Below are 72,089 nucleotides of genomic sequence, written 5' to 3'. Positions count from 1 at the left end.
GCATCCTGTGGGACTCCTACTTCCTAACCTTTGGTTGTTCAGTGTAGCCCCAGCGATTTCCTAGGCCCTAGGCCTACTCACCTTTGCTGAAGTGGTTCTTATACCACTTAGTATATGGTTTGTGAGGCCCCTAGGGCAGAATTGTATTTGTGCAACTTATAGTATGCTTATTGAGTAACTTGTGCTATATCTCGAACTCTGACCTCATAAAGAGTGCAGAGGGGTTGTGTTAGTAATAAATACATATGTATTTGATATATATCTTTGTGTGGTGTCCTTTCATTTGGTATTCAAAGGATTATAATTGGTAAAACAATTGGCTTCACATGCTCTCTGAAGTATTAGCCTAGAACTGCTTTGTCCATGCTACCACTAGGATAGCTGGTCGATAAGGTTGACTTTACAACCATCACCATAATGGTTGTTTGGACTGATACAGGGTGCCCACTAAAATAGTGGACATCACATATCAGGCCAACTTCTCACAGTGTGCACAGCTTCAGTGCACAGGAGTGGGGAGACAACTCTGGGCAGTGGGAGTGGATGGGGTGCAGCAGCCTAGGTGCGTAGGAGCGGGGAGACACCTCTGGGCAATGGGAGTGGATGAGGTGTAGCAACTTGGGTGCGCAGGGAGGGGCAGACACCTCTGGTCAGTGGGAGTGGATGGGGTGAGCAGCCTGGGTGTGCAGGAGCGGGCAGACACTTCAAGTCAGTAGGAGTGGATGCAGTGCAGCAGCCTGGGTGCGCAGGGACGGGCAGACACCTCTGGGTGGCGGGAGTCCATGGGGTGCAGCAGCCTGGGTGCACAGGGGTGGGCAGACACTGCCGGGCGGCAGGAATAGATGGGGTGCAGCAGCCTGGGTGCGCAGGGGTGGGACAGTGATTTAGGCATGTGCAATTGTATGTACTCTGCCATTACTGATTCTATACTATGTTTCAGATGAGTACGCTTTAGGGCTGCACTATGTGCTGGCACGTGGTTGGAGACACACCGGTGGTGGAAAGGTGAGCTGTGAGTTTTTTTTCTACAGTGTCGGCAATTACTGTCCTTCTCCATCTCTTCCTTTCTCTCACTCACACTCTTTCTCTCTCTCTTCCTCTCTCTCACTCTATCTCTTCCTTTCTCTCTCTCTCATTCTTTCTCTCTTTCTCTCTCTATTCCTCTCTCTCACACAGTTTCTCTCTTTCTTTCTCTCTTCCTCTCTCTCTCTCACTCTTTCTCTTTTTCTCTGTCTTCCTCTCTCTCTCACTCTTTCTTTCTTTCTCCTTTGATGGGCGCATGATGCACAATCTTATCTTTCTTTTTGTCTTGCAGTCTGTGATTCAAAAATTGTCAAGGGATGACACACCATAGCTGTACCTACTTCTATTTTGTTGTTTTGTTTAAATAAAAGGTTTTATATGTAAATCCATACATGACTGAGATTCTCATTTGTCCAACCTGACATGCATCGTTTTTATTGTAAATGTGCAACATCAGCCGATTTGTTATGTTCCAGAATTTGTAAGGTTGTCTCATTTGTTTGTCAGGGGGGGGTGGGGGGATGGTGGACAAGGGGCTGGTGGCAGGGGTGTCAGGGTACTGTTGGGTGTCCAAGCTGCATGATCGTTTGCTCCATTGCATCTGTTTTCATTCAGGTGTGGCTGTGGGCTGGACTCCCTTTGATGTTGCAGGTTGTAGTATGACTTTACTCCATGTCAGAGCAGGTGTAAACTTCCTGGTGCTAACGCACCTTATTGCCTGTTTTGTACTCTCTTCGCCGATCTTGCTGGTGGTTGAGAAAGTTGTGAAGTGGTGTGTTCACTGCTTATTGCACTGGAATGCCTACTCTGCATCTCATTAGTTTAATATGCAGGGGTCATCCGTGATGATGCTTTTTGAGGCTGCTATCACTGGTAAACCGGTAATATGGGCTGTTTGCTCCAGCTCATGAATGGTGCGTTAAATTTATCACCATTTTGGCGGCAATAAACTGCTGTTTACTCGGTGATGTGTCCTTGAGAATATTCCCCTTGGAGTTTGAAAGACCAGAGAAGTACACGAGTGCCGCGCTGGGAGCCGTGTACCCAGAACGTTCACACTAGGGGGCAGCCCTGAGAGCCACACACCCTTTGGTATACCAAGATATCCAGAGCCATTCAGATCGGCAGAACACCAGTGTCCCAAGATCCGATCTATAATCGGAGGGTGCTATCGCTTCTAGCCATGCTGTGCTGCTCCGGGCATACTTATCACCAATATCTCAGCCAATTGAGGAGCTGTGATGACTGAAAATGGCGGATCGCGAGTAGCGACTTCACAGATCATCTTAACGTCAGTTAAATCCCTGAATGTCCCTCCAAGCACCAGATTTTGTAGCAAATACCCAGATACACCCTCCGGTAAGGTATTTGTGCTGATAAAATCAATTTTTGGGATTTTGTGCCGCTCCTCTCCGAACAAAGCCTGATCCAAAAATAGCGGTGGTGTGTTCAAGGCGGGGAGCGACGATCTGAGTTCGGCAGGGGGGGTTAAGGGAAGCCAGTGAGTATGCCTTACCGCTGCTATTGCACCGCATATCACCTATGGGTAGCACCTCTGTTGAGATAGCACCTCTGTTGAGAGTCCAACGTCCGCTACCTGGAGAATTTGCTCAGAATGGTGCCTGACCCTAAAATGGAGTTCTCTTGAAGAAGAAGAGGCACTGGTTTTTGTCCTCATTGACAACAAGCGCTGCAACGCTGGCATGTTAACACCCATATTACCACTGCTCATGCTTCAACTGGAAAGTGATTCAGAGTTAGCAAATTTTGTTTCCTGGCAACAACTCTGCGCTGCTCTTTTTGGGACAAACCATGACCTTTAAATGGCGGCGGTGAACTCAAAATGGGGAGCCACGATCTGAATACAGCGTGGATGTGAAGGGAAGCCCATGCATGTGTGATACCGCTGCTACTGCAGCGCTTGTGGCTTTTGTGCAGCGCTTCCTACAGAGACCGACATCAGCTGCCTGGCAAACTTACTATAGAATGGTGCCTGACCCCAAATGGAGGACTCATGAAGACAAAGTTTTACTGTTTTCCCCTGTTGATAACAAGTGTTGCAACTCTAGTGTGTGAACATGTATATTGTCACAGCACCTCCTTCAAATGGGGAGCAATCCAAAGCTTGTCAAATTTAGTTTCCTGGCAGCAACATTAAGCTGATTGGCCCCAAGATGGCTGCCACAGTTTCTCCCTACTACCGGACTCCGACAAGACCTTCATCACACCCCCATGGGCCTATATGGTAGCCCTAGCTACTTCCCTGACTTGTTTTTACTCCCACCCCCACCTCCTTCTTGTACCTCAACCCTCGTAGCCTATGTATCTATTCAAATCTGTTTTTACCAAACGTTGAGACCTGAGCAACATGGCTGATGCCCGGCAGAGTTGCTGCACAACTAATGAGGAGATTGGCCCTGGTTTACCCCTCGACCGTCACGTACCCAGCCGGATATTGGACACAGTTCTTCCTCGTCTCCCTTTCATGGCTCCTTCTACCCCTCCTTTCCTACACATTCTCTCAACCTCATTGTATATTTGCTGTACCTTACTACTCTATTGTAACTGATGTAACTTATAACGTAATGTTCCTCTGTTGTAGCGCTTTGATACCTCTGGGTATCGCCAGCGCTATATAATTCCTTTTTTGGTGTACCTTGTAAGGCAACAATCCTCTGGTTAAGCGCTCTGATACCTCCGGGTCTAGAGAGCGCTATATAACCTTCGCAAATCAAATAAACTAAAAACTGGTTTCCCTGAACACTGAGACCTGAGCTACATGGCTGATGACCGATCGAGCTGCTAGACAGCTAACAAGGACATTGGCATTGGTTTCCCCCTTGACCGTCACCTACCCAGCTAGACATTGGGCACAGTTCCTCCTTGTCTCCCTGCTATTACTCCTTCCTCCCCTCCCTCCAATGAATCTTGAAACATTGTTTATGTGTACTGTCCCACTATGCTCTTGTATCTGATGTAAATGTTAACGCAACAATCCTAAATGTAAAGCACTCTGACACCCTTGTGAGTCAAGGTCACACTATATAAAACTTTATCAATTTTTTTTACAAAAAATCGTATTCACACTAGGGTGCCGCTCTAGGGTCGCAACTCCATTCTTTTTTGAAAAATAAAAAGCGTTCACTTTAGTTTACATTCGCCTCGGGGACCCCATCCCCAAAGACATGCCCACATCTACATTTGTTTTTCAAAGGAGAGGTGGGCCGCATGGCCCCCCTCCCAGGCCACTTCTGGCCCTGGGGATCCCATCCTCTGGAGCCTGGCTTCTCTGTTGGTGACCGTGGGGCAGCCCCAATGTCCCTATGGTCCCGCTGACTCCCCGCCTCCTGAGGGAGCCGGTATTACTTTTGGGCAACAGGACATGCTTCCCTTGCCCAGAAGCAATTCTGCTTTGCTTCATTGAACCGAGAGCAGGTTTTCCTCATTTTGTTTCAACGAATCAACCAGGATTTGCTATGACAGTGTGTGAGACATGCTTCCACCCTCTCATAGAAAACAACAATGCTCCCTAGGACATTGCAAGAGTCGACCCTGGGGAGTGGCAGTCCCCAGAGCCATCAAAGGCTCCAGCAGAGGAGCTGCGCGGCTTTCAAAACCCCTGAGAGGTGGTGTTCCCCAGGGCTTCGGAGAGCCCGTGAAACCCACCCCTGCATATTTAATTAAAGCCCTGGGGTGGTGATCCCCATGGCTTGGGGGGGCCTCGGACGCCCCCCAAAAATTATAAAACAAGCCCCGGGAGGTGGGGATCCCCGGGACTGCGGGAGGGCTGTGTGCCCTCCTGCACCTAATTTACATAGACCCGGGGAGGTGGCGGTCCCCGGGGCTGGTGAGGCCCCGAAGGCCCCCGCAATATAATTATAGGATTGCCCCCAGAAACTGGCCCACCCAGTGGCTCATTTAAATTTAGTGGGGCATCCCCAGCTTCATTTTTTAAAATTTTGTCATCCAGATTCACACACCCAGCGGGCATTCTGACGTTTTTATTTTTTAAATAAAAAATATTTATTGGGCCTGGGGGTCCTTGTGTAACCCCCGCGAGTAGAACTAGGGGGTCAGGGTGTTTCTACCATGCCCCCTGTTATTCTCTTTTACATTTTTTTCAACAGTTTTTTTGTGACTCGGTTCTACCAAGTCACAAGATGGGTGCTAACACTTACTGGCTTGGAGATTTGGCAGTCAATCAGAATGAAGCTCGTGATTGTGGCAGCCAATCACAGTAAAGCGCGTGGTCGGGAGTGTGCGCGAACCCACCACTGCCCCAGATATCACAACTTTTATTTTTTTAATTTCTCAGCAACTATTGAACAGATTTACACCATTTAAAAAAAGTCACTTTCTGATTAAAGCACTACCTTTTTGCTAAATTTGGTATAATTCCGTTCAGCAGTTCGGGCTGTAGTCTTGGCTACAGTTTCCTATGGGTAATTGATTTTTTGACTCTTATTTTTTGAATTTCTAAACTACTAAACGGATTTACACCATTTAAAAAAAGGTCACTTTCTGAACCAAGCTCTACCTTTCTGCTAAATTTGGTGTAATTCTGTTAAGCAGTTCGGGCTGTAGCCTGTAATAACATTTCCTATATAAATTTGCATGGAAAAAAGACTTTTTGGGACCCCCTTTGGTCTCAGCCCCCACTCGACGAATCACTCCCAAACTTTCAGGATACAACCTGACCTCGATAGACCTTTTTTTTTATAAAAATGTCGCTAAGATTCATCAAACGACGCCAAAGTTATTAGCAAATCAAGAAATGCTTTTCCTATGGAAACTAGGTTCTAACTATAACTACCTACTTGCGACCGCCGGTGGGTAATATATATCTTAACTATGCCTTCAACAGTTACCTTTCTTTGTGTGATGGAGGCTCTAATAAAAGGATGATTTCCAGAAAGGTTTGTGTAAAAGAGAACAACTAGTTCTGTAAAACATAACACAAGTAATACCTATTAGACTTTTTTGCCCAAAATGTAATTTGAACTTAGTACGCTCTCAAAAGTGAGCATTCTCACCTTCCTATCTAATATTGTCAAATTTAGAACTAGCCTTTTGTTTTAGACTTTGTTAGATTCTGCCATCAAATGCCTGAACTGGTGACCATTTAGCTATAAATCACCGAATATCACCAGGATCCAGGAGTCAATGAACAAAGTTAGTGCCAAAGTCAAGAAGTATTAGCCAGCAAACAATGGGATAAAAGAGTTGTAAAAATAAAAAAACATGCTGCGCAGTCTAAGTGAAGATCACCCAAGAGCACTTAGGTACTCCGCATGCTGTTCCTTGTTCCACTTGCTGTAGTCCCTCTCGCTGGAGCCGGCTTGAAGAAAGAAGAAGGAAATCCCCCAACCACGATGGTGACGCAATTCTGGAGGTGAGGCCACAAAGGAATCTCTACGCTGCTGCTGAGATGCAGGGGAAAAAAGTCAAGCGACGCGCAAGTGATGGGTGTGGCTATTTATATCCTATCCCTGGGCGTTGTCTGGTGCGTTGTAGCAACGTGCTTGACAAAGTTTCATGTGCTCAGCCGGCTGAGGAGTTCGTTCTCAATGTTGCCCTGGAAACGGAAAACAGTGCTTGTGCGCGTTTTCTTAATGTGCATAGGGCTAGATGTAGGTAGCAAATTAGCAATCGCAAATGCAGAAATTCACAGAATTTCCACGTTTGCGATCACTAATAAACCATGTGAAATGTAGCGGCAGAAACACTAAATCGCTAAATAAGGAATCGCTAAAAATAACGGAAAACAACTAGCGATTCCTTATGTAGCGAAAATGCCACACCGACTCAATATTTAGCGATTTGCAAAATAAGGAATTACTAAAAAAATTAGCTGAGCAATGTACATAAACTCGCTATTACCAAATCCTTAAAAAATCGCAAATTAACACAAACTCAAAGCAGATGGTAACCAGGTGCATAGCATATAAACAGCCCCAGAATGCATCAGCCTGAACACAATGGCAGCTCTCTATGTCATTGCAAGGTGGTTATGGATACAAGCTGCAGCACAAAGGATCTGGAGACGACAGGAACGCGTATACAGATTGCGCATCACATTATTCCAACTCATTGAGGCTAAAATCCATGAGAGGTACAGGCTTCACACTAACACCATTCTGGACCTGATACTGGACTTGCACACAATCCTGGAGCACCAGACACCAATGGCGCACGCAATACCTCCACTTGTGCAGGTACTCTGTTGCCTGCACTGACTAGCATCCGGCAGTTACCAGGGGTAATAGTTGTGGCAGGTGGAGTCTCACAGAGTTGCCTGTCACGTTTCTTCAAAACATTCTTGGATGACGTATTGCAAATGATGCCACACTATATTTAATTCCCCAGCACACAGGCAGAACTGCATAAGGCAAAGATGAACTTTTATCAGACAGCCCAGATACCACGTCATAGGGTGCATTGACGGGACACATATACCACTCTGCCCCTGTCTGCGACTGAGTGCATCTACCGCAACGGCAAATCCACACATTCAATCAATGTACAGGTCATATGTGATGCTTCTCACATCATCACCAACATAGTTGCAAAATTCCCAGGGAGCACACATACTTCCTACATCTTCAGGAACAGTGGGATCTATACCCGTCTTGTTGGGGGTGAATTTGGAGAAGGATACCTGCTAGGTATATCGATGTGACACACCCTGATGAATACATTTGATGCAACGATTGCTGACTTTGAATAATTTTCCTTTCTTTTACACTTAGGTGATAGCGCATATGCGGTGCATGCTTTCATCCTGACTCCATACCTCAACCCATCTACCCCAAGTGAAAGGAGATAACATGTGGCACATAAATCTACGCGCAATGTGGTGGAGCATACATTTGGACTCCTGAAAAGCAGGTTCTGCTGCCTCCACAAAAGTGGAGGTGCATGGGAGTACCGGCCCCTTAACTGCTGCAAAATAATAGCTACATGTGCCATGCTGCATAACCTTGCCACAAAGAGGGAGACACCCATGGAAATCAGTGAATCAGAGAATGAGAATGAGGAATGTCCCCAGCCACAGCACAGCACTGCAGGTGTCGCAGCTTCACCAGATGGGAGACACAGATGGGCAGAGATCACACACAACTATTTCTGAGTAAGTAATGAGACAAAGCTAGTAACTGCAATTGTATGACGGTGTTTAATTGACCTTCAATCAGGTAACAGGACAGCACACCGCACCATATGATGGCCTCACAGTGCCTGGTCAATCAAACATGGCATAGTCACTCCACCATGCAACATCCCTAGTCCCATCATTGTGTCAAATGGGTTACGTCACCCATCACACAATGGAATGTGATGGCAGTGCTTATCTTCTGCGCCCCCGCGCATCACTGCTGCATTCAGCAGGCACACTGTCCTCCCCAGTGCAGTGCCCTGCAGCTGATCCGTGCTTACCACTGCGCCTCCTGGTCTCCTGTAATAGGGGATGATGCTGCTGCGGCTTGTTGCCTCCTCACTCTCAGCCCCATCCCCCAATCCTGTGGCAGCAATTTGGTTGGTCTAAAGCACATCCAAGGCACTAGTGAATGTTACCAACCCCGAAGTGACATCACGGCTGCACTTGGCCATCTCCAAATGCATGGCCACCGAGCGCCTGCTGAGGTCATGGGTAGCATTGCACAGCCTGTTACAAGTAACACAAGTAATACCTATTAGACTTTTTTGCCCAAAATGTAATTTGAACTTAGTACGCTCTCAAAAGTGAGCATTCTCACCTTCCTATCTAATATTGTCAAATTTAGAACTAGCCTTTTGTTTTAGACTTTGTTAGATTCTGCCATCAAATGCCTGAACTGGTGACCATTTAGCTATAAATCACCGAATATCACCAGGATCCAGGAGTCAATGAACAAAGTTAGTGCCAAAGTCAAGAAGTATTAGCCAGCAAACAATGGGATAAAAGAGTTGTAAAAATAAAAAAACATGCTGCGCAGTCTAAGTGAAGATCACCCAAGAGCACTTAGGTACTCCGCATGCTGTTCCTTGTTCCACTTGCTGTAGTCCCTCTCGCTGGAGCCGGCTTGAAGAAAGAAGAAGGAAATCCCCCAACCACGATGGTGACGCAATTCTGGAGGTGAGGCCACAAAGGAATCTCTACGCTGCTGCTGAGATGCAGGGGAAAAAAGTCAAGCGACGCGCAAGTGATGGGTGTGGCTATTTATATCCTATCCCTGGGCGTTGTCTGGTGCGTTGTAGCAACGTGCTTGACAAAGTTTCATGTGCTCAGCCGGCTGAGGAGTTCGTTCTCAATGTTGCCCTGGAAACGGAAAACAGTGCTTGTGCGCGTTTTCTTAATGTGCATAGGGCTAGATGTAGGTAGCAAATTAGCAATCGCAAATGCAGAAATTCACAGAATTTCCACGTTTGCGATCACTAATAAACCATGTGAAATGTAGCGGCAGAAACACTAAATCGCTAAATAAGGAATCGCTAAAAATAACGGAAAACAACTAGCGATTCCTTATGTAGCGAAAATGCCACACCGACTCAATATTTAGCGATTTGCAAAATAAGGAATTACTAAAAAAATTAGCTGAGCAATGTACATAAACTCGCTATTACCAAATCCTTAAAAAATCGCAAATTAACACAAACTCAAAGCAGATGGTAACCAGGTGCATAGCATATAAACAGCCCCAGAATGCATCAGCCTGAACACAATGGCAGCTCTCTATGTCATTGCAAGGCGGTTATGGATACAAGCTGCAGCACAAAGGATCTGGAGACGACAGGAACGCGTATACAGATTGCGCATCACATTATTCCAACTCATTGAGGCTAAAATCCATGAGAGGTACAGGCTTCACACTAACACCATTCTGGACCTGATACTGGACTTGCACACAATCCTGGAGCACCAGACACCAATGGCGCACGCAATACCTCCACTTGTGCAGGTACTCTGTTGCCTGCACTGACTAGCATCCGGCAGTTACCAGGGGTAATAGTTGTGGCAGGTGGAGTCTCACAGAGTTGCCTGTCACGTTTCTTCAAAACATTCTTGGATGACGTATTGCAAATGATGCCACACTATATTTAATTCCCCAGCACACAGGCAGAACTGCATAAGGCAAAGATGAACTTTTATCAGACAGCCCAGATACCACGTCATAGGGTGCATTGACGGGACACATATACCACTCTGCCCCTGTCTGCGACTGAGTGCATCTACCGCAACGGCAAATCCACACATTCAATCAATGTACAGGTCATATGTGATGCTTCTCACATCATCACCAACATAGTTGCAAAATTCCCAGGGAGCACACATACTTCCTACATCTTCAGGAACAGTGGGATCTATACCCGTCTTGTTGGGGGTGAATTTGGAGAAGGATACCTGCTAGGTATATCGATGTGACACACCCTGATGAATACATTTGATGCAACGATTGCTGACTTTGAATAATTTTCCTTTCTTTTACACTTAGGTGATAGCGCATATGCGGTGCATGCTTTCATCCTGACTCCATACCTCAACCCATCTACCCCAAGTGAAAGGAGATAACATGTGGCACATAAATCTACGCGCAATGTGGTGGAGCATACATTTGGACTCCTGAAAAGCAGGTTCTGCTGCCTCCACAAAAGTGGAGGTGCATGGGAGTACCGGCCCCTTAACTGCTGCAAAATAATAGCTACATGTGCCATGCTGCATAACCTTGCCACAAAGAGGGAGACACCCATGGAAATCAGTGAATCAGAGAATGAGAATGAGGAATGTCCCCAGCCACAGCACAGCACTGCAGGTGTCGCAGCTTCACCAGATGGGAGACACAGATGGGCAGAGATCACACACAACTATTTCTGAGTAAGTAATGAGACAAAGCTAGTAACTGCAATTGTATGACGGTGTTTAATTGACCTTCAATCAGGCAACAGGACAGCACACCGCACCATATGATGGCCTCACAGTGCCTGGTCAATCAAACATGGCATAGTCACTCCACCATGCAACATCCCTAGTCCCATCATTGTGTCAAATGGGTTACGTCACCCATCACACAATGGAATGTGATGGCAGTGCTTATCTTCTGCGCCCCCGCGCATCACTGCTGCATTCAGCAGGCACACTGTCCTCCCCAGTGCAGTGCCCTGCAGCTGATCCGTGCTTACCACTGCGCCTCCTGGTCTCCTGTAATAGGGGATGATGCTGCTGCGGCTTGTTGCCTCCTCACTCTCAGCCCCATCCCCCAATCCTGTGGCAGCAATTTGGTTGGTCTAAAGCACATCCAAGGCACTAGTGAATGTTACCAACCCCGAAGTGACATCACGGCTGCACTTGGCCATCTCCAAATGCATGGCCACCGAGCGCCTGCTGAGGTCATGGGTAGCATTGCACAGCCTGTTAACTGCTTAGTGTAACCTTCCAGTCTCTGTCTGTCCCTGACCCTTGCACCACGGTCGCTATAAATCTTGCTGCATAACAGCCTAATAGCATCAGACATCCCACTCATGCCCTCAGCCACGGTGTTGTTGAGGCAGTATATGGCCTCCTTCATGTTGTTAATGTTTTTATTATTTGCCACAATCTGGTGTTGCATTGCCCTCATTGTTTTGCCTTGCAGGCACTGCACTTTAAGCATCTTCCCCAAGAGACCAGAGAAGACACAGGACTCCTCTGCCTCAGGACTTTGTGCCCTTGGTCGGCGTCTTTGTGCACCTGTGTTGCCAACCTCCATGCGGGACTGTGTTACAGATGCGTGTACCTCATCATCGTGCAGGGTCTGTTGTGCTCCCTGGCTCTCATCTTCTGTGCTCTCCATCTCCTGGAGGCTACCCACTGTATACCTCCTGGCTCGTTTTTGTGGACTGAGTGACATCCTATTGGTTGATAGGGACTACATCTCCCATGACGCATTGCTGATTTTAGGCCATACATGGTCTGAAGTGGGATTCTTGCAGGGGGATTGGGGTTAGGGAGGGGTGCACAGCAGGCTGTGCATGCATCTTACCTTCTCTGCTGGACCCTGTGGCTGGATTGTCCACGTCTCCAATGCCACAATGACGCTTTCCGGCTGGAGGGTGGACTCCACAATTTGTTTCAATGTAGTCGGTGCAGGCGCTGTTGATGTCCCCCACCTGTCTTTCTGGCTTCTTTGAGCCGTTCAGCCACCCTCTCCTTGGCAAGTTTCCTGGGCTCCTACCAGCACTTCTTCAGGTCTCCTATTGAGCGATGGGTGACGCTGATGGCATTGATTTTCTGCTGGATCACTAGCCAAATCTTCAGTGTTTGTGACTCAGGGACGTGCAGTGATTTTTTACCGAAGAGCTGGTCGTGATCCTTCACCACTTCCTCTATTAGTACCTCCAACTCCCTCTCACTGAACTTGTGTTTACGCTTCATTTCTCCAGCATCCTTCGCCTTCGATTGTGAGTCCATGGTTCTGTTTTGGTGTATCAACTAGGTGGTACCTGTGCAGCTCATGTGCTTTTGCTCCTGCTCCCTGCATCTCCAACAGCTTCAGGATCAGTGTAGCTGAATGGGTGTGGCCACTTACTTGTTGTGAGGTCATCGGGAAGCACAGGATTGGCTGATTCACAGCTTTGCATTTTTCTGAAATACAGGATTTGCTAATTACCGATTCGGCAATATGGAATCAGTAATATGGAATCGGTAATGAGGATTTGGTATTGCTAATAGGAAATTTTATTAGATCGATAACTTTTAGCAATTTTTTATCTGCATCGCAAATAGCGTGTTCCTAATAGTGAATAGGTAAAATTCGCTATTAAGAACTCGCTATTTCGGGTTTACCTACATCGGGCCCATAGTTCTCTGTATTTTAAAATATAAGAAAGTGTCAGTAAATGGCAGAAAAGGCAATGTCTTAAATGGAAACATAATTACAATGGTAACATTAGTTTTGATGGCAAATTCCCAACAAGCATTGGAAAATCTGTGCCAAGTTCACAACAAGTATTGGTAAAACTCAGTTCACAACAAGAATCAGTAAAATTCTATTAAATGTCCCAAGAACCGAAACATGCATATTACAGGACACATTGAAAACACAGGTCTGCCCTTAAACTTATATTGCAATGTGAATAACCCGGTTAGCATAAGGATGTTGACAAATGATACAAGTTACTCCAAGCTTCGTGTGATGAGTTTTCCTGACGTATTAGAAAGGGTCCGTACGACCTTCTAATCAGGCTAATGTCTTGTGAAGGTAATAAACAGATCAACTGAGAACACTTTAGACAACCCCTTATAAATGTGGCTCAAGCTACACACTTTCTCCAGAGAATTGCATGCTAGATGCAAGCAATTCCAAGCAACAGTAAAGTCCAGAAGAGACAAAATACAATACAAAAAACTATTTAGAAAAGAGAAGATATTTTAACAAACAAAATGATATAAAAATTGTAAGAAAAGGTACCGGAATTATGAGTTTTTAGTTAAAAAATGCAAACAAAATACTATGGTTTGGGGAATGGGCAAAGCTTGGTGTTTTGTATTTGAACTTTGAAAAAAGAAATCTCTTGTTAACTAATTACCATGATTATTGCAAACAAATTGTACGTACTAGGGTTGAGGCAAGAACAACCTGCACCTGTTACATGATTATTGCTAAGCTTGAACAGTTTGTGGTGAGACATCTATCCTGTTCTTGAAAGTATTCTGGTCAGCATGTGATACACTATTGGGCAAGAACATGATTATTGTCTCTGTGCACATCTGTACGACCCATTTGGGAGACTAGATCAGAATTCTCCCAGCCATTGAAGGTTTGTCTTTATTTTCTTGATGGAAATTACCAAATTGGTGTTATCTAAAGCGGACATGTCTCCTGATGCTGAGGAACACTACAATATTGTCTTCACACCTACATAGTCAGAGAGCCTGGCAACCGAAAGGAGAAGATATTTTATTTTTCGTACTTGATTGTCCATAAACAGTCAGTCATATGTCCCAGGTCAAAACTCACCACGAATCTCACTTTGAACCTTAAATATCAATCCATAATGATCTGTACATGTCAGAAATTAATGGGGGGGTTAGCCAAATTAACTAAGAAGGCCATGATCTAGGATTTCTCCTTGTAGCATTGCTTCTATTTGGGAATACAATTTGAACGAAGATACTACAATAGAAAAATAAAATAAATAATAGAAGAAAATGTTATAATAGCTATTATAATAAATGTGTGTTGAGAAATGATCTTCAATTTGCATCATTCTCTAAGTGATGTAATACTTAATACTTGTTAAAATTCCCAGTTGACTTTGTATATGTTAAGTCATCATTTACAAAACAAAAACAAACTGAATTGTGATTTGTAAATGGCCTTACACATCACAAGGGAGATGCTATAAATCAGGGTGATAGAAGGGAAGGGGGGATTTAAACTGTTGTTTTCCTACTCATGATTTGTAGTGGCATGTAAACATGCTTTGCATTTACTTTTGTGCTTGCAAAGCTTTTTCTGGTTGCTGACTGCTTCTGGCAGAAGACAAACCTTTACCATGTGTAACCTGACAATATTTGACAGATTGCAATAACTGTGTGTAGGCTGCTTAGAGCAAGATTAGCAGACACTGGCCCTGGACTCCTTGATAATAGATTTACTATGTCCCACTGTTTGTGGTATTGTGTGAGCATTGCATCCTTAAGGAACAGGTATCGCAATGCCCACAAATTGCAAAATTCAAATGTTTGAATGGGTGGGTCTACTGTCCAAAATCACATTTTTGCAGAGACAAGCATTTCTGGGCTCCCGGCGCAATATATCCGAAGTTCACTTTTCCAACTTAAAATCACTGTCCGGGAAAGGTATTTGTGGTAATGACCCAGACAGAGGCTAAACAAGCCTGTGCATGATGTTAGACAATATTATCCTATGAAGGGGAAACAAAAGAAATCCTATTCCAAAATAAGCATTGCCTTCTAAACTGTTCCAGCATATTTCTCAGCACAGACCAATACCACTGGCATGTCAACTCACAAAAACCTATTCTTTCAGCATATTGTTTTTTGTCATTTCTTGTAAGTGGGAAGATTCTAACACACAATCTACAATTATCAGAATTATAGATGGTTAGCTTCTGAAATAGAAAACTGCGGGGCATATTATCAAGACATGCGATAAAATTATCGCAGTTTTAGCGGCAGAAAACAGCTGCTAAAACGGCGATAATGGGCTTGATAATATTCTCTATGGAATTCCAATTGAAGCCCATGTTAGATGTCCTTTAAATCTAACATGGGCTTCAATTGGAATTCCATCGAGCATATTATATAGACCATTATCGCCGTTTTAGCTGCAGTTTTCTGCCGCTAAAACGGCAATAATTTTATCGCCTGTCTTGATAATATGCCCACGGTTTTTAGTCGTAGGATACCAAATTCTTCTGCAGCCTTAATGTTCTTAATTAAAGTCTTCATAGATGAATTGGTAACATTTCTGGAGATTTTTTAAATAAAGATATGAATTACTGTTCATTGTGAAAAGGAAATGATGGACTCATTAAGTTCAGGCAGAGTGCAAATAAAATAAAAGAGAATTGAGACAGATATAACCTATTGCTCATATAAAAATGTTTACGTTACACCCTGGGTGGAGAATAGCTTACTCTGTCCTGACTTTAAAGGATTTCAAGAATACTGTTGTACCAATGACAAACTATGAAGTTCCCTTTAAAAATAGAAATATATGTGTAACCTCCTAGGGAAAACAGTACAGATCAAACATTTGTAGGATAGTGGAAGTATACACAGAAGAGCAGTTTATTATGAGAAACACAACTGTAATTTACACCCTCTTTCAAGAAGCCAAGCCATGCGCTCTGTTTTAATTAGCAGCCTTCTATTTTCAGTTTTCATCTGCCTTTATTTTACTCGTGCAAATGTGTATAAGAATCCAAACAATTCCACTAAAAATGCGTGAGCGCATCATTAACCCCTTCGATGCTCATGACGAGCTCAGCTCGTCATGAGGCACAGTGGAGCTGTGCTGATGACGAGCTGAGCTCGTCATGAACAATGGGTAAACATCAAAGGTCAGCACAGGAGAAAAATATCCCTAGCAGCCAAGGTGTTAATCAGGTAAAGACGGCATTCATTTTCAGGTAGAAGGCACAAGATCTCCGGTCAGGAAATTAATAGTGGAATGTTTGATCATTTAATTTTCAGAAGCTCCATGCTACTTGTGAGGCATCTAATCAGCCTTTCACCAAACAGTTCACTTTACTTGCATCTAAATTCTTTTGTCTGCTGAAGATTCAGGGGCGTGTAAAACTTTGGTTGGTGCCACACCAGGACAACAGAGGCTCTGGCTACGAGCCACCAAAGGGGGGGAAGCATCTACGGTGGATCTCTATGCCTTCAAGGCATCTGCTTGTGCACAGATGACCTGAAAGCATCACAAGTTTTTGTTTTTCTGAAACAAACTCCAAACGCAGGGCTAGTCACCATTCGCATCATGGACCATTGATTGTTTTCCCTACGCGGGATTGCCATGCCGTGCTTGGTGCTCCCAGCTTGTAAACCCATTGGTGGTATCCCTGCAACATATAGGGGCCGATTCGGATTCGGTAAAATGCCCTCCGAAGAGCCGTACGAAGCTTTTTTCCCATACGAATCGTATGCAGAACCGTACCAGTACGTACGATGTAGTACGATGTGTACCCAAAGCAGTTCTCTTTACGAATCGTACCGAAGACCGTACAACTCACTAATCCATACGAATCACATTCGGAAAGCACAGTACGCGATGTTCGGACAGATCGAAGCTGCATTTTCCGACCCAGCAAGTACGAATAGTATCCACAACACTTCGTTCTAGTCTTTTTCTACGTGAGTTTAAAATGTCCATAAAAGTAGATTTCGCCTCGAAATGGGTACGAAGCGGACCCTCCCGTGTATAGCGCATACACCCCCTTACTGGAGGGGTACGGTGCATCGGGGTACGGTGCGAACACCCCTGAATTTTAGGAGTACGGTGTATATGTCCCCGTGTGTACACCCCATGGTCGTAGGTGTACGGACCGTAGGGGTACGGTTTGTACACCCCTTGGTTTTAGGGGTACGGTGCGTATGTGATAGTGTTGCCCTCAGTACGAATTGCTCATACGCGACCTTTAACGTACAAATCGCATACTGGTGGGTCGTACGGCATTTTTACGAATCATACGGTTCACTGTGCGGGTCGATGTCGTACGGATTTACCCTTCATTTTCATACGGTTCGCACAGATTCGGACGTATTTTCTCGCAACGGATCGTACTACATGATTCGGACGGATTCGTACGATTCGTACGGAAACGGCTACAAATACGAATCGTCGTACGGATTCTTTTCCTGAATCGGAATCGACCCCATAGTGTGCCACTGACACTGCCGCCGAGAGGCCTTTAGGTTTTTGGGCTGGAATGTCAATGCTTTCCATCTGCAGAGTCTGCTGAGGCTCCACCAGTGGGTATTGTGTGGTTACCCCGCCTTTAAATGGGGTACACAACTGTAAGACTGTATGCAGTATCTGCCACTTAATGGCAGATGTTCCTTTTTTGCTAAGTGTCCTGGTTATGCCATTTTACTGTTTCATTTAAGAGTGGGAATATACACACCTGCAGATCTTGTGTGTGTGATACTGTCAAATGTTTAATTTGACCATAAATTAACAATTGTACTCTGGTATCACTCATATGCACCGTTTTTAAATGTACATGTTTTGTTTAATTGTTTCACATTTATAATTAGTTTAGTGAATTATGACTTACATAATACAACTTTGTAATGTCATATGAACTTCAATCATCAAATCACATCTACTAGTTCCATATTTAAAAGTTTATCTGAACCAATCAGTATAAAAATCGTGATTGGATGCTCTTTCCAGGTAAAATTGAATGTCACAATCCCTGGAAAGATTTGTGCAACCCAACAAGGTTCACCAGCTTTTTGGTGTGGTATTGTCCCTATTGCTGATGGCTATAGTGGTCCTAAAGGTCGTCGTCTTGAGCGACACACCAATGCCTATAAAAATGGAAAAGCATTTAAGAAGGAAGAAGTGCTATAAAGCTATTAGTACCAAAGTTGTAATTTGAAATTGTCTGCATTGAGTTTCAACATTAAAATATTCTGCCTAATTACTGGGCCATGGGCTCTATCTAATTAAATAGCAGAGGTCTAGTTTCAAGCAAAATATGTAGGACTATCCTTTTTAATTGCACTTGGAGTTCAGATGATTGAGAACTCTCCCGAGCAATTGCAGACATTTATCATCTTTTATTTCAAGAAAATTAGATTTAGATGTGGGATTCTGGTATTTAAAATCTACATCTCAAGATCTGCTGATGCCACTTTGTACTAATGCTTTTTGCAAGATACTTACCAGAAAGCATATGTTCAGTTCTGCAATACAGGTTTTGCAATGGTATGGCATTGTATTCTTATGAATATATAATAATCTACAATATATATATAATCTAAGTGCCACTAATTTCTATAATATCAGTTTCTTACTCCTTTTTCATTCTCGAACATATCAGTTAACTGGCAATATATGTGCCCTTGGCACACTGTATATACCGATCCCCGCCAAACTGAAGCTGGGGATGCCACTGCGCTACCGGCATTAAACAAGATGCGATTGGGAATTTACTCGGACTGAATTGCCACCTCAATTGACTGCTGGCACTAATACAAGCAATCGACTCGGGAGGCAGTACAAATCTGCTTGCACCCCCGAAATCCAAAATTGGTATACGCGCTTGTACCCGCTACACTAAAACTACTTACAAATTTTAGCATTCTATGCCCGACAGTGTTGTTGAAAAGGCATAATGTATTATGATTTCAAGACAAACATGTCACATTCTAATGTCCTGAAGATGATGCCCTGTATTTAGTTTTGGCACCGAAACGTCGTCGACCAAAAACTCCATATGCAGTAAAAATGAGCAATAATGTGGTATGCAATGGTGATTAAGAATTAGAATCAAGTCTGTTCACTGAGTACAAGTACACAGACCGCTTCGCTCACCTTTTGTTAAATTTTTCTTTGTTTTGTCTTGTTGTCTGTGGGTCACAGGTCGTGCCCACTTGTTATTTTACAGAAATTCATGTGCGATTACCTATATTAAAAAATAAACTCCTGTCCGGCTGGACAAAGGGCATGCTCACTATCTAGTGTATGCCTATCATTCGTGTGATCCTCTAAAATACTAGGTACCACTGTTCTCTATAATACATTTGGGAAGTTGGAAGCGGGCCTGGCTGAAACACAGGCCCTGTGGCTAACCAGACGCCAAACATGAGCAAAGGGCATGTGAGGAGTGGGGGTGCCTGCCTCCAGATGGCTGCCTCCGGGGATGTCATCAGTGACGTCATAAAAGATGTCATAGAACATGTCCTGAATGATGTAAACTATTTTAACCTTTGTTTTTTCAGTATAGATGGATAGATAGATAGATTGATAGATAGATAGATAGATAGATAGATAGATAGATAGATAGATAGATAGATAGATAGATAGATAGATAGATAGATAGATAGATAGATAGATAGATAGATAGATATCTGACTAATAGAGATCCTATGTATGACTAGTAGAGAGTGTGAATGTGTCATTTTAAAGAGACATTTTTTCTGATAAGTGTGTGCTCAAAATACAAACATAATTCATTGAATTTGAAAATGGATACAACAATTCACTGATTACTTGATGAAGAAAAAAAGATTGCAGATTATATGCCATAATTGATGCATTTTTATTTTTATTTTGGTGCACACTACAATGTAAAATATCTGTAGGCACCAATTTTCTTAAAGCAATCTTACTTACAAATTACCATACCTTTGTACGGTGTTGATATTTATAGCGCAATACACACTAAATGCTAACTAGGCCCAGGCAGATGGCTACAGCTTACCAAAGCATGCTAAATAGAGTAGAACAAGCCAAAACACTGAAAATGATGCAGTATTCAGGCCAGGTAACACTGTTACAATCTAGCCATTATAGCTTCTATTAGGACCATCTTTTGATCCAGAAGAGAAAATTAGTGATTATCACAAGATCCTCCAAATAGAGGAGTCCCAGTTCGGCATGTGCGATATGGCTTGCAGTTGTTTTGGCAACAGCTAGGAGCCCACACAGGAATGTATTATCTAGGGATTGAAGACGTCTTAAAATTAAATTAACATAACCCCAGACTCCTGCCCCATATGTCCCAATGGGGAGACTTTTGCTTTTATACAGGAATTTCTACTGTTTAACGGGCTTGCGGCCTGATTTCGCTTCCTGCGCCCAATTTCGCAATCAAAAGGTTTTGTATCCTGTAAAGATGGCTTCCAATTTTTACGGCGCTTAGAAACAGATTCTATTTGCTATTCAGTGATCAGCTAAATTAATTTGGCTATAAATATCAGGAAGACATAAGTTTCGTCCTAACTAGGTCTTAAGGCATTTTAACCAAAGTGGAGACCCTGCCTTTTCCTTATAACAGCGTAGGCCCTTTTTGAGATTGTTAAATTACAAGGTTAACGCTCAGGGTGCTACCACGGCTGTGCAGTGTCAGTGATACATTTTTTGTGTACACATTTATGGAACAACTGCTTTGAGGGGGCGTTTCATATTTTTGATTAATGCAGGTGTGTTTATACATAAAATTGATATATTTTTGATGTGCTTTTATGGCAACATTGGCCGAATAAAGTGTTACTGATTGACTGATTGGCTGGCCTCTAAAAAGGCAAAAACTAACTTTAAGTTAGTGCGAACAATGATGGTCGCTCAGAAGATATTCCACAGTAGTCTTTAAAATATATAGATTAATGGTAGAGACAGCATATTCCTTTGTGATCTCAGACATTTTATGCACCATTGACTGCATTGGCACATGATTCAATGACATCAGATAGCATATGCCTCAGTGGTTACAGGCAGTATAAATATCAATGTCGCAGGCAGTAATGAGTATTAGTTACCACATCCATCAACATCTATCAAAGGTCCCAGATATTATATGCATCCATGACTCTATATAGTGAAGAGCATCCATAGTCAAGAGCAGAAAGGTGTGTTATTGCGACTTAAAACAGTACGCGTCAATGGCCCAGGAAAATACATGCATAACTGAATGATGCCCGCAAGTATATGTATCATTGTCCATAGGCAGTAGGTGCATCAGTTACCTCAACCATTTATGTCAAGTGGTTTCAAGGCAGTGTATCAATGGCCATTGACAGCAATATGAAATAGTAGACAAAAGCTGTATAGTGAATCAAGGACTGGGCCAGACAGTCAATTTGCATCCATATTGCGTCAAGCATCAATGATCCCAGGCTCAATGAAGCTGAAAAAGTCCCAGTGTGAAAAAAAGCATCAATATCTCCAGAGAGTACATGAATCAATGCACCAGACATTACTCACCATCAACGACTCTGGGCTCTAAATAGTATCAATTGACCAATTCAGTAAACCAGTATCAATGGTCACACAGATTAAATTCATAATCGGGCCTAGGCAGTTAGGATAAATGATTTGCTCATGAAGTGATGTGGATTTAGGGCACAAGTTCAGCAGCCAGGGCTGCTCCTCACTCTCCGTTGCTTTTCCACCCTGCCTCACTCCAGATTGCTTGCCCATGCTGTGCAATCTCACTGCCACTAGGTACTCAAAACACAGCAGCAGTGCACACAGGGGTTTGCAGGAGATATCGTGTGGAACTGCACAGCACCCTGGCCACCAATCTCTGAATAAAGTATGCAATGTCCTGCTGTCCGCTCCAGACTGACCTGGTACTGGTTGGTCACCACCACTGGACAAATGCTGGGTCATCCAGCTGCAGGTATCATCATGCTTGAAGCGCTGTGCAGAGATGCAGCTTTGCAAGCCAGATGTAGTAAATGTACCTTTTTTACATGATCACTACAGATTTGTCTGGACCCTATTTTGCTGGTATTAGTGCTCTGTTTACAGGGATACTGTTACTCATTGCTAGGATGCATGCCCTCGGATCCTAAATTGATATTGACAAAATTGGTTTCGCCCAATTGGGGTATTAAGCAGTCAGGTTGGACCATTGTGGAATGCACAAGTGGAGAAGTGTGGCTCACCGGTTAGAGGCGGCAGACCCAGAAGCAGAAGTCGGCCCGGGACCAGGGTTCAATTCCCGACGCGGTAGGGTACGGAACCAATGTCAGGGGGCTCGATAAACCTCGCCTCGGTGCCTCTCTAACCATGGGTCCCACGCTGCAACTCGGGGCAATAGCTTGCTTAATCTCCACAACGGCCCCCTCACTGCCGGAGATGCCTGGCTTCACCTTGGGGATGCCCAATAGGGACCATCTCACAGGGAAAGCCAGGACGGGTTCCCCAGCGGCACACAGCGCCAAGAAACCCTGGGGTGAACGTGTGCTCTACAAATTCATACTAACATAACATAACATGCACAGAAAATGCACCTATGGTATGGAAGTTAAATGTCATATGTGGGCTACCATTGTATTTACACCACCCACATATATGAGAAGCATATACATGTGCTAGGAGGCTGGACAGAGTAGTGTAGCATATGACATCAGGCTTCTTAAAAGCATCTGCATGAGCTAGCGGCAGAAGGTTCACAGGCTGTAGGTGTGAAAAGTAATTTTTTACTGCTTACAAAATTGAGTCAACATTAAATGGAAGCAGGTATTTGTTCTACATCCCAACATTATTTAGTGATTTCCAATGAAGAACCAGCTAAAGCATAAGGTCTTTCTGAGGTATTTTATGGCAGATAAATTATATATTTAAAATAAAAAACAAAAACATCTTTGTTACACTTTTTGCAAAGCTAATGATATTCGACCAGTAGCTGTTGATCTACCCAAAGTACATAACCCTAACATCCATTGTGAACTTTTACTATTCAGGATGATAGTTCAACTCAATTGACATACTTCGAGGGTGACCAATATTCTATCAAAATGTAACCGTTCCTTTGTATATATTTAATGAATTGACTCATATCATGCTCCCTTGTCTAGTTTATAAGTTATTTAATGAATTTGGGAAGTCGTGCTTTTCACAAGTAGTTTAGGAACTGCTGCCTCAGCGCTAGATTTTTTTTATTAAGTTTAAATTCTGATAAGGTAGCCATTGTTGTTGCTTTCTTTTTTAACACCTGTTAAAATGGATTCACCTGATGTTTGTTTTAATTATAATATTATTCTATTAAAATCATTAAATGTACAGCTTTTAAGTGCTTTATTATTTTTAAAAAAAAGTTTACCCCTAAATACTCCCTTGCATGTATTTTGGATGCAAGGACACATTTCACAACTTTTAATACATTCTTATTATCTCACACATTTCACACAAAAAAATGGCACAAAAAAGCACAAAGGCCCTGAACAATAGCCCTCACGTTCTTGTCGGTCATGTTGATCTTGTGCCCCTGTTCTAAAAGTGTGCAGCAAAAGTCGTGTAATTACTCCACATGCCATAATTGTATAATTTTTTGGGAATTTCATGCAACAAGCATATATGAAATTCCTGAAATTACACATGACCACACTGGCTTAACAGCAATTTTGCCTAGGTCGTATTTAAAAGCTAATCTGTATAATAAAATATGCATGTATTAATTGTTTACCATTGCATGTTAATGTTAAGAAATTGGGTTAATGGCTGAGGACGGTCAAATCCTATTCAAGCAGGAACCACAATCCTGGTCAGGGTGAAGTCACAAGCAAACCCAAAATAAACCTGTTCTCAGCCCTCAATTAGGTTGGCACAAAGCAGTCAGGGTTAACTCAGAGGCACTGTGTAAAGTATTTGCGCAACACTTCAAACAGTAACACATTCAAAACACACCACATACGTATTCCACATACGTATTCCACAACAGTTTAAATTAATAGACAGATTTCATTGAAAATAAGCATCAACTGTGGATATATTGTTGTGACAGACCAGAACAAAATCACAATTTCTGGTGGACTGCAATGGAATTCAGGCTGGCTATAGGGACCCAATTAGGCTCACTAAGCAAGAACCTGAAAATCCTAGTTGCAGAGTGTTGTGAGGTGCCACACCAAGGATGTGTCATACAGCCAAGGCAATACGCTGGTTCTGATGCGCTGTGTCTCTGCGATGCAAAATCCTACATCATTGTTGAGGATCCTGTTGATGAGGGCTTGCAATGTGAAGTCCAGCATTGAGGATGCATTGTGCAGTCAAGGCAATGCATCAGTTTCGAGGAGCTTTGAGGCTGCCGTGCAAGAACCTGTGTCATCATCGAGGCTGCCATCGACGAGAGATATGCAGTGCAAGGGCCTGTGTTGTGAAATCTTTGCGCACGCGGCAAATCCGATGCGGGGTGCGGGGTAAATGTGAAGTCCTTGTATTTGGAGAACCCTCACAGCAGAGCTGATGCATTGCTTCTGCTCAGGAGTGCACCACACAGCGAAGGAGATGTGTTGATTCTGCTGCATCCACAGATGGGCTGGCAGAGCACCTTCAGACCACTTCCAATGGTCCAGGACTGGGGTGAAATAACTTTTCTGGGTAGGGCTAACAGAAGGCGGAGTCCAGGTGCTGGCTTCACAGATGATGCAGAATTCTGTCCCTGAGGCTCTAGTCAGGAGGTTAGCCAACTAGCCCTTGGAGTCATCATGGGTTCCTTAATTCAGTCCTTCTCAACCAGGCAAGAGGGAAGCAGGGAGTAGGTCAGCACAATAAGGGAACTGTGCGTCAAGGCAGCAGACCAACAGGGAAGTATTCCTGCAGAGTTGCAGTCCTTTCAACAGCACAGCAGTCCTTCTTCCTGGCAGAGTAGCCACAGGTGCAGATGTGTACTGAAAAGGTGGTGTCTGAGGTCCAATCGTTTTACCTTGTGCCCATCCTGAAAGGTGTAAGAATTTCTAGAAATTCTATTTGTCATCCCCAGACATCCTGCCTTCCATGTCCTGGCTCCGGACTAACTACAGGGGGTATGTAGCCCTTTGCTTGGAGGTAGGACACAGCCTATTTCATTGTAAGTAGGGCTGAGTCAGCTCTGCCCTCCCATCCTGCCAGTGATGGCCAATCTGGGCACACCTAAGCTCTTTATTGTGTGTGGCTGTCCAAGAGGAATACACAAAGTCCATCTGTCTGCTACACCAAGCCATGTGATCCAGGAACAGGCTACAGGTACTAAATGGCTAAGGCCGGAAAATGTCAACGTTCTACAAGTGGCAGTTTAAAAATAATTATTTTAAATCTGAGTGTATCATAAGAGATGTGTTAGAGAATGAGTCATTAGTTTTGTGGCCTGCATAAGTAATGGGTCTACATTTGTCCTCTACTGAGAACCAAACAACCCGTTGTAGAGCTTCACTCACACAGGGCAGCGAAGTAGAGCACTCCAAGGCCTACTCAAGAGAGGTGGTGTTGGCTAGTAATCACCATTCACAGATACACAATAATAGCACTCAATAAATTATTGCCCAGTCCATGTAGTTTCTTTGAAAAGAAATAAAAATGATATTTATTACATACACACTACTCAATACTATACAGCAATTTACAAATATACACAAGCTGACGGAAATACTGTTTGATGACATTGGGTAAACATTGTTGCCTAAAGGGGGGTTTAGTACCACAACTCACATGTCTCAACATTAACTTGTCCCCAAATGCAAGGATTGAACTTAACTTGGTGTAAGAGCACTTAATACTGGCACCAAAGCGAGTGACTGTCAACCTCATTCTCCCAACAAACATTTCATCATAGGAATAAATGCAAAATTTACACATAAACATGATTGATAGCACTTAATACAGGCAATCAAGCATATCTACATTAATCATGAGTGGTGGTTAATCTCATTATGTAAATAATGCATTAGCAAGAGGAAATGTCTAGGTATGACTAGATGTATACTCTTCATAACTTTTAGCATGAATAACACAATTTAACCATGGCCTCCAAAGAGCATCACATTTATAATCACAACAACACCAGGCAATTATAGACCTTCAAACCCATAGGATGGTGCGCAATTTCAATCAATCAATCAAGGTGGCTTGTAAAGTGCAACTACTCACCCATAAGGTGCTGAAGGTGCTGGGGGGAGCTGCTTGTCCGTCAAATAATCTGTGGCTCATTCAAAGAGCTAGGTCTTGCGGTCCTTCCTGAATTGAGGCAGGGTCGATGATTGCCTGAGGTCGAGAGGCAGGGTTCTCCAGGTCTTTGCTGTAAGGCAGGAGAAGGATCTTCCTCCGCATGTGGTCTTTTGGATGTGTGGGACAGGAGCCAGGGCCCGTTGGGTGGAGCAGAGGTCTCTGGTGTGAGCATGGAATGTGAGGTGGTGGTTAAGGTACGCAGGCCCGAGGTCGTATATGGCTTTGTAGGCTTGTGTGAGAAGTTGAAGGTGATTCTTTTGTTGAGTGGGAGCCAGTGGTGGTCTCTCAGGTGGCTGGTAATGTGGTTGCGGTGGGGGATGTTGAAGATGAGTCTAGCTGAGGCCTTCTGAATGTTTTGCAGTTTCTTAAGGAGTTTCTGGTTGATGTCAGGGTACAGTGCATTGTCATAGTTGATTTTGCTGCTGATGAGTGCGTGGGTGGACTCAGTGGAGATCCACTTGAAGATCTTTCAGAGCAGGCGTAGCAATTGGGAGCTGGATGATGAAAAAACATTGATCTGACAGTTCATGGTGAGTGAAGAGTCCAGGATGATGCCGAGATTTCATGTGTGGTCAGTGGGTGCAGGGGGTTCCAAGTGCTGTGGGCCACCAGGAGTTATCCCAGGCAGAGGAGGTGGAGCCCATTAGATGACTTCAATCTTCTCTGAGTTGAGCTTGAGGCAGTTGTTCTTCATCCAGGTGGTGACAGCTATCATCCCGTCGTGGAAGTTGTTCTTGGCAATTGTGGGTTCGTTGGTAAGTGAGCGAATCAGCTGGGTGTCTTTGGCGTAGAAGACGGTGTTGGGTTCATGGTTCCTAACGATGTCTGCAAGCGGGCCATGTAGATGTAGAAGAGAGTGGGGATCAGGGAGGAGCTCTTAAGCCCTCCAGAGCTGATCTTTGTGGGTTCTGAGTGGAACAATGTAGTCTGACTCTCTGTGCTCAGCTGGTGAGGAAGGTGTGGATACTTTCCAGAGCTTTTTTGTGGATGTCGGTGTCGTGGATTTGTGTCCATGGGGTGCAGTGAGATACTGTGTTGAACGCAGTCGAGAGGTCCAAGAGGATGAGGGGTGCCATTTCATCTAGGTCAATGAGGCGGCGGATATTGTCTGTGGTTGTGAGCAGGGCTCTCTCAGTGCTTGGTTGCTTCGGAAGCCAGATTGGGAGAGGACCAGGATGTGGTCTTCTTTGATGAATTTGGAAAGTGGGGTGTTGATGACCTTCTCGGTGACCGTGGCTGGGAAGGGAGAAAAGAGATGGGTCTGAAACTCATGCAGTCCATTGGGTCAGCAGAGGGTTTCTTCAGCAAGGGTTTGATCTCTAAGTGCTTCCAGTCTTCCAGGAAGGTGGCGGAGTTGATGAAGCAGTTGATCGTGTAGCAGAATTTGGGAGCATAGGTGGTGCTGGCTCTTTTGAAAATGTGGTACGTACAGGGGTCCGAGTGGGTGCTGGAGTAGATGTTCTGCATGATCTTGAGGGTGTCATCAGTGGTGAGGAGAGTCCAGTTGAGTATGGTCTGTTGGGGCCCAGTGTCTTGGGGTGAAGTGGCTGTGGGTGTAGTGGGAGAGTCTTGGGTGTTGAGGCAGTCAAAGCTGTTGTATATCTTCTTAATCTTGCGGTGGAAGTAGGTGCTGAGGGTGCAGAGGTCTTGGGATGGTGAGATGTCTGCTGTCTCTGTGCTGAGTCTGGCACATTTTTTGACCACAGTAAAAAGTTCTTTACGTTGAGTGCGTTGGTGCTGATTCCTTCTTGTAGGGCCACTTTCTTCATTATCCTGGTGTGCTGTGACAGCGGTCTTGAAGGCTGAGTGATCTTCTGGGTTCTTGCTGCTCCTCCCACTCTTCTCAAGACGTCTGCAGGTGCGTTTGGAACCATGAAGGGTGGAAGAGACTCAGCTGTCTTTCTTAAAGTGTTGCATGCTATGGTCTTCCTTCAGAGTGGCCAGAGTGTCGGCGCAGTTGGACATACAATGGTGGAGGTGCGTGCTGAGGTGTTAGCATTTGTGGATGTTGGCGGAGGGGTTTTTCTGAGGGAGGTGGTAAGCTGTTCATCGGTGATCTTGTTGCAATATGCACTCCTAGCAATAATAGGCAATTTAGACAAATCCCTCAAAGAAAATCCTTTTTATAATGATAAAATATGCAATTACCAACTTTCACCCCGACACAGTGTTTACTCAAATTGAAACCTCATATTGAACACTTTCATGCTCCAGGGACTGCCGTCATAGTGTTTGCCCTTAAAGGGAGAAGCATTCCCAGAAGTAGAGCAAAAGCTGCAACCTTGGGAGTCCTTGAAAATACCAAGACAATTCTGGAGGGCTATTCTTTTTGAGTCCCCCCAACTTAGAGGGAAGGCTGCGCTGCTCCTGCAGCTCCCCTTGCACTTCCTGGCCTCATTGGTAGTGACCACTTCGTCCAGAGGCCACTTCAATGGGAGAACCAAGCGAAATACAGCCCAAAGTGAACAAACCCCGCAGGGCATTATGGGGTGCTCCTTGCGAGTGCCGAGAAGCAATAATTAGTGCTCCCCCACTGAGCCATGGAGAGCCAAGCCTTGCTTTTCCTTTGTTCTTGTTTTTTTGTTCTTCTTTTGTTGGGGTGCCTGGTCCCACCTGGGCACCCCACAAACCACTTTGCTCATTTGGGTGCAGCCTATGCACCCCATCCCCAGCTACCCCTGCTGATTTCCATTCAGCTAGCCCTCTGGTGTGCTGTTGTCGGAGCCGGCAGAATCATTCTGGCCTGCACGCTGGGTGGCTGGCCTTCCTACTCCCCCCAGTCATGGGTGCTGGGATGGTGGGCCACATGGGGGAGTGTGACGGCACGCCCCCTTTCTCAACTGTACACGAGTCCGAGGGATGGTGTCCTGGACCCATTTCCGCACTCACATGGGAGTTTGATGGTGCTCGCTTGCCATTTTACTCCTCGAGGCCTATGAGTGAGGGACTGGGTCTCTTCCCTCTTCTCATAGGAAAGTGCGATGACACTTCCCTCCCATCACTTGGCACTCAGGGATCCGTAGATGGGGTCATGGGTCCTCCACTCATGACATCAACATCAGGGATGGGGTCCCCAGGCCTATGGGAAGATCAGGAAGGGGGCCCCACCACACCGCCTATCCTCTCCCCACTGCCTGCAACAATTCCCTGTGCTGTGGCCCACTCCTGGTGCATTGAGGTACTCAGCCATGGAGCTCCAAATGCTCTGGGCCTCTCTGATAAGAGGTCAAAAGTCGACCAACTCTACAAGGGCATACCTCAGGCCCCGTTGGGGCAATTTTGATGTTCTTGATCTCATTTTGCTCCTTGTAGGGTGTCAGAGAAACCTGGAGTACTGTTGTCAGGCCTTCTGGCCTCAAAGATGACCAACTCTGCAGAGAGCTGGTTTTAAGCATGGGCGAATTTTGCGAATCTGGCGTTCGCGAATTTGCGTATTTGAAAACTCGCAATCCGCAAAATCCGCGAATTCTCGCGAATTTGCGGATTTTTTTGTTTTTATAGTGTTCGCAAGGGTTTCTGCCAGTTCGCGAGGATTTTGTACCAGTTCGCGATTGCGAACGTACTTGTCGGCACGCAACGGTCGCGACTATGTTGTTTCTACGTCTGGTTCATCATCACAGGTTCACAGCACCCTCTGTTTCAACACTGCCACCCTCTGTTTCACCCATGCCACCCTCTGGTACATCAATGCCACCCTCTGGTTCATCATCATCACTGTAGATTATCGGGGGGGAAAGCAAGCACACCTGCCCTGCTTCAACTGACATGAATTAATTTGGGGTTGATTTATTAATGTGTCACTGTTTTAAAATTCCAGTCTGGCACCTGCTTCCTTATCTGTAATTTGCTTTCTGTTGCAGGGCAATTTTTTTTTCCAGGACTTTTGTGGCCTACTTGTAGCTATTCTATGATCCGGCTGTGAGGGTCAGAGCAGGGTCATACAATTGTTGCAACTAGCAACTGAACTCTGGAGGGGCATCAGTCATGAAGCACAACAGGGAATGGTTACTAATGATGAATTTGAACTTTTGCACCTGCTGAGTGCTTTCAGTTTAGCAAAACTCGTTTTTCTGCAGAACAGCAAATGTAATGCCCCAAACAAACTTAATTGTGAAAGTTGATTTCTAATCCAAAAGTGATCCAAAGAAAGTCAAAAGGCCTCAAATCCAAAAAAGGGCAGGCAAATGTCAACCTGAGGAGTTATTCTGATAAAAATCATCATTTTCAGAAGGTCTATGCTGCTTGCTAGTGGATTTCTTGTGCAGAATTGCAAATTTTGTAATTTCGCGAGTGCGAGATTGTTGCTGCCCGCCGCACCTACATGTTCACAATTGCGAACTTACGCTGCACGCCGCAAAATTGTATCACCAAGAAAAAAAAATCCGCTGCGTGCGAATTTGCGGATTTTCGGTAAATTCACAAGCGTTCGCGGATCGCGAATTTACCGAAAATCCGCAAAATCCGCGAGCGGAACGGATTTTACGCCCATGCTTAGCTGGTTTCACTGGCTCCCTGCCCCAGCTTTTCTATTCTCTTCTCCTATGGTTTGCCTTCCTTCCTTGCACAGATGCCCAGTCCTACCCCTGACTAGCTCTCAGGGGGTGTAAAGGGACCCACTTTCTGGGTCCTGTGGAGCGTCGCTTCGGTCTTTGGGTCAATCAAAGTTAGAGTTCTTCGGCCAGATGGTAGTCAGGGGGCTCCTCCTTCCAAGTGTCCATGGCATCACCCTGTAGTCCCAGTGTACAGACGAATAGCACAATCAAGCAAGTGTTTTTCCCCTGTGTAGAACCTTTTAAGTGGGGTGTGAGGTTCCAGCAAGGATGCACCTTTGGCCTATCCCAATGTACCACATCATCTCTCTGCCCCTGTCCTAACATCTTTGCAAAGTCTGCTGGGATATTTCAAGATGGCATCTCCCAGGAGTCACTTGCCACATGTGCCCTGGGGGTCTCAGCTATACCCCTTGCTGACATCACTGCCATTACCTGCCCCAGCAAAACTTCAAAGGATCCCCCCCTCCTGGTTTGACGCCAGGGTCTGGGCTCCCTCCTTTCAATTATTGCGCTTGGGCCGGCGTCTTCCTGGCACAGGATGACTGCTGACTGAATAATGCAGAGCACCCCAACCCACCCCTTCTTTCTCAGGAGATGAATTAATCACTGTTAATTGCTCCCTTTGTGAGGGGAGGCCTTTGTTACTGCTACTGGGGAGAAAAGTAATTAACCCAGCCCAGCAGGGTGACAAACATCCCGAGCTCTGATCCTGGGTTGAGCCAGAGAAATTTGACATTCTTGGATGATCCACAGGCTGTACAGATCTATCTTTGGACTTTACAGAAATGTTCTCTTCACACAGGTTACACTGTACATTGGTATTACTCTGCTATCGGTAGACCAAGGTGAAGTGGAGATGAACTTTAAGGCAGCCTTACCCATAAGTGTATAATGAAGTGTTACTGCAGATAAGATGGTAAACCACATTGACTTTCCCTATTGGTATACACCATGATTATAAGGGCTATCCCAGGTCAATACCTGTGTGCAGTTCCTGGGCTGTACACAACAGGAGCTCCCATGTCCATCCCCTCAAGTGTGTGCACAAGTGTTCACGTGTAACCATCCAAGTGCCCCTTACCCTTGCCTTGTCACAGTGCCTTATCTTAAAAGGCAGACTTTGGTGATAAACGCATACAGTCCATTTTGTGTCATAGGTTATGAAGCTCCCCCACATAAAAACACCAAAAGCCAGGTGATCAAAAAGTGTAACATCTGGCGGATTAGATGGGCAGAACCACCTTCTCACAAGAGGATTTATCATTATAATTCCAAAGGCACCATACATAAACTGATTACCTGCTCCCATTTGGAAATTGCAGATTATTGAATGTAATAAGGTAACTTTAGTGTTATCCTATGGGAGAGGCAGGCCTTGCTATAATGGAAAAAAAATAGAATTTTACACTAACAGGACATGTAACACTTAAAAATACATTTACTATTTTTTTCAAAACATTGCAACCTGCAATGTAGGCTGTTCTTCGACTACCCTTGAAGTAGCTCATATATATTATTAGTTAAGGTTTGGGGCTGACAACATTTTTTTTTGCCCAATCAAGGTGGCACTTTAGAACTGCACACCCAAAATTCTTAGTGTTGAAAGGGCTACATAAGTTGGTGGCACAATAAGTGCTGAAGTCCCGCTAGTAGCATTTAATTTACAGACCCTGGGCACATGTAGTACCATTTTACTGGTGTCTTATAAGTAAATAAATATGTCAATTGGAGATAAGCCAATGTTACAGTGTTTTAAGGGATAGCACATGCACTTTAGCACTGTTCAGCAGTGGTAAAGTGTGCAGAGTACTGAGGCCACACAAAGGAGATCATCAAAAATGGAGAAAGGAGGCAATAATGTTTGGGGAGAGGACACCCTAACTCTGACAGGTCCAACAGTAATCTATTTGCAATAGTGACCATTTTTAAAAATTGTGGACTCCTATTGAATTATAATCCCTGTGCATTGTTCTTCTAATTTTGTGAATCTATTGCATCCCACTGGTATTTAAGAGTGAGGAGCATATGGCGATAGATTTTATGAATATCACACAGAACTGCAGGGTTATGACATTTTCATATGATAGTGTGCTGGTACCTACACCTTAATCATCTGTAAAGTGGTCAAAGATATGTTCCCATAGGTCATATGGGTCTTTGTTAGTTGACTTGATGCGCTGTGAGGGAGCAACTATCAGAAATACATTTCAAGTTTGTGAAGCCAATATGACTCCACAATACGGTTCAGAAATCAATATTTAAGTTTATTTTGGTTTATTTTAGAATATTGATCAATCTCTTATATAAATAGAGTGAAAACAAATTCACTAGATACAATAATATAGTCTACTGGTTGAAATGTCTCAATAAGTTGAGTCCATAATGATATGAGATACAGAATAGTATCAGCTACAACAATAATAAAGCAAATTGTCACAAACAGGTGTTCCATAAAGAAACTTCTCCTTTTTACTTTAAGCATAGATAGGCAACAGATTTGCTAAAGGGAATTTCTATCCAGGGAGCATAGAAGGTGTCAACATGGAATTGAACTTCAGTAAAGGTTAGAGGAAATATAACTAGTGGTCAGCATTAAGCTTCAAACCTTAGGAAAAGCCTTGCGCGATGAATCTGTTCGCTCTAAGAGTCAGGGAAAGTCAGCCTAACTAACTATGGAACACCAATTGAAATAACAGTAGCTTCAAAAACATTTGTATCTCTTCTTGCACCAATCTTATCTCTCCTTACACCATCAGGAACCAACCAAACTATTGAATGTGAATAAATTCAGTATACTTCCTTAAGTTCCCATCTTGTTCAAACTGGGACTGCAAACCTCAACCTTGAGCTTCCCACCATCCTAGTATGTGATAAACAGAACGCCTCCTTTAACCATTATTTCTCCAAGCTGCTGCAATCTTTATCTCCTTAGACCATGAATTATGCACGCTGTAATATATGCGTGAAGTACCCCATATAATGAATTAATATGTTGCCTTATACTTTAATGAAGCATTTGCACATTTAAAGATGGCACCTAAAACAAATGAATTTAATTGTCCTTTCACACTTTCAATGAAATGAGTTCTACACAAAAATGACTTCGGAAACGGTGCCCATCGACATTGACGAAGGCTTACACCGAAATGTGTCTGTTTATTATAATTATGTCTGCACAATAAATCCTATATGAAGATTATCCTAACATGAGTGCTGGTCCTTCCTTTTGGAGTGGAGAGGGAAATTAAAGTGGTTCTGCCACCACAGGATCGGGAGCACCCATGCAAGAGTGCGGATACTATCGGGCAGAAGTGTGGAGCAAGGTTATATATATATATGTTTTATTATTCAATCTGAGGCATACACTGAGGCCTTGCTTGCCAAAGACTCAAAGTGCTGATCCATCCGCAGGAGATGCGAGAGAAGGAAACTCAGAAAAGCCCAAACCATGCAACAGGAGGTGAGGAAATTGGAGGAAATTGGAGATGCAAGTAAACGCTGACACCAAAAATATCATCAACCTCACTGTCCTTAATCTCTCCGAGGCAGAAAAACAACTACTCTCCCTTGGGCTCACCTTCTGCTCAGAAAGCAGCTTTGATTACAGCAACACCTGCATTGATGTTTTCAAATTTATTAGAAAACTGAAATTGATCAAGTTGTTTAAAGTCAAACATGGCAATAGTGACATTTAATCCACACCAAGTCTTACACCCACAGCTGGGGCCAGGCTCACAGTCTCGGATATTCCCACGATCTGAACTCTTGTCGAATTGAAGTCTTCCGATGGGCTTGCATCTACCCAGCAAATCTTGCATGATGAAGGCATTGCGAGGTCCATCAGGGTATCCAACCCATTCAAGCCACATTCCACCATCACACCAGTGATGCCATGAGACGCCATTGATATCTTCAGTGATGTCGTTACAGATGTCCTGAAAGCACTGTATCTTAGAAAAGCACGTACACCAACCAGGCGTAACCGCCTCAACAAAAAATATCAAGATCTGATGACAAAATTACAAAAGGAGAATGAGGTTGTCATCAACAATGCAGACAAAGGGGGCAACATTGTGCTCTGGCCACGGCATCTATTCCTCGAGGAAGCAGATAGACATGTGAATGACTCTGTATGTTACAAAACATCTAGCCACAAGGAGGTGGCCACAATTACCAAGGAACTCGGAAAGCACCTAAATACTTTCAGATCACTGGGAATACTCAGTAAAGATGAACATGCATTTCTAAATACAGACTCACCAGTGCTTCCAATCCTATATTTTCTTCCCAAGGTGCACAAAAACTGCAATCCAATCCCTGGCCATCCTATCATCTCTGCCAGAAAAAACATGTGCGAGAACATATCTAAATATGTAGACTTTTTTCTGCAGGACTGGGTCTCCAGCTTGCCCACATATTTAAAAGACACTAGTGACTTTCTCCTGAAAATCAAAGATATTCCCATGCGTGAGTATTACTTATTGATGTCCCTTGACTTCACCTCATTGTACACTCGCATTTGACATTGTGATGGGATAGCGGCCTGCAAATATTTTCTTGACCAAAGACCAATTCACTGTTACAAGCATAACAAACTCATTTTGTTCCTTATTGATTGGTGTCTTTTTCGCAACTATTTCATGTTTAACAAAACTGTATACCAGCAACTCAGAGGGATAGCCATGGGGACCTGCTTCTCACCTAGCTATGAATGTCTTCATGTTGGCTCGTGGGAGGAGCGGGCTCTCAATTTGATCACTCAGACGCATTTAATACCAATATTGTTACTTGGCTGAGGTACATAGGCGATGATTTTGTTACCTGGAGGGGCAACACTGATAGTGCGGGGGCCTTCATCACGGAGATTAACCCTAACCATCTAAATATGGAATTCAATGCCAGCATCAGTGACAACTCAATAGAGTTCCTTGATGTTATGCTGTATATCTCTAATGGGGCACTACACTCCAAAGTACAGAAGAAGCCAACTGCAGACAATTCAACCCTTCATGCCTCTAGCTATCGCCCTAGGCATTCAATAGCAAGCATCCCTTATGGTGAAATGCCTCGCCTACGTAGAATATGTTGTTCAGATGATGACTTTAAGGAGTGTCAAAATGAAGCCTTCAATAGGTTCAGGGCATGAGGATTCTCTAATGGTGACATCAACAAAGGCACTGACAGGGCTAACGCCATATCTAGTGAAGAACTCCTCACAGAAAAGCCCATGCCCGAGAGTAACACCGCCATTAGTAAGTTAACAGCACATGCACACACAGTCACCGCTAGGCTCATAATCACGTACAACACAGAGGAACGTGCAATCAGATCGGTTATCAACAGACATTGGGAAATCATTAAATCCGACCCAACTTCGGGCCCCATAGTGGCACAACACCGTGACGTTACATACAGACGTGCATTTTCTATGCACAATGCTCTAGTGAGCAATTGTCCTGAAATCATCACCAAGGCCATTTGGCTGTCTGATATAAAAGGCTTTGTGAAATATAACTGCTGCGGGCATGTAAATTGGGCAGGAACATGCCGCAGTTGGATTCTGCCTTCAGAAAAGAACCCTTCACCATCAAACACCGTCTAACATGCATTTCAGAGTTTACAGTCTATTTACTCGAATGCAAATCCAGGCTGCGCTACGTAGGCAGTACTAAGTTACAAGTGTACTTACGCATTCTACAACATCTTAAAGCTATAGTGAATAATGATCCATCATATTCTGTAGCAAGGCACTTTAAGGAGGTACATAGTAACAATCTTGACCACCGCTAATACTCTGTAAATGACTGCATTCCCATACTGAGAAGAGAGGGGAATCAAGAGAAATTACTACACCAACTTGAAAGCAAATACATCTTGGAATTCAACACCAAGACACCCTCAGGCCTCAACACTAGTGAGGATTTACACAATTTCCTGTAGCATTTAGACCATCCTGTTGAGCTCCTTTTCCTCAGTCTTTCTGCATTAGACGAGATACTCATCCAACCTTTTCTCACATATGTCATAAATAGTAACGCACACTTTTTACATCTGTCAGTGCACACATTGGTACCCAGCCTGAGCCAACTGTTATTCACCTACTGTTATGCATTGATTGTCCTATGTATATAAGTTATCTGCATTTGTGCAAGTATCATTTTATTCTCATTGTTTTAGTATCTGAGCTCATTTCCTGATGACAACGTTCAGTCACTCTTAATGTTGCCAGTTGTTCTGAACTGCTCATTTTGAAATTATTCATGTGCACTGTATATATAGCTCATGTGAGCATATGAATGTATTTTAGGCTCTGATGTCATTTAATTCAATGTTCACGAATCATTCACTTTTTGCTTCACAAGTCCCTGCCTGTACCTCGCACTATATTTACTTAAGCACTTTATCGGAGTAGTAGATCTCACTACCTTTTTTAAACCACTGCATACCGCGAACTCCTAAGCGTGCCTGCCGGATTTGCACGCGTACACACGATCCGCTCCTGAACTAACGAAGCTCACATCCATACAAACATTTGAGTTTTTCATAGTTCTATTTACTCACATACAGTGTCAGGCTTGCTCCATCCCGTATTTCAGAAACTCTATCGGTAGTCTCTTTATAGCCGATCAAGGCCGTATTTGCATGGGCCAACTGTAACAATGTTCCTTCTTTCATTTGTTTGCAATTAACTTTGCCGTAATATCAGAACATCTAAAGTCATGCCTGTAACCACTTCTTGAGTTCAATTTGTGTTCAAATATACACAAATATGTATTTACATTATCAATGGCGCAGTCTGTCTTCACAATATAAGACTGTTCGTTATGTCTGTGGCATTTAAGTCACATATGTTTGGCACTCGCTGACTTCTAGCAGTAAAGCTGAGCTCCTGTAAAAGTTCACCAACTGTAGTAAAACGCCTATTCCTGTGGTTAACATAGAAAACATACACTATTCACACTTGTATATATTGCACCCATTCACTAGCATCGCATTGTGTGATCAAGCTGCATGTCTGGCGGCCAAAACGTGTCATTTGGACCTTGATGTGTAAATAAAGCCATCATTATACATCCTTATTTTGGAGTCTGTGCCCTGGTGTTATATATATATATATATATATATATATATATATATATATATATATATATATATATATATATATATATATATATATATATATATAAAAAACTTACCTTTCACATTTTTTTATTTTTACCACCTATATGCCTTTACCAACCATGCCTTTACAACGAAATGTTCACAGGAATGGCATATTCGTCGTAAGCAGTTTTGTTGTAGGTGCATGCATGGTAATGACGTAAGTGTTGTACTTACAGTGTTTTAAAGGCATGCATGGTAATTACATGCATGGTTCTGTCAAACACCCATTGGGAGTCTCTAAAGGGTGCAGCCCTCCTGCACCACTGAGGCTCGTGTTCCTGAACAGCATGTAAATGTAAATGTACAGGAATTTATATAGCGCAAATCACCAAGCGGTTTCTAAGCGCTTGCTTAGGGAACCCGTCCTGGTATTCCCCTGTGAGATATCCCCGGCAGGGTATCCGCAAGGTGAAAGCCAGGCATCCCGCTGCGAGGGTCCGTTGTGGAGATTAAGCAAGCTATTGCCCAGAGTCGCAGAGTGTGAACCCGTGAATCGAGTAGGCACCGGAGCGAGAATTGTCGAGTCCATGGACATTTTAGGACTCAAGACCCCGCCGAGCCGGGAATTGAACCCTGGTCCCGAGCTGACCTCTGCTTCCAGGTCTGCCTCCTCTAACCAGTGAGCCACACTTCTCCACGTGACAGGCCACTAAAGCTGCTAACAACTTTTTTTAATGAAAATAAGATACTTTACATTCGAGCGTACATACTAAATGTATTTACGTTTCTTGGTATGATAACATGCTGCAATGTTTATGAGAGCTATACTGATAGATGATCTCTGAGGAGTAAAGGTACTTGGTTAGAGGTAATAAATACAGAGTCAATGAATATATTCTGCAGATTGAAATGAAGGAGTGACTCCACACAGAAACAAAGAGCATAATACTTTTGTTTGTAAAGTGCACTGTTAGTGTTTTCAAATTAAGTTCCCTCTCTTTTCCATTTACCCTTCATTCATGTGCCTCCAGCTCATTCCACATTCTACTCATTGTTACACACTCCAATCCCTGTGTAATTTTCAAACCTGAATTCATGTCAGTTTCTGTTTGACTGCTGTCAACTTGACATTAGGTTTGTGGGCTTTGTCGATAAAGGAATGTTCTTGCATTTATGTGATGTAGTCAGTACCACACACATATTCATGGAGTAACATACTTTTGGCTTCAACCTTCTACATTTGGCTAGGCCACATATATATGTATTTACACTTTGCCTTATGTACTTGTGTGATGCAATAATACCCACTGGATATGGTGCACAGAAGGTATGGAAGTGTATCTATTGTGTGTTCTGACATATATGTGTGTTTATATTAACATTTTTCCTTTTCAGAAACATCTAGATTGCGGATATTAATTTTCTATAGGTTTGGATTGTAAGGTGGTATGCTAAAATGTCTTTAGTGCAGTGCATTCTTAAGAAAATGTGTCCTTCCTAAAGGCAGGAGGTATTATTAACCTTTTTTCCTCAAATGGTGGATCCCATATGGTCTCAAATTCAAGAGACAATCCCTCCTGGTGGAGGAAAGGACCCAATGATGTAACAATCAGTGCCTAAGTACGCCAACTGAAGGACATGCCTCTGGAGGAACAACACTGTGGATGGTCTCACAACAATTTTGTTGTAGTCCTCCCCCTCCTGTCTCAATACAATTCTTCCACTCCTTTCGATTTTACATGTTCATTCAAGGGAAGTTGAGTGGGGCTTTAACTTGTCTCTCCGTCTTTTGAGTCTTGCTATACTTTGTTACATCTCTCCTTATGAAACAGTTCAACGTTGCACTCGCCCATTGGATCTACTCTAAGTTACTAGATCTTGTATTTGGTAAGCCTTTAGTTTGTTTTCAATTAATCCACTGAGGGCGTCATTTAGAGTTTCACAGTCAATTTGCGGTAATTCTGTAAACTGAGAACTGCATTAGCTCTCAGTACACATGATAATTGGGCCATTATATATTTTTTTAGATTGAGAATAATGAGAGGTGTGGCCAATATGTCAGTAATGTGAGGGTTTCCCCACCTGTCTGCTGCAGAATCAGTACAATAGTGCCCCTTCAGTGCCAGTAACTGCATGAGGGGTAGGTGAAAACAGCTAAAGAATTGTTCTCAGCTCCCTGGACTGAGTGAGGATTGTGTGGCTACATAGGGGGCCTGAACATGACTTAGGCCGAACAGTGCAGTATTCAAATTGTTGGACGCAACAAAGCCATTGGAGTAGCTGTGAGGCGGGAGCCTGTATGTGGCTGTGTAGACTGGAGGTGAGGCCCCTGGCTCACTGTTGAAGTGTCTGCCTGTGCAGAATGCAGCAGCTTTCTCAAGACCCAAGGTGCATGGACAACAGGATGAGCAACACTGATAGCTGACATCTCAGGCCTCCAATGATTGCACCAGTCCAAGAAGCATACAGCAGTTCACTGAGGCCGTCACTGAGGATTTCCCCCCTATGACCGCACCTGATCTGTGGCGTGGCCCTCAGTGGTGAAATGCCTGTGACCTCTCCGACTGAACTGCGCAGGGCAGGATGTCACAGGATGGGTCTCCCACCAGCTTGTGCTTGTTGAACCGTTGGTGCACTGGCGTGGGTTGGGCCCACCAAACAGGCCCCTAAATTCAGCTGGACTGCAGGGCTTACCTGCCCGGTGACTGTGGGGGTTAGATTATGACAAAATATCAAAGGGGAATGGATCGCTTGTACCTGAGTATCCAGGGTTTAATGTCCTTGAAGTCTTTTAATAAATTACCTTCATTCACGCACAAAGGCCATTGAGGCGGTATATCTTGGTTCTCGTCCTTGTTAAAAACATGACAACATCATCATTGGGTTTCTTTTTCTCGTATGCTATTCTTCACCAGGAGGAGAAACCACAGGTTATCGCAGTAGTGATCAGTGATGAAACGTGGAAGTGCTCAAGTGAGGTGAGTTATAAAAGGACCTTGCATAACCATAACTGTATCTTTGTTCAGTTTGGAATGGAGGACCTTAAAAACAATTTTGTGCGTGGGAAGATAAATTATTAGTCTAACAAACTGGATTGTCCGTGTGAACGGTCGACATGTTTCAGCCCCATAAAATAGCCCAGATGGGTTGGGGGGGGCCTTTCTTCAGGACCTAAAAATGTGGAGGCTGCAAGTTGTCGCAGCCCAGGTGAGTGCGGCATTAGCTCACCAAATTAAACATAGGTCATAAACTACCTAAGCTTTAAAAAAGAAAAGAAACAGAAAGAGAGTTTATTTGATAATGTCTCATTTTGTATTAAAAATACTCTCACAGTAATGTGTGCTGTCTCAATGCTCATGTTATCTAAATAGAGAAGCAATTCTGATGCAAAGTGTGCACTTCAAGAAAATGATAAGAAGCTGAAATAATGGCAATTCTCTATCCCCGTTTGCTACTAAAAATGCTAGGGATGCCACGGAGTCAACATCCCTGCATATGGAGTAGGTGTCATGTGTCAGGACAGGCTCAAACCTTTGTTTGTAGTGTAGCTATGATTAAAGATAATTGTTAGCATATATCAAGGTAAATAGTGCAAGTGAAAACATGTACACAATACTTCAGGGGAACGCTGATTCGTCACTTATTGTCCCCAGATGAGTCTCAGCATTTTCAGGATACTTGCAAAATTGAGGTATGTGCACGGATGGTAATAGCGCGCTTAATTATATGCCCCTGAGGAGTGCAGAGTAAGTGTCCCATGGTAGAGAGTAAGGTACTCTCAAAGGTTATTGACTGAAAATGGAGAGTGCACACACTGTTGGTTAAATACGGGCGCCCAAGTGTATGTAGCATCTCTGGGTTTCAATGTACAATTAATACATACGGGGAGCACACGTTATTTACAGAAAGTCGGTGGTGCATTTGACTTTTTCCAATATATGGAGCGCTTGTTTTGCATGGAAGATAAAGAGCGTGTTTAATGTAGAGTTAAAATGTGAAGTGCCCTCAAGGTGTACGACTGGGAACGGACAAGCTGTGGCTCAAATGAGAGCGCTTTTTTATGCAGCATGCCTGTAAGTCCCTAATTACGGGCTCCCTCGGGGTGCCGGCGGGCATATTGACCTGCAGGAAAGAAGATTACATTTACCAATAGGTAAAAGGAAAGTCATACAATACGTGTTATTCGGCTGGATTGGAGGTCTTCCGTGTTCCTCTCGCATTGTACCTGGCGTGGTTACTCAGCACGACTTGTGCTCACTCTCTTTATGGTGCCCCTGGGGAGGTGGGCATGTTAGGAGCGATCATAAATTATAATGTACTTGCTCAGGAGTGGCCATAGTAGGCAGACTTCGTCAGATGTACTGTTAGTATGTGTATCAGATCGATGTTGTGCTTAATACAACTGATGTAACAAGGAATTAGACATTAATAATCCTGACATTAAAATTGTTTGAATAGTCGTTTTCTGCACTCATCGAATCGAACTGGAAAATTGATGGTTTTGTATCATTATCTCAGCAGGAGCCTTCAGGATTTGCTTACAGGACTGATGATAGTTGTTTAATTGTCCATGGGTGTGACTCCTCATTCTAGTCTGATGTTATCACCATTGCGGAGGTCATGAATTAACATATTCTTTTATTGTGAAAACACTGCAGATGTCATGAATTAGCATGTTCTTTCATTCTAAAATAATACACAGATGGGGTCATAAATTAGTATGTTATTGCATTTTGAAAGGCACTGCCATTGCATTCAGTGTGTTTTTCGCAGGTATTTATGGCAGTGATATCGACTTGCTACTTTTAGGCGGAAGTGAAGGCCTCGCGGAGGTGGCTCCTGTACCTAGTAGTTGTGTCTCTCGTTGTAGGTGGTGAATGAACAAAGATATTATCTAAGGCTAAATGTAGGTAAAGTACATTTACCGATTCTAAAATACCAAATTTTACCGATTCTGTATTTTAGAATCGGTAAATACTATTGGGCATATGCATCAAAATTCGGTATTCCAAGTCCTTATTAGCGAAAAATAAGGATTCGCTAATAAGGACCTGTAAACCGCGACGCATCAAGAGAATCAGTAAAATTTACAGAATCGCTAAAAATCGGTAAATGATACCGAAACCACCGCTGCGAGACACCAAAATAAAGATTAGCAAATACCGAATTAGCAAATACCGAATCGGAATTAGCAAATTTGGTATTTGCGAAATCGCAAAAATACCCGGCGCATTGGAAGCAAGCTGATGACATCACAGCCAGGAAGTAGCACAGCCCATGCTTCATTCAGTGCCCTGACGAGCTCAGAGGAGGAGGCGGAGCACATGAGCAGAGGAGTAACACAGTGCCAGCACAAACCAGGAACTGCCCAGCATTCCTGGATAGAGAAAGATGCACCACAGGCCAAGGACACGCCCAGGAAGAGAAAGCGAAGGTTTTCAGATAAAGAACTGGAAATACTGATTGAGGGTGTCAGCAGCAAACATGACAGGCTGTTAGGCCAGCTGTCCCTGAAGGTGCCTGAGGCAGAGAAGAGGAAGATGTGGCTGCGCATCAAGGACAGGGTGAATGCTGTAGGAGTCACCCACCGCAGCATTGATGATTTAAAAAAGAGGTGGTATGACCTCAGGAAAAGGGCAAAGGAGAGGATTGCGAAAGGGTCAAGGATGCAGCTGGCACAGGTGGTGGGACCTCAAATGTGACACCGAACACAGCCATCGAGGACTTTGTCTAGGCAACCTTCGAACCTGAAGCTGTTGTGGGGGTCACCCAATTGGACACCTCTGGTGCTGCCAAAGGAGGACAAGGTAAGATGCATGCCAGTGAGATATGCAGCGTGTTGTCAACCCCTGCCCATTCCTCGAGGCCAAACACAGTGCATATATAGCCGTGCCTAAAGCATATCCCCTCACCAGAGTGTTGCATTATGGGAGTAGTAGTCATTTCATGAAAGAGTGCATGTCTGACCCCTGAGGTGAATGAAATGAAAACAGCAGCACAGGGACAAATGTCAGTCCAAATATATCCTTTATGTAGACAAAATAATGCAAATCTGATATATCATGACAAATTTATAACAATGCAGTGTTTCACACACAGATGCATCACCCCTTGAATCAGATGACAGCGGCCGCCTCGTCATCTCTGAGACCCCAGTGGTGACCGATGCTGAGACCCCGTAGGGACGTGAAGCCACGACATTCCCTTCACCACCGCCTCAACAATCACCACCAACACCACCACCACCACCACGGGCAAGGACACCACCACCACCATCACCACGGACAAGTACACCACCACCACCACCAGCGCGGACAAGTACACCACCACCACCACCAGAGCGGACAACTACACAGAGCCGCAGGGCAAATGTCCCCTCCCTGCAGGAGATGGAGACAGAGCAGAGGCCAGCAGCCACAAATGTCCAGCGGCAGACTGTCGTCACTCCAACCGCCCAAACAGCCACACGTGTGCGAGTCAGACAGCGGGCCAGGCCCCTGGGTAGGGCTGCAGCGAGACCAGAGGATCCAGCAGATGTGTACGGAGTCGTTGAGACTCGGATGCTGCGTGTCCAGCGCCTGCAGGGGAGACACATGGGTGCAATGAATATAAACATATCCAAATTGTCAAACAAAATTGCCACCATGACTGACGCTGTGCGTGAGCTCACCACAGCCGTTGCTGTGGGCAACAAGGACATGAAGCAGTGCCTGCAGGAACTAACATGTGCTGTCATTGCAGCCCAACAGAGCGAGCGCCGGAGGCATCGGCAGAACATGCTTCGTACAAATGCCTCCATTAGGGCCATCACTAAGCTGTGCAACAGCACAGCTTTGCTCTCCCGCAGATCTGTGTCCCTACAGGTTGACTTGGGGCAATTATTGTGGAGATGTGGCAAGGTCCCTCGAATGAGTGACCACTGCAGTGGAGCATCTGCAGTCTGGGACTGTCAGTATCAGCAATTTGGGAGGGGAGGAGGGGAGTGAGGCTGCTCCAAGTGTGAGCAGCATGTCTGTGCCGAAGGCCAGCGAGAGGAGGCGCAGTGCGCGCAGCCCCACAGCCACTGACACACATCGTGGCGATGTTGAGGAGTCACGAGACAGGAGGCTGGGGGTACGTGGCAAACACAAATAGCCATATTACATTGGCTCCCTGGCCATGGTGACGTAACCATGGGCCAACTATACTGCCACATGCAGCACCCGTGATGACAACGGACAGTTTTCCTTTACATAATATTACACTGCATCATGTTTGTGTTTCATTTATCTGCACCAGTCAGGTGTTCATGGGCATTAAACCCTTGCAAACCAGATCATGTTTTTTTCTTACCTGTCTCAGAAGTGATGCCGTGTGATGTATGTCCGCCTCCTTTAGCCTTCTGCTGTGTTAGGCATGTGTGCCTGTTGGTGTTGGGGGGGTTGCTGTGCACGTAAGTCGTCCTCTCCATCCACCTTAATGGGTATCCCCCTTCTTGTGGCGATGTTGTGCAGCATGTCACAGACTGCTATGATCTTGCAGCAGGTCACTGGGTTGCACAGCAAGGCACCTCCTGTCTTGTGTAGTATTCGGAAGCGACTCTTGAGGATGCCGAAGGTTCGCTCCACCACATTCCTTGTGCTGATGTGTGCTGTGTTGTAGTGCTGCTCTTGAGGTGTTGCTGGGTTGAGGTAGGGAGTGAGTAGATACTCACGCAAGGCGTAGGCGCTGTCACCTGCAGGGTGGGGAGCAAAGGGTTAGCAGCATGAATGCAATTATACATGTGAGGATGGAGTTAATGATGAGGCATTAATATGTACCTAGTAGGTGTCCCTCTCCAAAATCACAGTTGATCAAACGCCTGTGGATGCCACTGTGGCGGAATATGTATGCGTCATGTGTGCTTCCTGGGAATTGGGCTACGAGGTTCGTTATGATGTGCTTGGCATTGCACACCACCTGCACGGTGATTTAATGATATGACTTCCGGTTGCGGAAGATGTATTCATTGGCTGAGGGAGGACAGATGGGGACATGCCTGCAGTCAACACATCCTATCACATGGGGAAATTGTGCCACCTGGTAGAACTCCCATTTGGTGCGGTTCAACTGCTGGGGGGCTGTGGGGCGGTGATGTAGCGATGTATCAATATTAGTATGGCATCTAGGAATTTGTGGAAGAAGCGTGATAGTGCGCTTTGCGACATGCCTCCGGCTTCTGCTATTACCCCCTGGAAGCTTCCAGACGCCAGCAGGTGCAGGCTGCATAGGACCTGGACATGGGTTGGTATGGCGTAGTGGTTCCAGATCTGCAATGAGGCGCATGATCATGCCCGGTTCAGTCTGTACTTGTCGTACACCTGTTCCTCTGTCTGGCTCAGCAATGTGATGCGCACACTGAAGACCCTGTCCTGGATCATCCTCCTGCGCTGTGCATGAGCGTTGATTCTCCTCCTGCTAGCAAGCACGTAGGGGCAGCCATTTTGGTAGACATACAGGGTTTCCAGGGGCATATTTAAAGGGTTACTGATTGTCAGCACCTGTGAAAAATATATATATATTTTTTTTCTACCTTCAAATAACTTTACCTCCAGGTTGAGATTCCCCTTATTTTGCTCATGCTAAATAGCAATGTTGGCCATTTTCGGTATTTGCGATTTTTGATGCATTTCGTTGTGATTCTTTATTAGCGATTCGATATTTCCGGAGTCTGCTTTCGTTTTCGTTATTACCGATTGGCTACTTTGTGACTCGGTAATTTACCTAGGGGATTATTTAGCGATTATTTATTTTTTACCGATTTGGGGTTGATGCATTGCATTTTCAGGTTTAGCGTTCGGTATCGGCCTGTTTTACCGATTCGCTATTTTACCGGGAGGTATTTTGCTTGATGCATCTGCCAGTATGTAGGAAAAATTTATAAGTATTTCTGAATCGTTAAGAATCTGTATTTACCGAATCGGTATTTACCGATTCGGTACTTCACATTCGTTCCTATGGGCCTCGAGGCCCATAGGAATGAATGTGAATTACCGAATCGGTAAATACCGATTCGGTAAAATAGGGAAAGAGTCAAGGGTGGCAGGGTGTTACATTGACACCCTGTTACACGCCTGAATACTGCTTGTGTGCACATGTGGCACAAATACATGCCCTAAGGGCATGTATGTCTGCCACATGGCACTGGTGTAAATGCACAGATTTGCATTTACAGAGGTATTCGTTATTTATCACCAACTAATAGTTGGTGGTAAATAACGAATCCTTAAAGCACAGAAGCACTCTTCAAAGTGCTTCCTACATGTCATTTACAGATTCGGTAAATACAGAATCTGTAAATAACGATTCGGTACTTTCCAAATCTCCCCTACATAGCAAATAGCTCAATACCGGTCGGTAAACCTGAAATTTACCGAATTTCGGGTTTACCGATCGGTAATGGGCCACCTACATCTGGCCTCTAGTTTCTACAAGGAGGCTTTCTCAAGTTCAATGTATTCCCCGGTTGAAGGTGTTTTTTATTGATGTATGTCTGAAGCAAGCTATAAGCAGGGGTCAATATTAGTGCTCCAGCTTTTTTTTATTAGATTTAGCCTCCCCCTTTTTTTATTATATATGGCTAGATTACAACAACATAGTAGACCAGATGGCCTATAGGGCATAAGGGCCACTCCACTTCTCATTGCAATCAGTGGGCTATTCATAGACAAGTAGCATAAATATAGCTTTGCCAAGGGTAAAAGAGATCACAACATGTGAGACATGCTCAAACACTCCTCTAATGCTGCCACCAAAGAAAACCTGAACCCGCAAAAGAGCTCCCTGCGGAGGACCGGCAGATAAAACCACACTACTGACCAGGGCATCCATGGAATCTATTTTTGATTCACTCCAAGAGGACCATCAAAAAGTGAAACATGATCTCAAACAGGAACTGCATGACATGAAGTAGGACCTTGGATCAGTAAAAATGACAACAAAAACATAGGAAGTGAGAAACTGGAACAGCCACAGCAGGTGTTGTGCCTCTAGGAACCGCAAGCAGCTCTCCAGACACATACCAAGGATTCAGAAAATCTCTCATGCCAGAATAATATCTGAATTAGGGGAGTACCATGGAGGAAATGGACATTGCTGGTTTTGTGAAGCTCCTAGTTAGTCAGATCTTGGCCGAAAACACAGTGGCCGTTATACAGCTGGACAGATTCCATGGAGTAGGTCACACAATTGCAACTGTTTACCCACTCAGCTAAAACCAGAAGCATTTCCTGCAGGATGCTGTTACCGAGATCATCCAGTCCCTGGATCCAAAGATGTTGATGGGGGCAATCTGAACCAGGCACTGAAGAATGACCTTGGCAGATCTGGTTGGCGCTTCAGCCAGGCAGAGTCTGTCTCTAGTGGGAGATTTGCATAGCTGCCTGCAGGACCTGTCAAGCCTCACACATCCAGATCTTAGAGACTATACATATTTCTTTGAAGCCCACAAAATATATGCTTATTTTGATTATTTTTTGGCACATGACACTGCAGGCAGCTCTCTGGGAGGTACGTACAGAGACTATGTCGCTGTTCAAACATGCATCATTGTCTATTTCCGTTAGGGTAGATGGGAGGTGTTAGGCATGTTTCTGGACCATGGAGACTCTGGTACAGCATTATTCAAATGTCTGACAATGTGACAAAGATTACTAAAGATAACTTTAATTTTTTGGAGGCTTACAATACTAGAAATGCTGTGATAGACAAGTTATGGGGAGGAGTATGCACTACTGTGTCTACAACACAAATTCTACTTGAAGGCGGCAAATGCTGTAAATTGTTGTTACACAAGAAGTACTGTAAACAAACCAATGGCAGAATGCACAACATTCTAAACACAAGTGGTACTGGAAATGAGAAAATGGCTGCGACATTCAGAGATTTTTATCAAACTTAAGAATTATCTCAAGATATGCACAACAATGGTATTGATGAGTAATTGTGAGGTGCCCAAATTACTAGGCTTACTCCACTGCAGGCAGCGAGCCTGGAGGAACCCATAAGAACTGAGGAGTTCATCTAAGCCACTTTATTCCGGTATACTATAAAGCCTTCTGTCAATCCCTGACGCCAATCCTCACTAGACCTTTTAGCTCCTTTACAGTCAAAGAGGTGGTAACATACTCTATGCTAGAGGCACCAGCAGTCACAGAAACAGTAGTGATCAACCAGTGTCTCCATTTTGAACAAAGTGAGGTCTGATTTAACCTAATTGCGCCAGAATTGACTCTTTTGACTGGGATATTATTACAACCTTAAAAATTACCAATCTGCCTATGGCGTTCTTCCTATTCCAAGCTCTACCACTCAAACCTCTACCTAACACTGAAAGCATTTCAGAATGCAAATATTCACTTCTTATGGATTGAAACAAGGCTGTGTATTCATCGTAAACTGCTCGTTAGACGTGTGGAAGGGGGGTTACTGGGAATTATGTGCGGGTTACATCCCACACTTCCACGATGACAGCAATTTTCTATATCTTGGAAGTTACCCTCGGCGTCCAGCCAAATAGCTTTTTCCATTGCCAGGAATCTGGATACAAAAGAATCAGGCAAATGTTTGACCTGGATGGGTTAATCCCATTTGATAGAGGGGTGGCTCCTCTGCTAAGGCGGAGGAGTAAAGCCCCACTAAGCGTACAAAGAAAAATAAATGATAAACCAACATTAATAATGTTACATTATTATCATGTTCTTCTTCTGTAAGGAGCGAGCCAGGTTTGGGTGGGCCTGGGCTTGTTACAGGGAGATGGAGGAGGAGTGGTTGCTGCTGCACCATGTGTGCATGATGGTTTGGCCGGCCGTCTTGGGCAGTCAAACCATCATGCGCACTTAGCATGCTCTGCACGTCTGTATTATACGGCCTGGGTGGAGAAGATACGCAGCCTCCCAGTCCTCATCTGAGCACCAAACCACAGCGCTCAGACCAATCACGATGCTTCTGTCATGGTGAGAGCAGCATCGTGATTGGCTTAGGGGAGCCTGGAAACGAGGGTGCTGCCAGGAGACCAGCGAGGAGGGAGAAGAGGCTGCGGCTGGTGACCATCAAGGACAAGGGAACTCTTTTTTTTTCTACCCACCACCATTCCCTGCCAGATTGATAGAATGAAAACTGACTACGGGTTTCCAGAATCTGAATGCAAAAACTATTCCCAGATCTGGCACTGGTTTACCTGCTCCTCCATTAAAACTTATGCTTAAAGGGTGCTCATTCCCCGTGAAGAATGGATCTAACTGAAAGACGACGCAGGAGCAAAATGCCCAAACTATATAACTTCCTGGCTCAGCCGCCCTATAGGAGAAGAATGCAGGGCAGAAACGATGGAAGGCAGAGCTAGGGCCGCCTCTCTCTCACAAGGAATGAGAAGGTATTTTCCATCATGCACGCCACATGGCATACAACGCCTCTAGTTTAGAAACAGCTCTTAAAATAGTGAGATATTGGTATCTGACTTCCGACTGAGTACATAAATGGTGCCCAGACCACAGAGAGCATTGCTGCTGCGGGGGTGGCACAATGGGATCTCTGCCCCACATGCTTTGGTGCTGGTCAAAGCTGGCTCGATACTAGGATTTTGATAGCTTTCTCAAAACTCCTATTCACCACTTGCCAGCAGATGTCTGTTTCGGGTTACGTAACCCATTATATATCCAATGAAATTCCTGAAGGGCCAACAAATGGCTTTTGCAATGGGGGAAGCGTGACAAGCAATCATTTCCCTGTGGAGTACTACTTACAGGCTCCCAGAACAAAGCACGAGGCTAAATACGATTTGGTATATACTAGGGATGGAGAAGGTAAAACGTTTTGTAGAACTGATACTGGAGACATACAGACAGATGAGTGCCCTGTATATCATTCTCCTCTCAACTTAATTCAACAAGCTGTCACGCCCTAAACATCTTGAATTACTACACCTGCCGACGGGCAGTAATAGCCAGTAGAACCCTGTGAACTCCTTATCAAACTTTAAAACTGTTACGTTTTTGCGGATAGCTGTGGCCACACTGAACAATGTAAATCCCGGTAACAAGACAAAATATCGAATTCAAAATATCGAATTACCAAAATATTGAAGTCAAAATATAGAATTGACAAAATATCGAATGGACGGAATATAGTGGTGAAAAATATCGAATTGAAGGTAAGTAATTTAATATCGAATAGTAATTTTTACCCCTACGCTATCCAACGCTTTCCCTACTGTTGCACTCTCTGGAGTGGGAATAGTCATTTTTACCCCTACGCTATCCAACGCTTTCCCTACTGTTGCACTCTCTGGAGTGGGAACAGTAATTTTTACCCCTGCGCTAACCAACGCTTTCCCTACTGTTGCACTCACTGGAGTGGTAATAGTAAAAGTTATATTTAATATTTCATTACATTTAAATTACTTTTTAGACATTTAAAAAAAAATCGATATTTTGACTAACTATATTTTTTAAAACAATTGTTTTGATTCAATATTTTTGTACTTACCTGTTTGTAAATAGGGATTCGATATTTTTGCATTCTATATTTTTTCTTCGATATTTTGATAATTCTATATTTGTAAATTTGATATTATTATTATTATTTTTTTTTTTTGCTTTTTTTTTTGTATCCTCATTTGCCTGGCCCTCCTCTTAATCAGCCTCCAACTGCCATGCGCGTATTTAATCCCGGTGTAAGATTCCCACTACACCTAGAAACGCGATTGGTAAGAAATTGGCAGGAGATGGCCCGAAGAGGAAAAAGGGGATGACTCCAAACTTGGTGTTAAAACCAGATGAACTAGCTTGGAACCGAATAGGGGGGGGCCTAGTTCATGGAGTTCTGAAGGCATAATCATTGGACCGGGGAAAAAAAAAACCCGGTTATTGTCTCCACTGAACCAAGAAGTTCCAGAAAGCCCGGTTGCGTGGACCACCTGATCTCGACATGTCTGTTTTGGAAGTTCATACAGAGATGATAACCAATTTGCATGTGTTGGTGTCGAATTTTCGATCCAAACCTTGCATATCTCTCTTCTTGCAAGCAATATTGCATAAAACAGAAATGTCCTTGCATGACCCTTTATGCTGTTATCCCATCCGAATATGATCAGGGGGAGTGTGATAGAGACCGAGATGTTGAGAATAGAGTCCAAGGTCGTTTTCACTTCATTCCAGAATTGTAGTATGCTAGGGCATTCTTTAAACATATGGATGTCCGAAGCTGTGATGTAGTTGCATTTATTACATTTCTTCCCTGGAATAAATTTGGACAGTTTTAGAGGGGTGAAGTAGGCTCGATGTATCGTGAAAAAATGGTTGCGCCTGAGCCATGCAGGTTTAACACACTTGTATAAAAGGGTGCAGGATTTCTGCCAAATTTCGATACTCTGGACCCCGAGTTCCGTGCCCCATAGTTGTTCTGGGAGGGTAAATTCTCCATCTATCTCTTCTAACAAACTCCAGTACCACTGCGAGACTTCTTAACCCCCCCCTGATTGTACTACCAATTTCTCTTCAGTGATACTGCTCTTCCCAAGTGTTACCCCTGACCTAGCCAGTGCTTTAAACCAACTGTCTAATTTTATAAACTTAAACCTTGAAAACTCTGACCCCAGTTGGTCTCGTAACTCCTCCCAGGACCTCAAAGATTCGCCTCCCAACAAATCTCCCCATGTTGATATTTCTCCTTCTCTCAACAGGATTGCGAGGCTGTCTTTCAGGCACAGCGGCAATCCTGGAGATTCCCAAATGGGTGCAAAATTAGAATAATAAGGCAGACCTAGTTTCCTCCTTATATGTGACCAGGCCTTCGCTTGGGACATAAGAATTTTTAATTTTACTTTTTTAAAGTACTTCTGATCCCCATATTTAAACATATAGCCATTAGTTGGTATACCGGCTCCAGTCAGCATGGCATTAAACATGAGACCAATAGATGTACTAGATGGGACTTTTAATAGCATTCTTGAGTGAGACAGTTGAAATGCCCACGCATAATACTGCAAGTCAGGCAAAGACAGTCCCCCTTTTTCTCTCCTCCTTCTCAATTTCTTCCATGCCACTCTTGCCGATTTGTAGCCACAAACAAAGGAATTCATCTCTCTCTGGCACTTCACCAAGGCTGCATTATCGAATGCGATAGGGATGGTATTGAAAATAAAAGTGAATTTAGGAAGGATAGACATCTTCATCAGACTTATTCTACCGAGGATAGTTAGTGGAAGGTTGGACCAAGATTTTAACAGTTTCTTACTATCATTAAACACTCTCTCGAGGTTAACTTGAGCAATTTTGCCGATGTCATGTACTACCCGAATACCCAAGTATCGCATTGAGTTGGTTACGTTTAGCTGTAAATCGGGGATGTTCCAAGCCATGGTGTCAGTTTTGCTTGGGTTGATCTCATAGCCCGAAAAGCGGCCAAACTCTTCGGCTCTCCTTCTTACCTCTGGGAATGTAGTCTCTGGGTCGGAAGTAAAAATGAAAATGTTGTCTGCATAGAGAGCTACCCGCTTTTCCCACTCCCCAAATCTGAAAGGCGGAATAAGTGTATCCCGTCTTAGGACTTCCGCAAAAGGTTCAATGTACAGATTGAAGAGGAGGGGGGAAAGCGGGCAGCCCTGTCTAGTGCCTCTCAAGATCCTAAATGATTCAGACAATGTACCATTTATTAGGAGCCGTGCAGATGGTGAATTGTACATAAGTGCTATAGTGTGACAACATTTGTCCCCAAAGTTAAACTTCCTCAATACGTCCCTGAGATAGGGCCAATTAACCCTATCAAAGGCTTTAGCCGCGTCTAGGGTAAGAGTTGCCAGCGGGAGGGAAAAGGATGAAGCGATGTCAATTGCCCCCACTAGGTCATACGTTAGATCGGAAAGCTGACGACCTTTAATGAATCCCTGCTGGTCCTGATGTATGATTTCCTTCACTACTGAACCCACTCTAGATGATAAGATGGACGCAAAAATCTTGTTATCGCTGTTCAATAATGATATTGGGCGATATGACCCACATAAAGTTGGGTCTTTGCCAGGTTTGACAATCAGTACTATAGTGGCCTCGCTCCATGATCTAGGGGGGTCATACCACTCCCTCAAAATGCCATTGAAGAGGGCCGTTAAAGATGGGACAATTGCATCAGCCAAGACGCGGTATAGTTCAGCTGGGAGTCCGTCAGGACCTGCAGCCTTGCCGTGTTTAAGTGACGCAATGACCTTCCTTACTTCTGCTTCGGAGATATCCATCTCGATCCCTTCGCGTTGTACTGATGAAAGGGATAGTAGAGGTATCTCATTTAGCCATAGGTCCCTTGAATGTTGGTCGTCGAGGATATCTTCCCTATATATCTCCTCAAAGAATTCCCTAAAGGCTATGCTGACTTCTTGGTTCGATGTCCTGAGCTCGCTTTCACCTTCGACATTGATACCTCTTATATGACTTTTGGCTTGATCAGCCTTAACCCTCCAAGCCAAGATCTTGCCCGCTGTTTCTCCGAATTCAAAATTTGGAATTTTGCTCGCCTCCCATCTCTTTGTCACTCTCTCTTGTAAGATATATTCTAATTGACTTTTCAGATCAGACATATTCTTTTGGTCTTGGAGTGAACCAATTGAGGCTTCGAGTCTCTGCTCAATTTTCTCTAGTTCCTGTTCAAGATTTTGAATTTTCAATGTATAAATTTAAGTGGGAGGCTCTGTTAGTGATACGCCCTCTCAGGTATGCTTTTAATGCCTCCCAGACCGTGACAAGGGAAGCTGAGGACAAGTTTATACCTAAGAACATGCTTGTTTCGCTCTTCAGAAATGTCACTTCCTCCGGTTCCAATAAAATGGTGCGGTCAAATGACCAAGAGGGATGTTTCATTTGATCTGGAAGTTTTAGCATAAATAAGAGAGCCGAGTGGTCCGATAGGTGGGAGGGAATATTCTTAATGCTAGATATAGAATTTTGGAGGCAGTAACTGAATAAGGCAAAATCGATTCTTGAGGTATGTTTATATTTTAAATTCCTGTAGGATATCCCTTGTTTAGTACCCGCTTTTTCTCTCCATAAATCTGCCAGACCTATTTGCTCCATAATCCTTTTAAGAGACTGTCTAGCTTTAGAAGGAGCATGACCTCTGTATCCGCTGTGGTGAGTGGATTTATCTAGTTTGGGGTTCAATATAACATTGAAGTCCCCTGTCAATATTATTGGGCCCGAAGTGGTCATTAAGTTGTTCCTGACTAATTCTAAGAAGGACGGGTCATCTATATTGGGACCATAATATCCAACTAGATTACACACCCACCCATTAATGGACAGCTTAGCTAGAAGCCATCTTCCACTATGGTCCTCATTGTAGTTAAGAATATGGACATTTGCTGTTTTTTTGCAGATTAGGAGAATTCCTCTTATGTTGGCATTGTGGTTAGTGCTGATAAATTTGTCTATCCACTTCTGCTTTTTTAAAATTGAGTTGGCCTCACTTTTTAAGAGATGTGATTCTTGGATGACAATGATCTGCGCTGGGGAGTCTTGTAAATATTGTAGAATACGTTCTCTTCTCCCTCGCACGCGCAGACCATTTACCTTCCAAGATAAGAACTGAACTGAGGTCATCTTTCAACATCCACCCTGGTTCGCGCTTCCCTGCCGCTCGCTATTGTGTTGTTTTCTTTATTGTCTTTGTTTGTCCTGGCTATGGCTATGGCAGTTGATCTATTTAATACAAGGACTTGTTTTGAAGGGCCAGACTCCTGAGGATTTTTTGGAATTTTAGTGCTCCCCCCCGCCTCCCAACTCCCCCTCCCCCCCCCTTGGAGAACCCTCCCCTACTCACTCCGACCAGATGTAGGGCCGGATTCGCGCCAACCTTCGCCTTCCCTTCCCACACCACGAAGTGCTCGCCTTATAAAGACTGAGGGTGAATAGCCTGTGCATTAACCTGTGCAGGGACTTTACATATATCCACCTTCTCCCTTTGTTTTTGGTTTTTTTCCCCTTTTTTTTCCCTTCTCTTTCCTTTCCCTTTTCTTTTTTTTGCTCTTTCTTTTCCTATTTCTTCCTGGAACTTCCAATAACTCCTATGACTCCTATAAGACACCCCCTTAGAGTGTAGCCTCTCAGACTGCGTTCTCAAAAGTGAAACAATTGAAAAAGAAGTAGGCGGGGGTTATAAGACAGGAGAATGTGATAGGGAGCGGATACTTAGTGATTCTGTTCACTTAAAGTTTGCCTTGGGAATGATTACGAATAGATTCCAGAAGTTCATCTGCCTCATAAGGTGATCTGACATTGTGCATTTTAATATTATACATAATGCGCAGAAATGCCGGAAACCTCATCTGAACTGTTGCACCAGCCGCTCTAAATGTATCCATCTTCTGGCCACACTGGACGATGTAAATCCCGGTAACAAGACAAAATATTGAATTCAAAATATAGAATTACCAAAATATTGAAGTCAAAATATAGAAGTGACAAAATATCGAATGGACGGAATATAGTGGTGAAAAATATCGAATTGAAGGTAAGTAATTTAATATCGAATAGTAATTTTTACCCCTACGCTATCCAACGCTTTCCCTACTGTTGCACTCTCTGGAGTGGGAATAGTAATATTTACCCCTGCGCTAACCAATGCTTTCCCTACTGTTGCACTCACTGGAGTGGTAATAGTAAAAGTTATATTTAATATTTCATTACATTTAAATTACTTTTAGACATTTAAAAAAAATCGATATTTTGACTAACTATATTTTTTAAAACAATAGTTTTGATTCAATATTTTTGTACTTACCTGTTTGTAGATAGGAATTCGATATTTTTGCATTCTATATTTTTTCTTCGATATTTTGATAATTCTATATTTGTGAATTCGATATTATGTCAGTGATCCGTAAATCGCATCTGTGCTGCAAACAACATAACGTCAAGTATCTCAACTTAAGCACACCTCTGATTTTTTACCTGCACACTGCATTTTTTCTTTAAAATCTTAACACCCGTGCAGGCTGATACTGCTGGTCTGAACTCACAAAAAGGTTTTAATACACGCTACATTTCAAAAATTCCATTGCGCATGGCACAATTGCCAGCACTGTGTGCCTCAAATGGGCTTGGTGTCGTCTATGCTGCTAGTGCAATTTGATACATTATCTTTTAGCAATCCAATATGCTGCAAATCCTGTTTTTCTGTTTTGACAATGGCTTAGCCTAATCTTTTTCATGCCTTAACCGGGCTTGGTATTGTCTATGCTGCTAATGCAATTTAGCCCATTGCCTTTTAGCAATCAAACATGCTGCAAAATCAGTTTTTTTCTGTTTTAACAATGGCTCAGCTTAATCTTTTTGTACCTAACTCAAACCTGCTATGGGACGTTTTAACTTTGTATGCTGAATGCATCGGTTTGGTAAGCTTTTTATCAAATGTACAATAAACTACTCCTGCTACACCTGCTACCCTAGTATGATGAGTCCGCACAAGCAAGCCCTGTTGCAGTGTAGAGGGGGGGACAAGGGGGAACATTCATTAAGCACCTTTTACCTACGCAGCTTGATGGCGAGTTAGTCGCACTTAGAAAGAGTGAGTGTCAGGGAGTTGGTGGGGGAGAGGATAGTTTGTGAACGTGGCAATGTCTCACAATGCCCTAAGAAACAGCACACACCTATCTCTGGGTTGTAAACGACTTATTTTGCTATACGTTTTGCTCTTTTATTATCTACAGCTCTGAAATTCAATAGAGGAGAATCGATCCATGCTTGAGAAAAACCTTCAAAAAGTATCACCAATATTGTATTAGCAATTATTGATGCAACATCTGCTTTTTGCTGACGGTCTCAGGCGCAGGTGGTTTTGCCAACCACAATGTGGCGTAGTCAATCATTTTTGATGTGGCTGTTCCATACTACTTTAAATAGAAAACAAGGTTACCTGGTCAGGAATATCCTTTCGCCATATGTTACACCAGACCGACGCAATATATCTGGTGGTTTAAGTTTTTTATAAGGCAGAAAGTTGTAATTTATGCCTAGAAAAAAACACACCGATATAAGCATGTGTACATATTTTCTACATGTGTGTGTAATGTACATGCGTGTAATGTACATGTAAACATTGCACACACACGTGATTTCCATATGTTGTGGAAATAAGGCTTTCCAATGGGTATGAGAGAAGTGTAACCAAGGCATACAATGGAAGTTAGATGCACACTCACCAAATAGTAAGCACGTTGGGAGTCAGAAAGGTGTACAAAATCATTGCAAGTCTTATCTGGACATCTCACTTACACCAAAATGCAACAGACATATATATTCTTATCAGAAAGTTTGGGAAAGTGCAGGCATTTGCCCACGCCACGAGCAAGTTCTCGAAAGCCAACAACTCTGTTTTGAGTCTTCCTCGCCCAAAAAAAATTGGTGCCCCTAAGGCTATTTTAAAGATTTTTAAATTGCAGTGCTCACCTGTTGCCTCGTATGGAGCGGAGGTATGGGGGTCGGGAAGCAGCCATTGTATTCAACGGGAGGAAAGTCGCTTCTGTAGGAAAGTGTTGGGCGCCCCGATCTCATCCTCTGATTTTATCTGCCATAGCGAATTAAATCTTTCATATATAAGTGATATTATTAGAGCCAGACCAGCACTTTTTTGGATTAGAGTCTGGAGGAATGATGCTGCCGTTCTCACACAAAATATTATAAATGACTGTCTAAACTGTGATTATGGAATGGCGATTCCATGGCTCTCAGAAGTTTCTAAATCACTTACTGCAGTGTACAGAGGCATCTTTGTCACTGATCCTATGTCAATTGAAATCAAGGATAAAGTCGAGGTTAAAAACGCACTGTATGCACTCTATAATATCGAACGGATAGGAAGTGAATTGCAGAAATCAAGTGTTGTGAAATACCTAGGGAATGAACTTTGTAGACAACCCTTCCGACCTATCTCTCCCTTCCTATGACCAGTTGGGAGAGATCACTTTTGTTTTGTTTAAGGGCAGGTACAGTAACATTTTTGTTGTCTTTCCCTCTGGGGTATCGTCATAGTGCTGATTTTAATCTGTGTCCCTGTGATGTTGTTAGTCCACAGGATGATTTGCACTTCCTATTCTTCTGTAAATGTTCTCTTAGACTTATCAAATGGCTTTTAACTCCTTATTTTAAGAAACACAGACCACTCTCACTTAAAGAATCGTATAGCATGTTGGTTTCCCTGGACACTGATGAATTAATTTTTCGCACCAGTACTTTCTTAAGATTGGCTACACAAGTGCGCAAAACGATGGAAAATCCCTGAAAATAGAAACTAGTCCTACTGGAGCTGTATCGCACTGTACTGTTACTGTATGGAACCCTAAATTATGAAATATATATATTTTTTTATATTGTAACATTTCTTCCTTTTTGTATGCATGCACATTTTAATGAATTGTTGTTTTTATTTGCCGTACTTTTATGAATTTTATGAAATTCGAATAAAGTTCTTTTGAACTTGAACCTACTTATTAAGGCATGGAGTAAGAATGCAAAAACTGTTTGTCAATAAGTATTCATATTGCAGAAAATAATTGTGCAATGAAGATTTTCTTAAAAAGAACCTCAGCCTTCCCAATTGTACTCATTGCACACTGAGTGGAAAACAATAATGTCAGTTGAAAAATAAAAGGCATACTTTTTGCATGTGTCACAATCCAGTGTTGTAAATGCCTAGAATATGGTAAACTATGGTCATGTCTAGACTTGCTTTCTGAATAAGGTACTTTATCAGTCGTACAAAACGACAGTATCTTCACGAGCCTTGCTTTAAGTGTTTCATATTCTGATGCACCTCCTAGGGCCAGAGCCGCCATTTAGATTGCAGGCTTTTAAGGAGGTTTTATATGGCTGCATACTTCTTTATTGCTCTCTCTTGAGCCATTTCCTGTTGATCTGTGTCTATTTTTTATTTTATTTAAAAAATATATATAATGTTTGATAATTCTAACCATATGGTCTGGTTCATGAAAGCAAACATTTGTTTGTGGCATTGTCCAATGTAATTGACCGTTTGCCCAGGTCAATAATATTGTCCCCTAAGAGTTCCTTGCATGCATCTAAAATTGGGACCTTAGATTAAGGTCAGCATAGCATTATAAATCAACCCTTCGAGAGGTCATGTGCGTTCTGACAGTCTAATGATTTCTCTTCACCATGTGACAGTCCTCTGACTCAATCATGCACACAAATTACAAATCATTATCTATTATGACGAAAAGTTCATTGTGAGCTCTCAGCATTTATCACCACAGTAATGATTAGTGCTTTTAACATGGTTAATAGATGATGGAATGGCAGAAAACATTTACAGACCTTCTTCACGACCATTTATTGGCTTTTAACACATTTTCACGAAATAATTTGTGCTGTTAAAGGACATTTTTGAGTCACGAGATAATTTGAAGCACATGTGACCTTTTTACCCGAATTGAGATTTTGATACCTCTTTTGTCAATATGGACTTTTCGGCGCTTAACCATCCATCTCATGCACTTTTGCAAGAAGAGCTCGCATCGTAGCTGAGGAGATTTTTAATTTCCTTGACTGCAATTTCTTAGAATCCCGATTCTCATCATGCTGCCTCGATTTGCAGCACCTTTTAGGCTCGTTTGGGGTGTGGTGTAAATTCCACCTGATGCAGGTAGGTGCGTTAATACCCAATATTTTCGAGTACAATGCCTTGCTAATTATTGCTAATTCATGAAATTTGTTTGAACATGTGCAAAAATGCGTGTTCATGACACAAGTGATGTGCTGCACATTTTCCAAACAGATGCCAAGCAGAGAATTGTGGCTTGGTACATGTACATGGCTTTCTCACCTGTAGTTGAAATTTTGGACAATTGCTAGTGTTAATAACCTGCTTTTTGCCAGTGCTTGATTTATGGTGGTGGCTCACAGGGGTTGGCACCAGCTCTCATTTTTTTGGGAACCAATGCCTATTTTATCTAACCATCAGACTTCGACGTGGAGCAATAAAAAACAAAGGCAGAAAAGGGTGCAAAAAGGAGGAAGAGAAGGGTAACTAAAGGAGAAGGCAGGGAGGGAAATTAGTCTACAAGAATGAAATAAAAAGGTGGCAGGTGTAGGGTGGAGGAAGAAAGATTCTTGAGGTGGAATAAAGAACAGACAGCCTGCACTTATTTTCATTTACAAATTAAGCACTGCTATTTGCAGCGGTTCCTTGTAAGTGAATTATGATAATTATAATTTGTTTTATTAGTTCTCGTCATTATGGTACATTTGGGCATGCCAGTTTCTGCATGCAGGATACAAATGTAAAGTTTTGGCATAAGGCAACATATCCAAACGTGGTCGTAAGGTACATTAAGGTCTTTATAATTTGTTGATTGAATGTTCCTCTGTAATATACGTAAAGAATACCTATTTACATAGATAAACAAAGAGATTGCTATACACCCGACAGAACCATTATTTTTGTTTTGAAATAGGCACAACAGGCAAGACCCCACCCTAAAAAATAACCCCCGGTAGTACAGCCCAGCCGCAAATCCAGGGGGCGACCGGAGCAGGAATACCACAGCCCCAGAGATGGCCCACACACTGAACACTGGAGAAGTGGCACACACTTGGGAACCCAAACAGCAAACAGCCATCCCAGATACCAACAGACTGGCCAAGGGCCAAGGAAACAATATCGCCAACCAGTAACCGGGAAGGACGAAACCCCGCAACAGAAAGGTCAGCCAACCAATCAGGCCAGACCACCAAGGACCACACCAAGGGACCACCCTTGGCAAGCCCCAACACCAGTAGCAGAATAGCCAAGTCCAAACCAGAGTAGAAAAAAACAAGAATTCAGCCAGAGGAGAGACAAATAGGGCGGCACACAGTCCAGCCAGCAGTCGCTGCCACAGGGACCTAGAAGCCAGACGACTGAAGCACAGACAGGCCAGCAAAAACAGAAGGCCACCAACATGGCACCCACACAGGCCTGGATGGGGTGGGACAAGGCCAACATCCATAACCCTGAACCCCCCAGTCAGGGAAGGAAGAGAAATTGCCCCCTAATCCAGCCACAAACAAACCCCAGAGGTAACAGAAAAAGGCAAGAAGCCAGGGCAGAAGCCAAGCAGGCCGCACAGGCACACCAAAGCCTTGGTCCAGCATGCACCAGGGGAGGGCAGGAGCAGGAAAGAAAACCCCCCAGGACAGAAAGACAGACAAGGAAACCAGCCACAACTAAGCAAACAGAGGCAACACCCCAAAAAAGAGGCCGGGAAGCCAGGGCCGAAGCCAAGTAAACCACCCAGGCAGGAGGACCAGACGGTCTAACCAGCATCTAGGGTAGGTCCATGCAGAGAACAGGCAAAAAACAAATGGTAGGGAGGCCGGCAGAGACCCTGGCACAGAAGCACCAGACCACGCAGGACCTAAACCCAAACAAGGTACCAGCCCAACTACCAGGACCAGGGAGGGCCGAGAACAGAACAGCCAGCCCCAAAACGAAGCAGAGGTTGGAGAACCGGGCCTTATGGGTCGGGCGGTGCAGGGCACGCCTAAATCCCCGAGTTCACCTGCCTTGCAACTAACAGAGACACAAGACACTCCGTTGAGCGTGGAAACCAGGTTTATTAGCTGCAGCTAAGCACAGTTGTCCCAGAAGTTACACACAGGGTGGATTCTAAGGAGACTGCCACTTCAATCCGTGGCACACAGTCTTTTATAGGAAACACATTTACAATATCCCACTCTTTGCACATACAAAACGAACAAATGAGAAAAGTTGAAAAACAAGTTATCAGGTGTCTCAAATATGCCCCTTTCTCAGACCCAGTGTGCTACCCCTCCCGACAAATTAATCAGTGATGGTGTCCACAATCCCCTCTTGCAGGTGACAGGATGTATTTGTGTGCCTCAAAGGATGGTTGTTTAATAGGAGCATACAAGGAGAGAATAGCGAAGGCCAGTCGCATAAGATAGTATAAGGAAAGAATAGGAGAGGGCAAATAGTTGCCCGAGACAGGGATCAATCGAACCAGACATGGATTAACGAACTCAGCCAGACCTTGACATCGGGTTTCATGAACAAGGAAAATAGAGTTACTTTTGAACTGAAAAGACACGTAGCAACTGAAAAAGCAAAAGCACTTCGTTCGCCGTGCTGCCTGAGTGAGGGCAACACAAAATGGCGACAGGACACAAAATGGCGGCTAGATACGGGATGAAATCCGAAATCGTAGAACCTCAGAGGTAACACCGTCACAATTAGACCAGGATCCCATAGTACACAGAGGACACACATCCCCACCCCTAACGAGAGAGTAAAGGCCAGAAAAAGGACAGAACTGAAACCACAACCGAAAACAGAGGAAGAACCCCAAGCATTCCAACCAGCCCAGCCACAACAAGACGGCAGAGAGCAAGAGGACATGAGGAAAACAAAACAGCAAAACAACGACCCAAAAAACAGAGCAGCTGGCAGAGAGACATCAGTCCAGGAACAGGAAGAATCAGAGAAGCCAGACGCACAAGACCCCTCTCCAAACCACATCACCAAGCACCGGGGAAAAACCGGCAGCAAGGTGGGCAAGCACCCAAAGTATCAAGAAAAAAAACACACTGTCTGGCCCAGCCGGAAATGCGGACCGAGGACACAAACGGAAGGACCATCACACCCCTGCCAAGACCGGAAACCAACCTCAGAGGGACCTGCCACAAATCAGGCTGATACCTCACAAGTCAGAGACTACAGGACACCCTCACTGATACCACAAGTTTGAGTGAGAGGCAGCACATAAAAAGTGGGGGAGAAAAACGGCAGGTGGAACACACCCCAGAGCAGGCAGATACCCAATAACACAGTCAGCTCCAATAACAGGCCCACCAGCCAGCCCAGGGGTTTCCCAACATAGTGCTCGGGCAACCTACAAGCTGACCCACTGACAAGCTGACCCACCAGAGGCAACCTCAGCACAGCACCCAGACCTCCAGCCACACAAGGGCCAAAGAAAGAAGACCACCTCAGAGCGGTGCCATCACGAAGGGGAACCAAATCCAGGCAACGGAGGGGCCTGTGACCCCAACAACCTGCTTGACCCCACCAAAGAGCAACAGCCCCAGGCAGTACAGAGAAGGGCCAAAGAATGAGGAGCGCCCAGGCGATGGGGAAATGACACCCAAATCCTGTAGCTCAACACCTGTAGATGAAAAGCCCACAGCACTTGGCATTCACAGGCTATCTGCCAGCCAGGTACTAACCAGGCCCGATGCAGCTCAACTTCAAAGTCAGATGAGTTCAAGTGCCTACGAGGTGGCAAGGCCACTCCATAGGTCGAAAGAAAAAACAGGAAGGAAACAGGCAAGCATCTATGTGGTATTCACCCGGGGGGCAGCAGACACTCCATATCACAACGTCCACCTGAACAAGGCCCCCCCAGCCAGTCCATGGTGCACAACCAGCAACCTCACCTGGCCAGCAGCAAGGCAACTAACCTGGTCGCCATGCACTTAAGGGAGACCACAAGTACAGCCCCAAGAAGCCAACCATTGCATTGTCCACGGCACATCTTCCCACCGGCCCAGCCTTCAGGAAGATGCACCTTTCAACCCAGAACTGACTGGGAGGCGGCACACCAGCCACTAGGGGCCAGCCAGCGCGTACCGCAAAGAGCCGGCAAGTAACATCCAAGCCTCCAGGTAAGCCCAGCAGGTGGGGAGGCATAACAGAACACACCCCGTCCAGAACAGCCAGGCAGCCAGACGGGGACCGAAGAAGACTAACACTCAAGCCCAGAAGGAGCAGCACCAGCACCAGCACCTCGTCCCATTCCTGTTGACAGACAGAAAAAAAGAACAGGTGGAATGCTGGGTAAGTACTGTTTATGTACTCCAAGTGGAAGGGGTTGGGGTTAGGGTCCCAACATTCCTCTGTTCTTTTTTTCTGCCGGGAGATGATTATCTCCACAAGTAATGAATGGGCCGAGGAAAGAGGGACCTCGGGGTAATTCTTCTTTTGTTTATTTCTATCATTATCCCAACACAAATAATGAAAACTTGTGTTGGTTGCAGCATATTTGATTTGTTTGGCCATATCTTAGCATTCTGTTCACCTCAAATGGAGTCCTAGTTCATGGGTTTGAAGCGGTGTTCTTTAGACCATTACACTGTGGTGTCTGACGTAAAGAAATGCAAGCCCTGGATATTGTCCTATAATTCTCTAACAGTGTTGTTCAGTAGGTTTACTTTTCACTTATCACACTTTATCAAAATCCAGGATATTATTTTTAAATATTTCTCTTGGATGCTCTTTGGGATATTTTCCAGTTTGTGCTGTTCTATTTTCTGGCCTACTTGCTGTTTTAAGTGTGTTCTTTATTTCATGGTCATTTATTCTCATTGTAAAATGCTTATTATCTTTAATATTTACTATGTTCATGATTTGTACAGGTACCACAGTAGTATGTTTTTGATGATTTGCATCGCCTGGTGGTTGGTACAGGTTGATAAATTTTTCATTTTAAGTTTAAAAGTGAACCATTTTGTGATTCTATTTTTTATGCTTGCATTGTTTTAGAGGTAATAATCTCTGTGTTATTTTCTGCTGTGTTCAGTTATTGGCAGTACAAAACCACACAAATACTGGCAAAAAAGGCATGGGCCGAACAAAGGTGGCAGGACCTTTTGGAAGCAAGCAAAATGAACAACACACAATCAGTCTGGAAGCTTGTTAAATGGGGTCGAGGAGGCCAAGGAAATGCCCCGTCAAATAATATTTCTCCAAACCAATGGGTATCTTTTTTTAGCATCAAATTGCTGTTGCTGAGAACATATTCTCATTTATAGCTCCAAGTGTAGTGACTCCGGTAAAATTCTCTTTAAGGGAAGTCGAAACCGCTGTGACATCAGCACCAAAAGGTATGGCACGTGGTCCCGACTGCGTCCCGGTGGATTTATTTTTATCCAATAAAGAAAATTGGCTTAGGTATATTCTGTCTCTCGCAAATGTGATCGCCATTGGAGCATCTATTCCTAATTCCTGGCGTGGGGCGGAAATCCTCCTTATTTATAAGAAGGGGGACCGTTCCAGCCCTAATAACTACAGGCCTATCAGCCTGATCGATTCCACCCAGAAGATCATGGCTAGATTGATTCTGAATAGAATGCATACATGGATAAAGGAGGATAACATACTATCCCCTTTCCAAGCCGGTATTAGGGCCTTCATAAGCACGATAGATCAAGTTTTTTACTTTGTATTAATCTATTGCCGTGTTATATAGCTAGCGGGTGGAACTATTTATGGCACTTTCGTAGATCTCAAAGCAGCTTTCAATACAGTCCTGAGAAATAAGCTCTGGGTTGTATTGAGAGATCTAGGAATTCCCCCTGAACTTTTGCAGCTGGTGGTTAAATTGCATGAATCAAACTATGCGCAGGTTCGATGGGGTGCTTAAGGGGATTCTACCCCCAAATTTCCAATTTTAAAAGGGGTACGCCAAGGATGCATGCTGGCTCCAACCCTGTTTTCACTTTTCATATATGGTGTGGTTAGTTATTTTTCTGATTACCCAACCAATGCTCCCTCTGTTGCAGGTATCAAAGTACCAATACTCATGTTCGCGGACGATATTTTAATTTTGTCCAAAACCCAAGCTGGGCTGCAGAAAGCCTGTATACACTTTGAGACATTCTGCAAAGAACAGGAGTTATTGGTAAATGTGGATAAGACTACATTTATGGTTCTACACAACCACAAAGTCATCAAGTCAAGGGTTGTTATGAATAATGATGTGTCCTGCACATCTAACATGGGTTTCTATTGCAATTCTATAACACATATTTGCAAGCCCATTATTGCCGTTTTAGTAGCAGTTTCCTGCTACTAAAACTGCGATAATTTTAACGAGGTTCTTGTTAATATGCCCCCTAGGTCTCCTGCCGTCATCACCAGATGTTATGTCTTGCCATGGTATCATCTGAGAGATCTAAAGACACAAAGAAATCACAGGGACATAGCATGATGAATGAGGTATCCTTTATTTTTTTTTATAAGGATTGGTCATACAAATGCTGGAGCTGGCCTCCAACTATGCATGTCCTCTTCTCGCTTATCTCTCATTCCCTGTCTCTTTTTCTTCTTATTGTTCCTTGCCTCATCTAAGAAGTAAGGTCCTGAATTAATCTACACTGCAGACTTTAGCAAGCCTTTCCCATTTCCACTGTCTGATGACATTAGATTATGGTTTTGATAGACCAAAACTAGGAGACATACGTAGAATCACATGCATGATTAGACATGCAATAACTCTGAGGTGCTTGTATTTTTAATGAGTCTTCTAAAAAACATGATAGTTTAAATGTACCTTTAACCTAAAAAAAAATTTGATATCCTCTTCTGTTTCAACTCTTTTTACTCTTTAGGTAGATCTATATTTTACATGATCTATAAAATCAAGGCAGCTATGGATTGCCTGTGATTTGTGACTCAGTCGTCACCTGCTTTTGTTCAAAGTGTGTTTTAGCACCATTCTTGTTTACCAAAAAGCTTTTAGTATGACCATCAATAAAAGACAATGGTGCAAAGGGACAATTGCAGTGGTGGCAGAGTAAGACTGGGACATAAAAGAGGCTTGAGCACTATAATAAAAGTAGCCCACGTTAATGAAAAAGGAGAGCTATTAAAGGAGGTCTACATTAGGACCTGACAGAAATTTTATCTCACAACGGAATTGGAGAATTTTCACATTGTCAAAATGGGGCAATTTTCAACATGTGAAGTCAGACTGTAAGGGGTTTTGCAAGGCTTGGGAGACTGCATGCATTTCTAAAAGTCATCCCCCAGACCTGTAAACAGGCCCACAAACAGCTAAAACACAGCCCACACACAGTTCTGTCAGGCTAGCCCCTTTGGCACTACCATGATGTCCTGTAGGCAAGTCAGCTCTGAGTGGTGCTATGATGAAGTTCAGATACATATGAAGGACCCTGGGGAGCTGTTGCTAAAGGATGTGTTAGATGTTGAGAACAACAGGAAGGAGATGTAACCTAATGACAGGAGCTGCTGACCTAGAAACACGGAGAACCAGGCCTCGATTATTGGGTGTAGCATAGCCTCATTCTGTTGTAAAGTGCTCTAAAGTTCCTGGACCAAGTTTGCACTATAAACAAATGTAGCCAAAAACAATAGGTGTGGCTATAAATGTGCTAACAGTTGCAAACAACATTTGTGTTGTCAATGTTTGCATGTGTTAGTGCATTAAAGCCATATAGATATTGAGCCGCAGATGCTATTACATTGTTGAGCACGTTGACTGTAGCACATGCTGTGATATACTTTCTCAAACTAACATCCACATGGTGACACAGACAGATTGATTTACTGAATATAATAACACATGTGGGAGCCGAACCCCAATGAAATGCTGAACCTCAATATTTAATAAATCCCCAAATTTACCTTAGGATGTTCAGCTCAGTAAGTATTTTCATTGACCTAGTGCTAAGAGACTATCCTCCCCATCAGTATCTCAAAGTTAGCAGAGTAGATCAATAATTAGAAACTGGGATCACTGAAGAACTGAGTTATAAATCATACATTTAGCTCAAAAGATTTAATACAGAAATAGTAACAAAACATTACGGAGGAGTGAAATAACTGTCATGACGACTCGGATACAAACAGTAGAATCATAAATCATAACAAATTCAGTTAGGTAATAGAAATCCCTCTAAATCCTAAGTGCCAAGCTCATAAAGAGTACTGACAGTGTTTCAATTTAGGAAAATAATCCTTAGAATAATCAGACACAGTCTTGGGAGGAAAATGGATAGTCACAGGATCGTTTAAACCCAGGGGGTTTTAACACAATTTACGCGTATTAATTAAGAAATCTACAAATTCAGGATGGTACGATCTTGGTTGGGTTTCATAGGCAAATTAAAAACATTTTTGTAAATGTGAAAGGTTTCCAACACTAACCCATTTCTTAAGGTAAGAAAAATCTTCTGCTTGCATCCTCGCCAATCGCCCTCGAGAGCTGTACAATCCAATATGAAGCATTTATTAACAATAGGCCATATAATTATTTTCCTCTGCACACCTCAAGGCAAACTTCCAGAAGAAATCCTTCAAAATGATACATCAGGCACATGCTGGAATATTTTGTTTACAATACATGCTTTCTAATGCTACAATCTAGTTGTAGTGAGGAGCTAACACTTTACACCTGAAAAGACTGTGTCCTGTCCCTGCACAAAAGATTGCATACACTCCAGGAGTGGGTCTGTGGCCAGGGCAGGAAAGGCAGGGTATTGTGCACTTCAAAACATCTCTTTTAAGTCTCCCTCTTTTAAAGGCACAACTGGGTATAAGTACTGGGCCTCTCAGAACACTTCTGGAACTGTGGATGTTCTACCAGGAAGATGGTCTGCTGTGCTGCCAAGAGGGGATGCCACATTGCTGAACTGCTTTGCTGTGTGGCCTGCTGCCTGCTGCTTTTTGCCTGGCAGTGAAAAGGACTGGACCTGCATATCTTCATCCCAGAACCTAAGTACTCTGCTTTGGCTTGTTGTCTTGCCTCGTATTTCTGAATTCTCAGGGATATCAAATGCGTCACTTTTATCTCAGGTTCCTTGAGGATAGATGTGAGTCCATCCATGCCTGTGAATTGTCTGCCGGTGATAACCTGGAGTATACCACCTGGCAGAAGGTGGAGCTCAGGTCACACTTGGAGATGTTGGGGATGCCTGAGTGGCTGGGCCTGACCACACTGTCCATGGCAGCCTGTGAGGGTGGTTCAAGAGTACCTGGAGCCTGGAAGAATGTCCCAGGTTCCAGTCAAGGAGAAGTGCAAGGGGTGCAGGAAACGCCCTCTCCTGAAACTCCATGGCCCAGGAGGAGGCTGACACTGAGGGGGATGCCCTGGTACTTACATGGGAGTATGTGGCCAAATTGGGGAACCATCTGAGATGTCCAACTGGCAGAAGAAGGGGGTCCCACCAGGGAGGAGTTCTGCAACACACAAGAGGAGTGCCTTACTCTTTTTGGCAGCAGGCTGAGGCCCTGGCAGCTGGTGATGTCTTTGGCAAACACCTGATGTACTGAGAGAATGGTCTCTTGTTTAGTACGCCTTGGTGCAACACATGTGTTAGTGGTACCCCAGTGATTCAGGGCCTTCACACTGGGTCTGGCTCATGATGCGCCACCTGGCAGAACATTTGGGGCAAGACAAGATCTTTGACAGGCTTGTTACCTACTTCTATTGGCCGCAATAAGGAAGATATCAGATGCTTTCTGCAGGTCCTGTCCTACTGGCCAGGCAAGTGGCAAGTGAGTAGGAAAGAGCAACTCCACTCTGCAACCTTTCCCTGTTGTTTGAACCCTTTTTGAGCTGGTTGGCATCTACATTGTGGGGCATCTGGATCCCAAAATAGCCATGGGCAACAGATTTGTTCTGGTTTTGATAGACCATGCCACCAGGAAGCTATCCCTCCAAGGACTGTGAGTGCACCTTCCGTGGCCAGGTCATTGATGGGTTTCATTACCCATGTGGGTTTCCCCAAGGAGATGGAGTCCAACCAAGGTACCATCTTCATGTTTGGGTACGTGTAGGCTATGTGGAAGGAGTGTGGGGTAACCTGGACATTCTCCACTCCTTACCACCCCCAAACCAATGGGTTAGTGAAAGATTCAACCATACCCCCAAAGGCATGATTGAAGTTCTACCCAAACCCATGAGGCATAACTGGGAAGTCCTCCTGCTATGTCTTTTGTTCACTTACATGAAGGTACTACAGAAGGGTACTGGATTCAGATCTTTAGATCCTATGTACTGACGCCCTATGAGAGGACCTCTCAGTTTGCTTAAGGAAGGCTGGACGCAAGCTTCGAAGAAGCCACCCCAGGATGTAGTTAGGTACATGCTATCATTCCGCAAACTAGACAGCCCACTTCTGGAAGCTTGCACCGGAAAATTTTGAAGTTAGCCTGGAGGACATGAAATGCTGATATGGCTGAAAACCCTCTGGTCGAGTTTCAGACAGGTCAAAAGTGAGGGTGATGGAGCTGGTGGAGCCCTGGGCCACCCTGCAATATTCTTGGTCTGGGCCTTATGAGGTGAAGGAGTTCAAGAATGATGTCACCTACGTGGTGGACCTCAAAACTCCCAGGAACCCTTTATAGGTCTTGTAATGTAATGTAATGTAATGTAAGAGACATTTCTATCGCGCAACTTTCACTCCAAGGAGTATCTTGGCGCTCAACCTAACCCAGATGGAGGAGTTGGAGGGAAAAAGGATGTCCTACATTCTACACCACAAATTACACCAGAGTCCTACATGTGGCATCGGGCAAAGAAAAGATCCAAGTTTTTAATGCCTTCCTGAAATAAGTTTCTTGGGAAAATGAACGTAATAAGGGGGGAAGCTTATTCCAGGCCTTGGTGCCCAATACAAAGAGGGATTAACCACCTTTTGTAGCCAGCTTGAATCGGGTGGGGTGTAAGTTGATTCTGACTGGCAGACCTCAGACAGCGCGTCGGGTGATATCTTTTGAACCCCTTGCATATGTATTTTGGGCCTCGCTGCTGAAATGCCCTAAAGGTGATTAAAAGCATTTTAAACAAAATTCTTTTACCTATTGGCAGCCAATGAAGAATGTTAAGTGCTGCTGAGGCTGAAGACCTACGAGGCCAACGCAGTACGAGGCGGGCCGCCGCATTTTGGACCATTTGTAACCTGTGGAGAATGATTTTATTGGCTCCAGCATATAATCCGTTACAATAATCCAGCCTAGAGCTTATTAAGGCCACTGCAACTGTTTTCCTCGCCGATAGCGGAAGTAGATCAAAAAACTTCCTTAGTGCTTTTATGATCTGAAAGCACGTCCCAGCTACTGCTACAGCTTGGGGTTTGAAAGATAGTTGGTCATCAAATTTGATGCCCAAATTGCGGGCAGATGTAATAGTGTTGGGAGGAGCTTCTGCCTCCACTGGCCAACACATTTTTGGGGAAAACAAATTATGACTCCCGACTGGTAGAATTTCTGTTTTTCTGGCGTTACATTTTAAATGATTGTTGGTCATCCATTTAAAAGTTGCTGCTAGACATTCCTTGAGCTCTTCCTTGGCACCTGGCCATTCCCAGTCCAGCACCAGAATGAATTGGGTGTCGTCAGCGTATGAAATAGAACTGATCTGGAAAGACGCGATCAGTTTCACTAGGGGTACCATGTACAAGTTAAAAAGTACAGGACTCAAACTTGAGCCCTGAGGGACCCCTGAGCT

Source organism: Lissotriton vulgaris, chromosome 10 (genome assembly GCF_964263255.1).
Source record: "Lissotriton vulgaris chromosome 10, aLisVul1.2, whole genome shotgun sequence".
NCBI classification, from domain to species: Eukaryota; Metazoa; Chordata; class Amphibia; order Caudata; family Salamandridae; genus Lissotriton; species Lissotriton vulgaris.
This window is presented reverse-complemented; position numbering follows the sequence as displayed.